This window comes from Monodelphis domestica, chromosome 1 (assembly GCF_027887165.1).
Source record: "Monodelphis domestica isolate mMonDom1 chromosome 1, mMonDom1.pri, whole genome shotgun sequence".
NCBI classification, from domain to species: domain Eukaryota; kingdom Metazoa; phylum Chordata; class Mammalia; order Didelphimorphia; family Didelphidae; genus Monodelphis; species Monodelphis domestica.
This window is the reverse complement of record NC_077227.1, coordinates 282,920,135-282,992,223: the sequence shown is the minus strand read 5'-3', so window position 1 is coordinate 282,992,223 and position 72,089 is coordinate 282,920,135. Positions and strand designations below refer to the sequence as shown.

The window sequence follows — 72,089 nt, the reverse complement described above, 5'->3', positions numbered from 1 at the left end:
TGTAGAGCACTTTTTCATGTGCTTATTAATAGTTTTGATTTCTTTGGCTGAGAATTGCCTGTTCATGTCCCTTGCCCATTTGTCAATTGGAGAATGGCTTGATTTTTTGTACAATTGATTTAGTTCTTTATAAATTTTAGTAATTAAACCCTTGTCAGAGGTTTTTATGAAGATTGTTTCCCAATTTGTTGCTACCCTTCTGATTTTGGTTACATTGGTTTTGTTTGTACAAAAACTTTTTAATTTGATGTAATCCAGATTATTTATTTTGCATTTTGTAATTCTTTCTAATTCTTGCTTGGTTTTGAAGTATTTCCCTTCCCAAAGGTCTGACATGTATACTATTCTGTGTTCGCCTAATTTTCTTATAGTTTCCTTCTTTATGTTCAAGTCATTCATCCATTTTGAATTTATCTTGGTGTAGGGTGTGAGGTGTTGATCTAAGCCTAATCTTTCCCACACTGTCCTCCAATTTTCCCAACAGTTTTTATGAAATAGTGGATTTTTGTCCCAAAAGCTGGGATCTTTGGGTTTGTCATATACTGTCTTGCTGAGGTTGCTTGCCCCCAGTCTATTCCACTGATCCTCCTTTCTGTCTCTTAGCCAGTACCAAATTGTTTTGATGACCGCTGCTTTATAATATAGTCTGAGATCTGGGACTGCAAGACCCCCTTCCTTTGTATTTTTTTTCATTAATTCCCTGGGTATCCTTGATCTTTTGTTCTTCCAAATGAACTTTGTTATGTTTTTTTCTAAATCAGTAAAAAAAATTTTTGGGAGTTCCATGGGTATGGCACTAAATAGATAGATGAGTTTGGGTAGGATGGTCATTTTTATTATATTGGCTCGTCCTACCCATGAGCAGTTAATGTTCTTCCAATTGTTCAAGTCTAGTTTTAGTTGTGTGGAAAGTGTTTTGTAGTTGTGTTCATATAGATCCTGTGTTTGTCTCGGGAGATAGATTCCTAAGTATTTTATTTTGTCTTGGGTAATTTTGAATGGGATTTCTCTTTCTAGTTCTTGCTGCTGAGCTGTGTTGGAATTATATAGAAATGCTGATGACTTATGTGGGTTTATTTTGTATCCTGCAACTTTGCTAAAGTTGTTGATTATTTCAATTAGCTTTTTGGTTGAGTCTCTAGGATTCTTTAAGTAGACCATCATGTCATCTGCAAAGAGTGATAATTTGGTCTCCTCCTTGCCTATTTTGATGCCTTCAATTTCTTTTTCTTCTCTAATTGCTACTGCTAGTGTTTCTAATACAATGTCAAATAATAGAGGTGATAATGGGCATCCTTGTTTCACTCCTGATCTTAATGGGAATGGATTTAGTTTATCCCCATTGCAGATGATATTAGCTGATGGTTTTAGATATATACTGTTTATTATTTTTAGGAATGACCCTTCTATTCCTATGCTTTCTAGTGTTTTTAGTAGGAATGGGTGTTGTATTTTATCAAAGGCTTTTTCTGCATCTATTGAGATAATCATGTGATTCTTGTTGGTTTGCTTGTTGATGTGGTCAATTATGTGGATAGTTTTCCTAATGTTGAACCAGCCCTGCATCCCTGGTATGAATCCTACTTGATCATGGTGGATGACCCTTCTAATCACTTGCTGGAGTCTTTTTGCTAGTATCCTATTTAAGATTTTTGCATCTATATTCATTAGGGAGATTGGCCTATAGTTTTCTTTCTCTGTTTTTGGCCTGCCTGGCTTTGGAATTAGTACCATGCTTGTGTCATAAAAGGAGTTTGGTAGGACTCCCTCTTTGCTTATTATGTCGAATAGTTTGTATAATATTGGGGTTAACTGTTCTCTGAATGTCTGATAGAATTCACTGGTGAATCCATCAGGCCCTGGGGATTTTTTCTTAGGCAGTTCTTTGATGGCTTGATGGATTTCAATTTCTGATATGGGATTATTTAAGAAAACTATTTCTTCTTCTGTTAGTCTAGGCAATTTATATTTTTGTAAATATTCATCCATATCACCTAGATTGGTAAATTTATTGCCATATAGTTGGGCAAAGTAGTTTTTAATGATTGCCTTAATTTCCTCTTCATTTGAGGTGAGATCCCCCTTTTCATCCTTGATGCTATTAATTTGCCTTTCTTCTTTCCTTTTTTTAATTAAATTAACCAGTACTTTGTCTATTTTGTCTGTTTTTTCAAAGTACCAGCTTCTAGTCTTGTTTATTAGCTCAATAGTTCTGTCACTTTCTATTTTATTAATTTCTCCCTTAATTTTTAGGATCTCTAGTATGGTTTTCTTCTGGGGGTTTTTAATTTGTTCATTCTCAAGTTTTTTGATTTGCATTTCCAATTCCTTGATCTCTGCTCTCCCTAGTTTGTTAATATATGCACTCAGGGATATGAATTTTCCTCTAAGTACTGCCTTGGCTGCATCCCATAAGGTTTGAAAGGATGTTTCGCCTTTGTCATTTTCTTCAACGAAATTGTTAATTGTTTCTATGATTTCTTCTCTAACTATCCGATTTTGGAGTATCATGTTATTTAATTTCCAATTAATTTTTGATTTGGGTCTCCATGTACCCTTGCCGATCAATATTTTAATTGCCTTGTGATCTGAAAAGGCTGCAGTTAATATTTCTGCTTTTCTGCATTTAAGTGCCATGTTTCTATGACCTAGTGTATGATCTATTTTTGTGAATGTGCCATGTGGTGCTGAAAAGAAGGTGTATTCTTTTTTGTCCCTATTTATTTTTCTCCATATGTCTATTAATTCTAATTTTTCTAAGATTTCATTCACCTCTTTTACCTCTTTCTTACTTATTTTTTGATTTGATTTATCTAAATTTGATAGTGGTTGGTTCAAGTCTCCCACTAATATGGTTTTACTGTCTAATTCCTCCTTCAATTCTCCTAGTTTCTCTATTAAAAATTTGGATGCTATACCATTTGGTGCATACATGTTGATTAGTGATATTTCCTCATTGTCTATACTTCCTTTTTGCAGAATATATTTACCTTCCCTGTCCCTTTTGATCAGGTCTATTTGTACTTTGGCTTTGTCAGATATCATGATTGCAACTCCTGCCTTCTTTCTGTCGGTTGAGGCCCAAAAGGTCTTACTCCATCCTTTAATTCTAACCTTGTGAGTGTCAACCCGTCTCATATGTGTTTCTTGAAGACAACATATGGTAGGGTTTTGTGTTCTAATCCAATCTGCTATTTGTCTGCGTTTTATGGGTGAGTTCATCCCATTCACGTTCAAAGTTATGATTGTTATTTGTGGATTCGCTGGCATTTTGATATCTTCCCCTAGTTCTGACCTTTCTTCTTTAGCTTTCTCCTTTTGAACCAGTGATTTACTTTAGGTCAGTCCCCCTAGTCCCCTCCCTTGAGATGCTTCCCTTTCTAGCCCCTCCCTTTTTATGCTCCCTTCCCCTCCCCCCTCTCCTTCCCTCCCTTTTTGTACTCCCTCCCCCCTCCCCCTCCTTAATTTTCCTTTCTTTCTTGCCCTAATGGATAAGATAGAATTCAGGATCCCACTGGATCTAGATGTTCTTCCCTCTCAGATTTGATTTCACTGAGAGTAAGGTTTAAGTACTTCCACTTCACGCTCTCTTCCTCTCCTTCTCATATGAGAGTTCTTCCCCTCCCCTTCCCATGTGTATCTTTATATGGGAAAGTTTATTCTATTGATTCCCCCCCTATTTCTTGAAGTTAATCTTAGTATTATCACGGTTCCCCCCTCCCTTTTCCTTTTTTTGCCCCAACTTTCCCCAAATCTTCTTGATTCCCCAATCTTTCCCTATGCATGTTTCTTCTAACTACTCTTATGATGATACAATTTATGAGAGTTACACAAAACATTTTCCCCACATATTAATATATATAATTAGATGTAAATGTAGTCCTTATAGAAGAGAGTTTGACTTAAAGAGAAAGATAAGATTTATCTCCTTTTCCCTTTCTTTCATATTTACCTTTTCATGTTTCTCTTGCTTTCTGTGCTTGGATATCGAACTTTCCACAGAGCTCTGGTCTTTTCTTAGCAAATGCTTGGAAATCTTCTATTTTGTTGAATGCCCATACTTTCCCCTGGAAGTATATAGTCAGTTTTGCTGGGTAGTTGATTCTTGGTTGGAGACCCAGCTCTCTTGCCTTTCTAAATATCGTGTTCCATGCTTTGCGGTCTCTTAGTGTGTTAGCCGCTAAGTCATGTGTGATCCTTATGGGAGCCCCCTTATATCTGAAGCTCTTCTTCTTGGCTTCTTGTAGGATTTTCTCCTTTACTTGGAAGCTCTTGAATTTGGCAATTACATTCCTAGGCGTTGTCTTTTGGGGATTTAGTATAGAAGGTGTTCTATGAATCTTTTCTATTTCTATTTTGCCCCCTTGCTCCAGAACGTGGGGGCAATTTTCTTTTATAATCTCCTCTAGAATAAAATCCAATTTGTTGTTTACCTCTGGTTTTTCTGGGAGACCGATGATACGGAGATTTTCTCGTCTTCCTCTGTTCTCCAGGTCCGTGACCTTCTCAGTGAGATATTTTATGTTTTCTTCCAATTCATTAATTGTTTGGGTTTGCTTTATTGATTCTTGCTGTTTTATCATCTCACTTTCTTCTAGGTGCTTGATTCTGGTCATTAGGGACTGGATTTGCTTTTCAGCCTTGTCTGCCCTTGTATTGGATGCTTCGAGTTCTTTTTCCAATTGAGCATTCTTATCTGTCAGACAGCTGATCTCTTTCTCCCATTTTTCTTTCCAGAAGGTTTCCATCTTTTGGATAAGTTCCAGTTTGAGATCTTCCAGAGCTTGTTGATAGTTTCCATTTTGGGAGGCGTGTTCTGAATTTTTTTGGATTTCCTCCTCATTCTCCTCTTTTCCTTGGGTACTTCTATGGGTACCATAAAAGTTTTCAATAGTCACTTTTTTCCCTTTCTTCCTGGAGGCTTGATTTTGGGCCATGTGAGCCATCCCTTTGGTGGTTTTATTTCCCTTTCCTTTTTGGTCTGGGGTCTGGGTTATAAGAGTGGTTTTTCTGTGAATTTAGGTTGCTTCAGACTAGTTCTTCCCAGCCTCCGAGCCCAGGTATTCAGCTGAGCCCAGGTATTCAGCTCCGCCCAGATAATCAGCGCGCCTTGTTCAGCGCAGCCCGCCCGAAGTCCGCTGGCTTCTCCAGTGAAAGCGCCCTGAGACGTTTTTTCCTGGCAGTCCCCAGATCCCAAGGACCCTGGAGTGCCCCCCCAGACAGAGACGCTCCCCACTCACTCGCTGTCCCGGTGAGCGCTCAGGTAGCTCACTCTGGTTTAGTGGGGGAGGTGGGGTGGGGGAAGGGCGGCTCAGTTCACTTTTCTGTGCAAGCTTTTCCTTCTTATTTTAGTGTTGAAATGTTCAAGCCCCACGTACCTTTGCCTCTGTGGGGTACTGGGGAGTCCTTCTGTTCCTCCAAAGGTGATTTTATGCTCCTTTGATGTAGTCTATTTCATTCGGTGCTGGGGAGAGAAAGCGTGCAGCGTCTAGATTGCAGCCATGATTACCCGGAAGTGCCGCACGTGGTTAGTTCTCTCTTGAGTACATAGTCAGTTTTCTTTTTCTGTTGTCCTGGAAGCTGATTCTGACCTAAAGTGATTGTGCTTCTTTATCTTTGTTTAGGATAGTGTGTCCCTCAAGTGGCTTAGAACTGACTCTCAAACTATTGGATGCGGAGCTTCATTTTATTTTATTTTATTTTATTTTATTTTTTATTTTTTGAATTTAAAAAGTTTAATTAATTTAGAATATTTTTCCATGGTTACATGATTCATGTTCTCCCTCCCCCCATAGCCAACATGCAATTCCACTGGGTTTTACATGTCATTGATCAAGACCTATTTCCATATTATTAATATTTGCACTGGGGTGATCATTTAGAGTCTGCATCCCCAGCCATATCCCCATCAACCCATGTGATCAAGCAGTTGTTTTTCTTCTGTGTTTCTACTCCCACAGTTTTTCCTCTGAATGTGGATAGTAGTTTTTTTCATAGAATCCTCCAAGTTGTTCAGGATCACTGCATTGCACTAATGGAGAAGTTCATTACATTTGATTGTAACACAGTGTATCAGTCTCTGTATAATATTCTCCTGGTTCTTTCACTCTTTCGCTCTGCATCAATTCCTGGAGGTCGTTCCATTTCCCATGGAATTCCTCCACTTTATTATTCCTTTGAGCACAATAGTATTCCATCACCAACATATACCACAATTTGTTCAGCCATTCCCCAATGGAAGGGCATCCCTTCATTTTCCAATTTTTGGCCACTACAAAGAGCGCAGCTATGAATATTCTTGTACAGGTCTTTTTCCTTGTGATCTCTTTGGGGTGAGGGCTTCACTTTAGGAGAATACCTCTCTGCTAGACATAATAGTGGATGAGGGAGAGGAGAGGAGAGAGGAAAAACTCCCCTCCTTTCTACCAAGAGCAATTCTCATTCAGCCCGCTATGTAGTCTTCCTTCACAACTGGCTGCCTAGCACGGACTGAAGACCTTGCAAATTAGTCATTTAATAATCATCTGAAGTGTGGCTTGGACTTTGTGCTTTGCAATGCCCAGTCTTCCTTTACAGCCAAAGCTTCATTTGTATGAATAAGGAATTTCATACGATGTTTATGTGTTAGGTAAAATATGGTCATTGGTTCTAGCCCAAAGGAAATATGCAATTCAAATTCTAATAATGTGACTTAGCTGTAACACCTGCAAAGAAAGAGCACTTTGTAAAAGGAACAAGAGGTACTAATGTCACATCATTATCTGCTATCCATTCTGTTTTCTATTGCTAATTTCACTATGGCCTGGTGGGACCCAAATCCTGCCTTTACACTGATATGACCTGGACTGAAGGCTTTTTGCCATCCTAGTTGTCCTCTGAACATTCTCTAGCTTATGAATTATCTGTTGTGGTTGTGTAATGTATTTGGATTACCGTGTAGCATATTTTTTTCTTTTTTAGATTCTTTACTAAGTATTAATTCCAAGTTAGAAGATCTGGAAGGTTTAGGTAATTGGGATTAAGTGACTTGCACCGGCCACAGAGCTAGGAAGTCCCTCAGGCAAGATTTGAACCTAGAACCTCTCCTCTCCAGGCCTGGCACACTGTCCACTGCCCATATCACAATATATTTTAAAGTTTAATTTTTATTATTAACATTTTCTTCACCATTTTCTTAAGTCCAGACAATCAACAAAACAATAAATCAATTCCTAATTTGTAATGTTTGCTGACTTCTGACTTGTAAATGTTTATGCTGAAAACTTAAAAATGAGTTCCCTAAAGTTGATTCCAGGTGGTTTGAGCACCCCCCTGGGAAGATAGATAGAGATTAAGTGAGCTAAAAGGATAGAGAGAAGGCTGCAAACATACACATAATATTATGTAGACATAGATAATTATATAGAGTTAGCATTAAATAGAAACAGACAGAGATTAGGGAAATGAAGCTTCTCTCTACTTCCAAAATAAAAACAAAACTCGTTTCTCCTTCTCATCTTTGCTAGTTTAGAAAGCTGTTTCAGACAACTTCACAGAACTGGTGGGTGATCTCCTGGGGGGGAAAATCCCTTGGTTCAGCCATCTCCTCTGCTTTGTAGCTTTGCTCTAGTTTAGCCTTTTCTAGGCACCCTAATTCTCCAAACTCCACCAACCAGATTGATATCAAATACAAAGCAGGATTATCATCCATTTAGATATTTTTACAATAACATTTGCATAATCAGTGGCAAAGGAATGGAGAGGAATTGCAGGGCAGGGAGAGGGAAAATGACGTGCACCCTGCCTGGGAGCAGTTAGCTGTTGCAGGAACCAGGACTTTCTTGCATTTACTCCTTCCACCCACAGAGAGGTGAAATATAAACTCTGGAGGACTTGCATTAAAGGCAGTTGTTTTCTCTCCACCTCACAGCTGTGGGGGCAAAAATTATCTTTGGGTCAACAGGGGTCATCTCACCCTCTCTAGTCTAATAATCTCTGCCCTAAATTCATGCCAGGCAAACAGCTGCATTATCAACACATTACTTTTAGTGACTTTGAAGGGGAGAATAGAGAAACACAAATCCAATATAAAATGCTTGGCTTTCTCCTAGCACTCGCTGCAAACAATCCTAGAAGCCTTCACACAGTTTATGACTACAGTGGCCAAAGGAATCCTGGGAAAGTGGCTGAATCTCTATGGTTACCTTGATGCAGGACCAGATGCTGACACAGGGTTGAATGAAAACTATTTCCGACGAACAAAAGATACTGAACTATAGAAAGAAAATACCGCTCTGGTATAGTTTCCATCACTGTGTATTGTATATTATAAACATTTTTAATTTAGTTAAAATTAAGTTTCACCCAAGAAATTCTCATTGTTGTTGGAAGACCATTAGTTCCATTGGAGAACTTGGAAGACCCAGTGAGCAACAAAGACAGTGATCAGGCCAGGACAGCCTGAATGCTAAGGCGTTCTCATGTTCCTGGTACTCTGGCCTGAGATGCTTTTGAGCAGCATCAGACCCAAGAAGAAATGGGGATCTCTGAAACAACCATGCCAACCTGAGGGTTTCCTATTGATTTAAAAAACCACATATTGAAAGTGCCCCTGTTTTTGTTGTTTTGTTCAGTCATTTTTCAGTTGTATCAACTCTCTATGACCCCATTTGGGGTTTTCTTGGCAAAAGTACTAGAGTGGTTTGCCATTTCCTTCTCCAGCTCACTTTACAGAGGAGGAAACTGAGGCAAACAAGATTAAGCGACATGATCTGGGTCACACAAAAAGCAAACATCTGAAGCTGATTTGAACTCAAGTCTTCCTGATTCCAGGCTCCATGCTTGCTTTATCCAGTGAGATACCCAATTGCTCTATCTATATTTTATTATATTTTCATTTATTTTGCTAATTACTTCCCAATTACATTTTGATCTGGTTGGGGCTGCATGCATATCTGAAGATCCAATAATCTGAGCTTCAAAGATCCAGGGAGCCCAATTCCAGGAAGTACAGGGCAGCAGAGAAATCCCAGACCAGAACAAGAAGAGCTCCACTCTCTATCCCAAGTCCCACTGCATTGTTGACATGTAGCCAAAAAGGTCAGAAGAGGTGGGCTAAAATTAGTAGAGACAGAAGGCTTCAGAGTGTGTGCTTAAATTGGGGGGCCCCTACCTGGCTTTGTTACCCTGGCTCTCTCCCCACTCAGATCCACCCTTCACTCAGCTCTTAGTAGTATTTCAAAAGAATAGGTTTGTCTACGTAAGGATTATATGTATAATTTCACATTCTTCACAATCTGATCTCTTTCTTTTCTCTTACACATCTCACTTTCCTTGACATGCTCTGTGGTTTAGTAATACTAGTTTCCTTCTGTTCCTCTCATGTGGTGTATACCATCCATCTCCCTTCTGTGTCCTACCCTGGGCATGTTCTCCCTCTGTGTTTCCAGAATCCCAGGCTTCCTTGAAGCTCATCTCAAATGTCTCCACTGTAGATGAGCTGCCCTGTCCTCACAGCATTCAGTGCTTCTTCCTCTAAGGCTACCTTGTTCCAGTTGGTGTGTATCTTATGTATAGCTAGCAATGTAGTTATGTGATTTCAATTTCTATTTATTTCTTTTTCTATTTATTTCACATGCCACCCACATGCCATTTGCATGCACCACTTGGCCAACATAACTGTACAGATCATAAACACACAATGACATGCGAACAACACAAGAATACCCTGTGGGCAACATGTGATGACATGTAGGCTACAACAAATGGCAAAAGAAATAAATTACACTAACAGCATACAACCCACATGTGAATGACATGCTATATTGTGCTACCATCATGTGAATGACATGAGATAGAAATGGGAACCCCATTCAGTTAGCATCCATGCCTGCCACACACACTATGCACAGATGCTCATTTGTTAGACATGAAAACCAACATATATTTGATATGTAATCAAATGTGAATGACATGTTAGGCACACAATATACACTGCTCAACACATTTTTGACACAAACCTTGACATGTGTGCAACATGTGACTAACACGACAAGACCAACATATAGGTGACATGTAGCTAGTGATGCCATGGCATCAGATGCACATAGAGCAACATAGGAGTAACACATATAAACACATGGATAACTTAGGGTAAACACAAGGATGACACACGCAATAGGCTGTTTCTTTGGCCTGACATGTGAGTGACATGTATTTAACATGTGGCTGACATGTTTGACAGGACAGAGCATTGAATTTAATAATTAATTTATCATTATCCCTAAAATGCAGCGCATAGCACTTTTCTTCAACTCTTGATACCAAAGGAAGTAGTCAGTGAATGCAAATTTTGCTTGTTCTAATCTGTTGGTTTAATTGAGATTTATTTAGGGCACATTGACCAAGATTCTGACCAGATCTGATTATTCACAGCTTGGAAATTAGAGATTCCCAAGATTAGAGCATTTGGGAGACACAGTCCGTATTGAGAGCCGAGTTGGGGAACAGTCAGAGGACTGAGTGACAAAGGGATGCTAGTGCTTCTTAATCTCCTGGGATTTATGCAAAGCCCATCTCCATATCCTAATGGGTTACAAATTGCCAAGGGAAGGTAGCAGCTTAGAACACCAGGGTTCTGGATGACCCAGGTTCTTCCCACCATCACTTTCAAACCTAACTTACAATCAAGAGAGGGTAGAACAAGGAACTGCCCAAATAAAGTAGTCCAACAGGAGGGTTTCAATTGGGTGTATGTTTGGTTGGTAAAACCAAGCTACCTGGTGGTTAGAACTGGGAATTACATTTGAGAGCTGGAATCATTTTATCTATTTGTCATACTTTCAGAAGTAAAATTTGCAAAAATGATAGGTTTTATTTTTTTATTTAGAGCAAATAATTAATTCATAATTTCTTTGGAAGAATTAAAAACATTTTATCTTTTGTTGTTATTTAGTCATTTTCCTGTTGCATCCAATTCTTCAGGACCCCATTTAGGATTTTCTTGCAAAGATGCCAGAATGGTTTGCCATTTTCTTCTCCAGCTTGTTTTACAGATGAAAAAACGGATGTAAACAGGGTGAAGTGACTTGCTCAGAGTCACACAACTAGCAAATCTGTGAAGCTGTATTTGACTCGGGAAGAGGAGTCATCCTGACTTCATTCCTAGAACTCTATCCACTGGTTTGCCTAGCTGCCTCTTACCTTTTAAAAAAATGTTCATATTAAAAAATATTTTCATAACTATTCACAGAATTTTTTAGCTGTGAATTTTAAAAATAGAAATAAATTCCTATTTTGCATTTTTTATTTTTCATTTTTGATATTTCATATCCACACATTAACTTGTGTTGTTTGATGTCTTAGGATAGTACTCTGTCATATTCAAGCTGCTGCATTCATAAAAAATGTACATTCAAAATCTGTTTAAATCCTGATGATTATTGCTTTAGTCGTACATTTTGAAAAAGTGTTTGTATGTGCATTTGCTTTTGAATTATTTGGTGTTGCTGCCTATTTATTTCCCATTTGTTAGATGGTGGATATTAGAGAGTTCTTTTTTTTTTTTTAAACCCTTACCTTCCATCTTGGACTCAATACTGTGTATTGGCTCCAAGGCAGAAGAGTGGTAAGGGCTAGGCAATGGGGGTCAAGTGACTTGCCCAGGGTCACACAGCTGGGAAGTGTCTGAGGCCAGATTTGAACCTAGGACCTCCCATCTCTAGGACTAAAGAGAGTTCTTTCCAGATCCTCTATTTAAAAAGGGGGCCTGGAGCAACCACCTCCTCTTTTCCTATCTGTCTGCTTATCTGGACTTCACTGTGGTCTCCAGAAACTCATTTTGAAACTCATACCTTCTCAGTATCCTTGGCCTCTTGGGTTCCTCCTTCCCTCTGTTAGGAGAGGGTAGAGAATGAACATTGAAGAGCTCCTTTCAGATCTTGTATTTAAGAAGGGGGTTTAGGGCAACCACCTCATCTTTTCCCATCTAGCTGTCGGACTTCATGCCTCCCTTCCGTTACTCTCCCACTCCCCACGCCCCTCACTTTTCAGTTTCTTTGATGTGTTCCCCTGCACACTCCACCCTTCTCCCAATTGGACTGGAAACTCCTCCAGGGTCAGGATTGTTTTTTGTCTTTCTTTGTATCATGTGCCTGGTACTGAAGTGCCCCATTCCAAGGATGAAACAATGACCAACAATGTAACACACAGGAGGGAGTTTATTAAACAAACTGCAGTTTGGGCTCCGCATTCTAAAAATGGCTGGAACCTTGTTTCTGGAGCTTGCAGGCTTTTTATACACTGGAGTGACCAGGAACTTTTGTGGTAGGGGGAGTGCACAGGAATGCTTGGGGTGGGGGGAGTGAGCAGGAACTTGACAGGAACTCCTGGGCTGGGGGTCATTGTTGGCTCCTGGAATATGTCAGGATGTGATGACTTGCCTGCTGGGTTTCTATGGGTAGAGGGTCAGGGAAGGGAGAAAATAGGTTCCAGAGCTGGTCCTTCATTCCCCACTCCTTCTGCTGTACATGAGGAATCTTCCTCATGCTACCTTATCATCATAAGGGGATTTGGTAGGAGTCAGAGTTTGACACTGCTGGTGAAGGACCATTAGCTGGTCCTTCAGTACACAGTAGGCACTTAATAAATGTTCATTGATTGATTGTTAATTTATGAATGAACTTGCTGTTACTATCTCTTTGCTACTAATTTGCATGATTTTTTTTTATCTGCCAAATATCACTTTTGGAATTGTTTTATGAGGTTAAAATATGGCATGTTTAGTTCTTAAATAATCATCATTGGTTTTGTTGAACATTATCATCAGTGATCAATTTATTGAACAGACAGATCAATCTTGGAAATTCATTGGGCCTTCTGGTTTTAGAAGTAAATCTGAACCGTAAGAACTGGGATATCATAAGATCACTGAAAAGAAATATGAATAAAACTGAATGCTATAATAACTGAAGTTGACCCTAAATAAAAGATATGAGAAGGCACTTCCCTCTCTTCTTTGCAAAGGTATGGGATTATGAGTTGTGGAACATGGAAGCTGTCAGACATTTTTTATGTGTTTGATCAATTACTGAACTGTTTCTTTTCCTGCCCCTTTCATTTTTAAATATTTTTTATAATAAAGGAGGGAGGAAAAGAAATCATATGATGATAGAGTTAACTTTCTAGTTCAATGTCTATTTTATAATCAAGGAGGGTAGTTGGGTAGCTCAGTGGATTGAGAGCCAGGCCTAGAGACGGGAGGTTCTAGGTTCAAATCTGGCATCAGACACTTCCCAGCTGTGTGACCCTGGGCAAGTCACTTGACCCCCATTGCCTAGCCCTTACCATTCTTCTGCCTTGGGACCAATATATAGTATTGATTCCAAGATGGAAGGTAAGGGTTTCAAAAACAAAACAAAACAAAACAACTGAGGAATCTGAGGATCAGAGAAGTTATGGAACTTGCCTGTGGTCACATAGCTAGTAGGTATCAAAGGCAGGATTTGAATCCAGGTCATCATAACTCCAAGTCCAACACTTATCCATTGTGCCACACAGCTCTTCTAAAGAATTTTCTAGGGCGCAGCTAGGGATAGTGGATAGAGAACCTGCCCTGGAGACAGGAGTCCTGGGTTCAAATGTGGCCTCAAACACTTCTTCACTGTGTGACCCAAGACACTTAACCCCAATGCCTAATCCTTATTGCATTTCTGCCTTGAAATTGCTACTTGTATCATTCTAAGAAACAGGATAAAGGTTTTATATCACAAATTTGTGGACAGCTAAGTGGCACAGTGAATAGTATAATGGCTTTGGAGTCAGGAAGTTCTAAGTTCTAATTTAGCCTCAGATACTTATTAGCTGCCTGACAAGTCACTTAACTTCTGTGTAACTCAGGCTCTTCATCTTTATATTGAGACTAATATTGATACCTACCTCTCAAGCTTATGGAAAATATGAAATAATGTTTGCAAAAGTGATTTGTAAATATTAAAGTGCTATATAAATGCTAGCTATCATTATTATTAACTAAATAAATCATAACTAAATATATCTTGCACAATAACAATGCATTGTCTAGTTAGTAATAATAATTATAAATTAATATGAATGATGATAACAACAATAATATCATGCTACTATTCTTCTGGTCAAAATGATAATGTGAGCCGTTACACAGGAGTCCAGCTGTTCCCCTTTTACTCCAACAATGACAAAGAGCACCATATTGAGCAATCATATTGGGAAACCCAACCAGAAACATCAGTATACTCTACGTTTAATGAAAGAATACACAAAAATGTGACCAGAAACTGAGGAAACTACTCCCAGAAGCACTGGTCCCGACTTAGTCTCTTGGACACTTCTTTGAGCTCCGTAAGGCTGTTGGCCTTAAGTTGGGATGTCATGAAGGCTTGGGAAAGTTTCACCAAAAGAGAACATGCCCCACCTGACCCCACTCCTGTCAATAAACTCTTCTCCATTTGGTTCTGCTCATTATTCCTAGGCTTGCTTCATTTAGCTTAAGATATGTATACTAGGATGATTTTTCCTGTAGATTTTTAGTTCATTGGAGCCCTTTGAAATCAGCTGGGTCTTTTGAAATACGGAAAGGTCTTATTGGCAGGGGCATTGTACCCCCAAAACTACAGAAGTGTTTCAGGCTCCCTTCTATCCTTGTGACTCCTAACCCCAAACATCTGTTACTCCTATAAGATCCTGAGAGAATGAGTGTCTTTGGATAGTCTTAAATGGACAGAGATGCATCTCCTTGATATCATCAAGTTGTATCTCAAACACCCATCTGTCCTCTAAACTAGGAAGGCCACCCCCTGTTTCTTCAGGCAAACCTCCCCCCTGCCCATGCCTAAGTGCACACCACTCTAGAGTCACGTCTTCACTGTTGTAAAGAGCAAAAAGACCCTGGAATTGGGGTCATCTGGGAACAGCTTTCCATCTATGCCTTTCCACCTAGGAGGCAGGCTTCCACCTATGCTGTCCTGGCCAGATTCAACATTACCTTCTAAATCAGTAAATTTCTCTTTTTTATTTTTAAGCTAAGTTTCCGAGTTTTGCATCCTTGTAAAAGGTACCCTTCCTGAACCCCGAGGGTTCACCTCAAGCCTCCCCACAACATTAACATTGAATATTAGTACAACCAACTGAATTTGTTATATCAAGATTGGAACTGAAATTAATTATTCCAATACAAAAAGTATCAAAATATTTTAGTCATTGTTGTTTAGTTGTTTTCAGTCCCTATTTGGGGTTTTCTTGTCAAAGATACTGGGGTGTGGCTTGCTCTGCCTTTCTCTATCTCATTTGACAGATGAGAAAACTAAGGCAAACAGGGTTAAGGGACTTGCCCAGAATTATATAGCTAGGAAGTGTCTGAAGCCAAATATCAACTTTGGAGGAGGAGCCTTCCTGACTACAGGTGCAGCCCTCTATCCACCTCCACCTGGCTGCCCCCCTTTTTATCTAGTTGTACTCACTGAGTTTTCCTATGATATTGAGGCAGCATGGGACAGAGGAAAGAACTGAATTTAGGATCAGAGGACCTAACCTCTCTAAGCCTTAGTTTTTTTTCTTTATCTACTCAATCAATAAACATTTTTTAAGTACCTAGCATGTCCCACTGCTGAATGAAGAGACTGAGTTAGATGACACTAAAGTCCCTTCCAGGGGCAGCTGGGTGGCTCAGTAGATTGAGAGCCAGGCCTAGAGATGGGAAGTCCTAGATTCAAATTTGGCCTCAGACACTTCCCAGCTGTGTGACCCTGGGCAAGTCACTTGACCCCCATTGCCTAGCCCTTACCACTCTTCTGCCTTGGAGCCAATACACAGTATTGATTCCAAGATGGAAAGTAAGAGTTTTAATAAAAAAAAAATAAAGTCCCTTCCAGCTTTAAACCTGTGCTCTTATGCTGTGTAGTTTGCATAGCACATTCTCTCTTAGCTCCTCTACACAGGCTGCCCCTTTTGGGTAATGCATTCCCTCCTTACCTTTGCCTCTTAGCATTCCCAGCCTCTCCAAGGGCTGTTAAAACAATCCTTGCCTCTTGCCGCCCATTCCCCGCCCCTATTGCTCGTGCCTTTTTCTGATTCTCTCCCTGATTCCTCTTTATAGATTTTGTCTTGATCGGTGGCCATTCCTGCTCCCACCCCCAGCCCTCAGTAGGAAGCTCCTGCGGGGCAGGGGCTGCGTCGCTTGGTCTCTGCAGCCCAGTTTCCCGTCCCTCATAGGTATTTGATTTGCGAATGACTAAATAAAAGAGCGTCATGGGCTCTTGAAAAGAAAAGGTTCTCCCTGCCTCATTGCCACTGGAACATGGATGAAGCAGTGACACCCGTGACCCTCTTTGCTGTGCTCTCTCATCCAACCGCAGTCACATTCAGGCTAGCACAGTGGGGAACGGCCTCTGGGCCTGATTTGAAGGCTCCCAGAACCTTCTGGTTAGCATTGCTACTGTCAGCATCACTGAGGCAGCTGGGACGGAAAAGGCGGCAGGCACGCGATCCTCCAGGGAAGAGGAGGCAGAGCTGAGGGGCCTGACAATGAGCCTGCGATGCCTGGCTGGCAAGCCTCCATCTGCTTCTCCTTGGGAGCTCAGAGGACACAGGCTGCTGCTTGGACGCATGCACCTGCTCGCTGACGCTGGCCTTTAGACCAAGACATTATCAAGCAGCTTCAACTGCCTCAGGTCTTGGCTGGGATGAGCTGCTTGATATTCCCAGAAAGCCTCAGATGGCTCAGATCTCCTCTGGCTAACCATTAGATAACACTAGTCTCTGCTGCCACGTCCAGAGTTAAACCACAGAAAACAACACATAGAAGAATAAATACTTGTCGGGCGCCAAGTTTCCCCTACAGAGTTCTACAGTGACGTTAATTTCTTTGGCCCCCCCCCCCCCAATCGGGTGTCCTGGGTTTGGGCAAGGCTGGGTAAGCGGTGGATGGGGACAGGAGCTTCCTGAGCTCTACCCTGATGCCTTTAGAGAAACAGGATGGAAGAAGAAGGATTGAGGTGAGATTTGAAATCCACACAACGGCAAGCACCATGTGGGAGGAGGAGGACAGCCAAGTGGCCTGTATTTGTGTTTGATCAGAGATATTGATTACTTCCTGCTTGTATGTCCAGCTCACACACAAGTCAAGGCATCACCCTGGTGATATACATTATATGCTCATTATGGCTTTAAAAAAAAAATTCTGCTTTTGGTAACCTCATGTGGGAGCCCAGGCTTGAGGAAGAGAAGGGGAAGGGGATCTATGAAGAGGATCAGTGATGCCAAGACAGAATGGTATTTGGAAACGTTTGTACCACACTGCTTCCCCAGCCTCCCAATCTGTTTAAAATATTGAATGGGGGCAGCTGGATGGCTCAGTGGATGGAGAGTCAGGCCCAGAGATGGGAGGTCCTAAGTTCAAATCTAGCCTCAGACACTTCCCAGCTGTGTGACCCTGGGCAAGTCACTTGACCCCCATTGCCTAGCCCTTACCACTCTTCTGCCTTGGAACCAATACACAGTACTGATTCGAAGGGGGAAGGGAAGGGTTTAAAGAGAGAAAAACTGGAGAGTTTTAGTGGCTCTCTGTTAAGCCTTTCACCAAAACTGTGCTGCTCTCCAGTGGCCACACAAAGCAAAGCAAAGCTGCTAACAGTTTCTGACTAATCATTGAAATCCAGAGAGCTTCGGTTCAGCTACTGATGGAAGAATGGAGTCTCCATCAGAGAGGACTCACCTACAATCATGCTTAACTTCTTTCTTTCCCCCCTTATTTGCCATATTTAGAGGGTTTTCTAGACGTGGAGCTAGAAAGGACCTCATAGCTTCTCTAGTCTGACTCCCTCGTTTTACAGATGAATCGGGTCCAGAGAAGTTACTCACACCACTAGAACTAATGAGAGAACTGCAAAGATCTAGTTTAATTCTGCCTTTTGGAGGTAGGAAAAAAATGGTTATAATCCCCCTACAAGAGCAGCCCTTTGGGATTATATACTATCTTTCTTAAGGGTTCCCTACGCATTACAGATTCATTACTTCATTCAGGTAGGCAAGTGCCAAGGACCATGTTTGGGGTGATGCAATCAGGGGCAGCCCTGGTAGAAAAAGGAAGAGAATTCGACCTCAGACATTTCCCACCGATCATTTATCCTGTCTATATCTTGTTTGAAGAGGCGTTTGCCATATTGTCTCCCCTTTTAGCTTGTGAACTCCTCGAGAACAGACTGTGTTTTGCTTTGCTTTATATCCCCAAGGCTTAGCACCATTCCTAGCACATAGTAGGGTTTTAATGAATGCTTTTTGACTCAGTAGAGCAGATTGAAATAGGGAGTTTAATTCTCAGTGGCTCAAAAAAAGCTTATCTCTGCAAAGTTGGAACCATTCTGAGCCAGTCAGCTACTGAAAGAACAAAGAGGATGATGGTCCCTCCTGCCGTGGGGATGGAAAGAGCCCAAAACTCGGTACGGAATTTTGTGTTTTCTATATTAAATGTCTTTTTCGGCCAGGTGGAGACGAGTGGTGCTCAGATGGCGTGCTGACAGACGGGTCAGCCCTTTCTTTCCCTCTGGCCTTCTCCCTGATAGGAAAAGGTCTCTGCTGTGTACCCTTCTTACACAGAGACATCGAGGACCTCAGGGACTGGGCGCAGATAATGAAATGAGTAGTGGGGAGGATCATATAAGACAGAGTCAAAAAAAAAAAAAGAATGTGCTAAGGGGCCAGCCCAGCACTGTGGTACAAAATATATACATGGTTTTTTGGGAGATATGGGAGAGGGCTAAGTTTGCATGTAGCCTACAGGGAAAAGCATTCTAACAGCAATCACCCCTGACTACCTTTTAGCACTACTTTTTGACCTGTGTTTTGGCCAAGAAATATTTTTGCTTTTAAAAATGAAAAACCAGTCTAGGGGCACCTAGGTGGCTCAGGAGATAGAGAGCCAAGCCTGAAGACAGGAAGTTCTGGGTTCAAATCTGACCTTAGACACTCCCTAGCTGTGTGATCCTGGGCAAGTCACCTAACCCCATTTACCTAGCCATTACTGCTCATCTGCCTTGGAACCAACTCGTGGGTATTGATTCTAAGACAGAAGATAAGGGTTAAAAACAAAACAAAACAGCAGACCATAAGGCTCTAACTGGACAATTTTTTCCTCCCAGGGGATTGGATTTTTCACTCTTTCCATAAATATTTTGTTAGGTTGATTGATTTAACAGAAGACATTTCTGTCTGGTTTGGTCAATGGAAAGTGTACTGCACATGAAGAAATTAGGATAGAAAAATAAGTAATAAGGCTGGTTCCTAAGCCCAGAAAAATTTTTTCATTTTCCTTTATGCTCTTATTACTTTCTTGCCTGGAAAAAAAATACATGTGGAAATCTCCAAAAAGTATTTCCTCAAGAGCAATGTATTAATTCTTTTAACTTTTTCAAATTTTAAATCCCTTTCTTTTTATTTAAAAAAAAATGTCCTTGACATTCCCATTTTCAAAGCCCACTGACCCTGCACAGGGGATGTGTTAGTTTCAGGTTTGTGCAGGTTTAAATCCCATGTAGATTTTTCTGATTGTCTTTGTTCAGTTTATTTCTGAGCCAACTCCTGCCAGGAATTTGAAGAGGTTGGCTAGGTCCCCATCACAAAGAGAGAACTGTTTGAGTTAGCCTAACCAAGGGAAACTGCACTAAGGAGAGGAGCCAGAGGCCCTGGGCTTTATCTGGACCAGTGGTGGGCATGTGCATGTGACTGGAAAATCATCCTCTGATCCAGGGAAGATTCTGAAGCTCTAGAGAATAAGAAAATAGATCAACATTGTCTGTTTTGGCTGTTATCGTGCCAAGGTCATTAGTCTGATTTCCTGGCATTCAGCACATCTTCTTCACTTGGTGATTCTCAATACCAGAGATTCTGCACCTCCATTATCATCTATCTTCCTGATTGCTTGAATCATTCTTTACTTGGGGGGTGGTCTTTGAAAAGAAGGAGCCATGGAAGCTACAAGTACAACCAGGTTTTAGATTCTTTTGGACAACAAATGACACATTCCAGACAAGGACTCATATCCCTGGCTTAGCCTCCTCATTTTCAAGGGATGATAGGGTAATTTTTGTGGGACCAGCCTTTATGAGCCAGAATCTATAAAGAGACACGTTCTTGTAGTTTGGGATACATTATAGCATACTAGAAAAGACCGCTGGCTCTAGAGTTTGAGGACCTAGGTTCAAATCCTACCCCCGACACTTAACTAACAGTGAGACCTTGGACAAATGACTTACCCTCTCTGATTCCAAGTGGGACTAAATGACCTCTGAGGTCAGATTTGGCTTTACATTTCTGTTCATGAGTCAAAAAAGTAATAGACATGAGAAGATAAATATCCTTGTGGACACATGGATTTGGCAGTTTAGACCTCTGATCCAACATGGCCCCGGAGGAGTTTCTTTAGAGACCAGACTTTTATATCTCAACTTTCCCATCATAAAATGATGTAAATGAGAAAAACTTAGAGGCAATGATGAGGATTTATAATGCAGAAGCCACCTCCTCCTACCTTCTGGACCTAACTTCCTCCAAATAATGGCACCTCTTATGACTCCTTTTCTGTTTCCATATCCAACAAGAACATTCCTGCCCATTCAATAAGCAAGGTTGATTCCCTTGGTCTCAGACAGTTTCAGAGAGTATTAGTCTAGGTTTGCTGGGCTCAGCTGGTGACCCAAGTAATGCAGAGGCCACCATGGAGGACTATCTACCGACCTGTAGTCCTTGAGTATTTGGTGAGAGGTGATTCTATGCCTGAGCACATGGGAGTGAGCCAAGAACCTCAGAGGCCCCTATTTGGCATTTATGGCTTAGAGTAAGGGACCCATGGCAAAGAACTGTCAGCCCCTGAGTAGACTGGGGAAAATCTAGCACCAGGAAGCATTCAAAGTGGCAGGAAAGTCCTCATTGAGTTACAGGAAAGGGACACAGTATGAATAGGAAGGCATGAAGACAGAGAGGTTGACAGAATAAAGGAGAGGAAGAGGAAAGAAGAGGCAGGAAGGGATGTAGGTATAGTGCAGAGAAAATATAGAGATAGCAAGCTCCTGCATGTCTGATTGGATATATTTCTGCAGCATGGAGGCAGAGAGGAAATTCATTGAGGATAGCAGGTAAGTAGCAGGTACTGGTATAACTCCTTCACTTATAGTCAGCAGGTAGCAAAAATGGGAACTATTCCCTCAACCCCCTTACCCCCTTACACACACACACACACACACACACACACACACACACCAAGGCTACCTTACCATGCGATTGGCTCCCTTCAGGAAAGAGTTAGTACACAGGCAGGGGCAAAGATCAGACCAACTAATCTAAGATCAGAAAAACTAACCAGGGGATAGGAAGACTTGGGGAAATGACGTACATATATACCATTGTCCTTCATGGGGAAGAGTGATATTACTAATGGAGGGAATTCCCCACAATGAGAGAAAGGTGCTCCTGACCAAAATGGAGACAGAGCAAGGAGGCTGACCTTCCTGTCCCTCCTGGGATGGAGGAATGGGATGTCAGACAGTAGATCACTTCCCTCCCCGGGGCAGGGCAGGAGTGGGGCCAGGCTGTGACACCATAATTTGGTAAATGGACTCCCGGAAGCGCTGGTCCCGACTCAGTCTCTTGGCCACTTCTTTGAGCTCCTCAATGCTGTTGGCCTCCAGCTGGGATGTCATGAATGATTGGGAAGGTTTCACTGAAAAAAATAAGAAGCCCCATCCAAGCCCATTTCTATCAATAAACTCTTCTCCATTGGTTCTGCTCATTATTCCTATAGTTGCTTCTTTCAGTTTAAGATAACAACACCAGTATCACAATTGCATCTGTATTGAAGGGTTCAATTAAAATCAACATGTTAACTCCCACCTCTGAACTCTTAAATGTGAAATTGTTTTCTTCTAAAGATTCTTTTGTGTGGCACCAAAAAAGTACTTATGCATGGGTGCATAGGTGTGTGTGTGTATGTGTGTGTGTGTGTGTGTGTGTGTGTGTGTGTGTGTGCGTGTGTGTGTGTAGTAGGAGGAGAGGTGCACTGGGAGATACAGCAACCCTCATAGCCTTAAATGTTAGGGAGTTGAGGGGAAGAAAGTCTTACAAGAGGGAAGGCAAGATAGCAAGGTGGTTGGAATGAGAAGGTAAGGTCTTTCCCCATACTATATCATTGAAGGCTAAAATATGATTATGCCTCCACTTCTCTTCCATCTCAACCCCAACTCCAATTCCACAGAGTAATTTAGGAAGCCCTTACTGTCGTTCCAGGATGTGCTAGATCTCCTGCGATGGAAACGACAGCTTTTGATCCGACGGGTAGCAGCCTTGTGAATGTACACTGAATTCTTCATGATGACCGGCATCTTGGCTTCCAGCTCAGCATTCCGTATGCACTCCTCAAAGAACCCTGTGGAGAAAGGGGCCATGGCAGAAATGATGAGACATCAGAGTACCCCAAGCCTCTCAAAGGATTCTAGGTCAGATTCGAAAATCAACGGCTTCCATTCCCCCGACCTCAAAAAAGTTTCTTCAAGACAAAAACCAAAATCCTCAAATACAGAGAATATGGGGAATTGGTGGTTGGTGATATAGATAATGGCACCGTACTTTGGAAAGGGAAAATGATTAAATCCTACCCTCTACCTTATCAGAAGAAGAAAGAAAGGGTGAAACTGACCCAAAGGGCAAATCTTGGATCAGGACACAGCAGGAGAAAGAGAGAAAAGAGGAAGGGAGAAAAAGAGGGGGAAAGGGAAGAGTGAGATGGGAGGCAGAAGAGGGAAAAGAAAGAAAGAAAGAAAGAAAGAAAGAAAGGAGGAAGAATTAGAGGAGGAGAAGAGGAGAGAAAGAGAAGCGTCAACATTCATTTATACAGGAACTTAAAGTTACTGAAGAATTTTACATACATTATCTCATTTGATCTTCTCCATTCTCCCCACAAGACACATGTTACAGGTATTATCCCCATTTTATAGATAAGGAAACCGAGGTTCACAGAGGATATCAGCCTGCAATATCTTAGAGGTGGAATTTGAAACCTTTTTCAACTTTACTCCAAGCCCAGGCAGTGCTTTTTTAACTACCCTATTGAGGTGTAAAAGGAACTAGCTAGTGTTTCCTCTGGTTAGGACCAGGGTTTGGGATCTGAGTTAGCCTCAGGGGAGAAGGAAAAGAGACCTACTTTTCAGGTGGCTGACATCAGCCCTCATCTTCTCTTCTTTCTCTTTGTTGCGAACCTTGGAGTTGAGCCCTTGTTCCAGGCTCCGCAGGGCTCCTTCTGCCTCCCGAAGCCTCTTCTCCAGGTCCATTCGGACCTTGACCTCAGCCTGAAATGTGGGAATTGGGGAGTAGGAGAGAAACTGGTGTGGAGGAAACACATCCCACCTCTTCCATGAAGCCTTTCCTGATCTTCTTGCTAGAAATGATCCCTCTTGACAGAGGGATTGAAACTGAATTCCTAGAGCAATTATTACCTATACTACACACACATATCTATATAGTGATAACACCATTTACTGCTCTGTGTTATTAGTAGGTAGGGCTCATCTCCTAACTAGACTTTAACCTCTGGGAGGACACTAAGCCTTGTACACAGAAGTCCCTCATGAATCTATTTGCTAACTGATTAGGAAAGTTCAGTAGTGCTGTGGCTACAGCGCCAGGCCTGGAGTCAGGAAGACTCATCTTTCTGAGTTCAAATCTGACCCCATATACTTATTAGCTATGTGACCCTGGGTAAGTCACTTTACTCTGTTTGCCTCATGTTCTTCATTTGTAAAATGAACTGGAGAAGGAAATGGTAAACCTCTCCAGTATCTTTACCAAAAAAAATCCCAAGTAGACTCATAAAGAGTTGGACATGACTAAAATGACTGAACGATGACAGCAGGATGCTCACTGGATTTGCTAATAGAGATGAAATCTCTTCCCCACTGACTTCAGCTACCAAAGGGACCATAGCACACATCCAATAGCCCTAGTTGGGAGGCAGGACATTTTCTGCCACCAAGTTAGAATGGGGGCCAGTACAAAAATCAAGTTCAGCCCTGTTACTCCTTGCTTAAGAACCTTCAGTGGAGGGGGCAGCTGGGTGGCTCAGTGGATTGAGAGCCAGGCCCAGAGACGGGAGGTCCTAGGTTCAAATCTGGCCTCAGACACTTCCCAGCTGTGTGTCCCTGGGCAAGTCACTTGACCCCCATTGCCTAGCCTTTACCACTCTTCTACAATACTGTGTATTGACTCCAAGACAGAAGGTAAGGGTTAAAAAAAAAAAAGAACCTTCAGTGGTTCCCTGCTGCCTCTAGGATAAAATATAAATTCCTCAGCTTGGCCCTTAGTCTGGCTCCATCATATCTTTCCAAATGTATTTCATATTATTCCTTGTCACATATTTTATGTTCCAGTCAACTTGGCCCATTTTTTATTCTCTAAATTCCATTTCCTACCACCATTTAGAATCCCTAGTTTCCTCCAAGGCTTAGCTAAGGTGCTACCTCCAGTAGAAAACCCTTCCTGATGCCCCTACTTATTAGCATTCTCTCCATCCTCTAATAATTAAATCTAGATTTATTTTTTTTTTTGTCTTGGCTCCTGCTCTAGTAAAATGTAAGCTTCTTGAGGGCAAGTGCTTTTCATTTGATCTTTGTAACCCCAATGCCATGTATAAGTATTTAAACATTTTTACAATGGATTGGGTTGAAACCCACATGGGGAGAAAGGAACACCAGGGACAGGTCCATACACACTTCTATCCCAAAGATAATTTGGGTAACCAAAAGGCACCTGTGGCCAGGGCTTAGTACCTTGAGGTCCCTCTCTGTTTGCTGCTTCTCCTCTGTTAGCTCCTGTAGAGAGTTCTGAAGAGCCTGTGACTGGCTGGAATAGAATTCCCTCTCCTCCTCCAAAGCCCGAGATCTCTCTTCATTCTCCTTCATCCTGTTCCAAGGAGGAGAGAAAACTTATCTCCTGATTCACTCCTCCCACATGGGAAGTTATATTCAAGTGGGGAGACTCTGTGTGTGTGTGCATAGGTGTCAAGGAATGCTCCCAATCCTTCACAATCTTCCCAGAGAAGCCTCTGTGACCCACAGATTACTTCAGCACAACAACCTTCCATTCCATATTAACTGTCACCCAGCAAGGAGTATTCTTGTCCCCATTTGGTTGATGGAGAAACTGATTCAAGGGAGAAGGAAATTAATCCACCAATTAGCAATAGAGCTGCATCCATAACTCAAGTGTACCAGTTCTCAGCTGAAGCTCTAAATTCCAGATCCCTCTAGTTAGTCAAGGGTTCTTTCACCTCTTCTCTGCAAGAAGTTTCTCCTCCAGAAGCTGTTGCATCTTCTCCTCAATCTGCCGCAGGTTGCAATGTAGACCCCCACTGGGGTGGGGCTGCTCACTCTGATTGGCCAGAACCTCTGGCTGGTTCTCATTCTCCTGTAGCATCTCCAAGGTCCTTTTCTTCTCTATGGAGAGTTCCTAAAGTGGGGTAGAGGAGAAGGAGCATAAATGAGAGCACAGCCCTGGGAAACAGTAGATAGAGAGCTGACCCTGAGTTCAAAAAGACCCAATTTCAGATTCAGCTAAGCATGACACTTACTCTTTTTCTGCCTCAGGTTCCTTATCTATAAAATGAGAGTAATAATAGAATCTACCTACCAAGGTTATTATGATAATAAAATGAGGTAATATTTATAAAGCAAAATAAAAATTCCATCAATTATTATTATTTCTTCTATCTCTAGGGAGTATTGTTTCCTTTTCTCATCTCTTTCTGAATTTCAATTTAGAGCCTCTTCTTTTTTTCACGGGAGAAACTATTTCATCCCAAATCCTTCTTTCTGGGATCATCCAAAATCTTATAGGATCACAGAGAGTCAAAAAGGACTTTAGATATCATCCAATCCAGTGATGGCGAACCTATGGCACAGGTGCCAAAGATGGCACACAGAGTACTCTCTGTGGGCACACAGCCACCCTCCCCCCCACCCCAGCCATCCCCCACCAGAGTTCATTACTAGAAAGATAGCAGAACTCAAGTGAAGATGCTCTCTTCCCCCTCTCCATCCAACCTATTGATGTTTTTTCACTTCACTCATCCCTCTACCCAGCAGCCTAGTGGAAGTGCTTTCTCCCTCCCCTGTGTGGGGTAAGGGTGGAGTGGGGTGTGTCTGGCACTCAGTGCAGGAGGGGGGGAATATGGTACTTGGCCTGGGGGGGTGGGGTCAGGGGCAGGGTCAGGCACTCCATCTCTAAAAGCTTCACCATCACTGATCTAGTCTAACCTTCTCATTTTATATATGAGAGAAATTAAGTTATTTTCCCAGTCACACAGGTAGTAAGCAACAGAGCTGGATTTGAATCTGTGACTCAGGATAATCACTCTTTCTACTGCTTCCATCAAGGGCCAATTTAAAGATGGGGATAGATGGCCTTTCCTCTTTCTTTAATAAGTTTTGTCCATGGTTCCATACAGTTTTAGGGAAGGAAAATATCCTTTTTGATCAGATGGTTCAGTATATCAAATATCCAAGTGGCAATTCTTAGTTAGATGGTACCAGGCCTTAATAGTATGTGGAGGTGAGGTGGCAGTAAATTTTAGTATTAGTTTTAGAATCAATATTTAGCGAATGAATTCATTAAACACTTATGTGCCAAGCACATAGGTTCTGAGGTAAAGAAAAGTAAGACAGTCCCCACTCTACAGGAGCTCATAATCGAATAGGGCAAATGGCATGCAAAAAAACTATGTACAAATAACATATATACATAATAAATTGGAAGTAATCAATAGTGGCAAGGATCTAAACTTAAGAGGAATCAAGAAAGGCTTTCATAGAGGGTAAGATTTTATCTAGGATTTAGAGGAAGCCAAGGAAATCAGGAGGTGGAGATGAGGAGGGGAAGTATCCCAGGAATAGGGGATAGCCAGAGGAAATAGTAAGAGTAGGGGGATGGAATGCCTTATATGAAGAACAGCAAGAAGACTTCCTTCTCCCATTCTATAATTCAGAATGAAGACTGGTTATGAGGGTTACCTCTTAAATTCCTTGATGCACAAGTTCTTTTGAGGTAATGGGCTTTAGGAGGAAGGTAGTCAGTTGCTAGTTTTATTACTTCTAACTCCACTTAATTTTTTTAGTGTTTGGATTTCTACTAGACACTATCATAAATAACCAAGGCCATCATCTATTTCTACAAACTCAGAATTTATAACAATTCCATGGGTTCCAGGAAATAAGTAAGCCAATATATAGGGACCTGTTGACTGGTGAGGGATCTTGCAGGCAGCATTCAAGAAGACTTTTTGGAGCAGAGGCCTTTTTTTCTCCTTGTCCCTCTCCCTTGGATAAATGTCCAAATCTTAGTTTGCAGGAAACACAACTGAAAAATAATAGCAGCACTTGCTTTCCCCAGACAACCAGCCCGTTACTTACTTCCAGTGTCTGTTGTAAGGATTCAGTGAGGTTCCTCAGTTCTTTCTTCTCTTGCTCCACTCCCTTGAGGCATCTTGCTGTCAACTCCAACTCCCTAATGAGACAGAGAATTTGATTCCAGTATCCCACCCCCCAACCCAGCAGGATTTTAAAAGAAAACCAGAAACTTAAAAAAAAATATTGATCAATACATGTAAACTCCTTGAGGGTAGATAACATATCTCTATACATTACTTCTTTTTCTTTCCTCCTGAGATGCCCAGTAACATGGATACAATCTTGATACAACCAATAAAGCCCATTCTATAGCATCCTTAGACACTTTGTGCATGATCTGGAGCTTCAGAGACACCTCCAGTGTGAGTTTACCTGTAAATACTCAGTTTGTCCCCAAACAGTTCTTAAATGTGGCAAATCAGGGACCAGTTAAGACAAATAGATACTCAAGAAAATTATCTATGTCCCTATCCAATGCTTTAAAAACAAACAAACCCTTAGCTCCCGTCTTGGAATCAAGACTGTATATTAGTTCTAAGGCAGAAAAGCCAGTAAGGGTTAGGCAATGGGGGTTAAGCGAATTGCTCAGGGTCACACAGCTAGGAAGTATCTGAGGCCACATTTGAACCCAGGACCTCCTATCTTCAGGCCTGGCTCTCAATTCATTTAAGCCCCCCCAACAGTATTATACTTCAGTATCTATCTGAGGACCTATGAGGTCAAGGTGGTAGGTTTTAACAAAGTGATCTTGTTAAATGTAACACGCTTAAAAAATACACTATACCTAATAGACATTCACAGTTTTGAAAAAATACAGTCATGTTTCTTTTTTTTTTTTTGTATATTGAAATGTTGGTACTTATTGATAGCTGTCAGGTTTACAATAATCAATATATTGATCACCGTAATATCAATTGAGAAATTCCTCTGAAGATGCAGATTGTAACCTATCCTGGGCAGCTCTTGTCTATTTCCTTCCAAAAGTTGGCCACTGGGGGTCAGGCTGACATGTTGGAAGCCTTCCTCACTTTCTCCTGACATCAAAAGATTACAAGTGGAGGACTTCAGCCAGACATCTGTCACTCCTTGTTTTCTCCAGGTGACTATCATCTTTTTCTGTCACACAGTTGCCTGATAACACCTTTTAGTTGGTTTTGTTCTTCTTCAGAGTTTCTCAATCATTCCATGTTGCATCCTCCCCACAACCACTACATCCCTTTCCATTGGCATCTGTGTAATATTCATTATTAATTCTTTATAAGCAGGGCAACAACGTGTTTCTTTGCCATACAGCAGTGCTGGTAAAATGTTTGTAATTGAAAAGATGGGCCCTTGCTGTTAAGGGAAATTAGGAGTCAGCAGAAATGGTTTCCCCACCCCCCCTAAATTTCCCAAAAGAAATCTTCTCCTTTTCAACTTTGGATCCTGCTCAATGTCCATCTGTATTATATATGTATATATATATGTACACACATATATAATTTATTTATGTATCTTGTTGGACAAGCTCTACTGGTTGTTGATTCATTTTCATGTTGAAATTTGGGTAATAGACATTCTTTATTCATTTGATCTTTCCTATATGACTGAACAAGCCAAACTCCTGTGAGTGATTCCTTTTGCAAGAAACTGCAATTTCTTAGGACTTGACACAATCAGCCATGATGCTGCCTAAAAAAAGGAACACGTGGAGGATTACCATCCATTGGGAATTCTTCTGCAACCTGAACTCAGTTCTGGATTTCCTCCATCACAGTGGCAATACTTTTGGCAGGTATACAATACAACTCCATATTTTATGCCTCATCAGAGGGTCATTGAAGAGAACGACTTCTGCTGTTATATCTTTCAGGAAATCCTAAATGATCCTGATATATGAATAGGAGATACCTTATTGCAAGAGTCTGTAAGCCAGTACTTTATTCAACTGAGTCCAAAGGTTTTTCATGATCTACAATGAGCACAATGGGACTTTATACTTCCTACATTTTAGTCAATTGTAAGATGAAAAACCTGTGGTCAATTGTTTAATAATATTGCTTGGGAAAGCCTGCTTATTCTTTGCTATTACCCTCCAATCATGCACAGAAGATGTTCAAGAACATCTTGTAGAAATGGGAGAGTAGGTATATATTTTTGTGGTTATTGATGTTCTTTTGGTTGTTTTAAAAAATATTTACCTTCCATCTTAGAATCAATACTTTGTATTGGTTCTAAGTCAGAAGAGCAGTAAGGGCTAGGCCGTGAGGGTTAAATGACTTTCCCAGAGTCACACAGCTAGGAAGTACCTGCCCGAGGCCAGATTTGAGCTGAGGACCTCTCTATCCAATGAGCCACCTAGCTGTCCCTCCTTTCTTATATAAAGGAAGGAAAGTAATTTTCTAAGAATACCTTTCTATACAAGGCACACCAAAATTCCTTTGGGAGTCCCTGTACTGTAGGCAATCCCCCTTAGAGGTCTACACAAATTTTCTACGGGTCCTTATTCCAAAGATCGCCTGAAATTCCCCACCAGAGAATCCCTGTCATTACAAGGGCAGTTCTCCTGAACTCCAAACTCACCCAATAAAAGGATATGTAGGTTGAGTTAGAGAATATAGCAATACAAGGTCCAACAAGTTCCAAAGATGGGTTCAGCTTCAGAGAAAAGCACAAAGAATTGATTACTTGGGGTTTTTAGGCACACGAGCAAACCTCATCCTGTGGACTTGCTGGGCATACAGCTCTCACAATAAATATGCATTCTAGGTTTGTTTAAATTAAACAAGAAAAAATGAACATGTTGGTAGGCACCAACATTTAATAATCCAAACTCTATACTTATACATTAGACCCAGTAGCAATAAGGATTCCGTAATATAGTAAGTAGCAGTACTTAATTATTGAACGAATCAACAAATGCTAAAGTTTGGAAAATCATCTCAAATGAGGTTGACTTGTAGCAGAACACATACCAGAAAAACCAACTGTAAAAAGACAGACTATTTTTTAAAAAAATTGACAATCTCCTTAGGATTTTGTAAACTAAGGTATCAAAAAATGAATGCACAGTGTTGAAGAATCCGATCCCAGATGAGGCACCACATTTAGTAAGTGTGTTCTGACATTCAGATCCAAGCAGATACATCTACCCCTCAGGGCTTTATGGTTGGTTGCCTTAGAGTTGGAAGTGTCCATCAGCTCCAGTATCAACACAGCAAGAACAAAGTGCAAACCTCATTCCCTATCTTAACTCCTGGGAGCCCTCTCTTCCCTCCACCACTTTGATCTCTAGGAAGAGTAAACTCAATACAATTCCTACAGAGACTAATGCTATTAAGTTAACTTTTAGATGCTTAGCCTTTCTACTGATCTAGGCACTCCATACACGTGCCAAATTGCTCTTACATTGGTATTAATAACATTTGAGATTTTCCCTATATCTATCTGATATGTTCCCCTCCTTCAGATACACTTTGTATCCATCTCTCAATTGCATTTCTTCTAGTACACATCTCCTCTATATATACTTTTTCCAGGCTTTGTTCCTTTAGTGCTATTTCTGCTTCCTTTATAAGGACTTCAGGGACTGTAAAGTTAAATTCCAAAGGTGGTGATTCCATCGTCCTCATTTGAGAAAGCAGTTGGTTGAAATGGCTTTTGCAAATCGTTTCCATTTTTCTTTTGTTTTATTCCACTTTCCAATTTCATCCTTGGTTACCCTTCAGATGACTTGGCTTTGTTAGCTATCTTGCCACTTTTTCTTTAAAATAGTTTTATCCTCCACTGTTACTTTCTGTTTTATGAGACATTATTATTCATCTCTGTCAATTATCTTTCTTTGTAAGATTTTTCATATTCTGATCCCATCCATGTTGTCTTGGTAGTCATCTCTGCATTTGACATATGGTCAGGTGTTTACTAAGATGCTTTCTGAGCTCTCTGGGCCTTCCTGTTTAATTTAAATTTAAATTTGTTCAACTTATGGCTGAAATTATTATCCTAGATATAGATATCAGTTCTGTTATCTGGTTCCCAATTTTTATTTTCAATAGTTTGCTTAAATAATTCAAGGACAAATATTAACACTGGATTTATCTTTTTCTCATGACTGATCTTTCTTTTTATTTATTCCAAATTCTGATCTTACTGTAGATAAATTGATATTTTAACTGGATAAAGGCAGTTGATTCAACTCCTTTGTTGCATATGAGGTCTTTAAAATATTAATTTAATTATTTTTATATTATTTGGTGCTTTCCATGTCCAGTGCCATATCATTTTTTAAAAACTCTTACCTTCCATCTTAGAATCAATTGGTTCTAAGGCAGAAGAGCAATAAAGGCGAGGCAACTGAGGTTAAGCAACTTGCCCAGAATCACATAGCTCGGAAGTGTCTGAGGCCAGATTTGAACCTAGGACTTCCCATTTCCAGGCCTAGCTCTCTATCCACTGAGTAAGCAATTTTTTAAAAAGAAAATATTTCTAATATAGATGTATGAGGCTTCGTATAGTCTGCAAGTCTTTGATATCTCTCTTTTATTTCTCTTGATCCATATTTTTCCACATATTTCTGTCCAGAGATGTGCTAGTAAATATTTAGCAACTAGGTTCTTAAAAAAAAGGGGGGGGGGCACAATCAACATGACAATAAATCAAATCTTGGCCTGTAGCATTTGCTGAATTCCTAAGTAGAGATGCACACACTGAAAATGTTAAAAATCTGCTCTGAAAGCCCATTTCAGCTGCTCCAGTGAACTTCTATTTCTACTTTTCCCCACATTTGCATTGATGTCATCAGTGTGTATAATTTTAATATGGAGGGTCTTATTAAGATCTCTGTAGAATTCATCTGTGACAACTGGTGGTGATCTAGAAGCTATAATAATTTTCATTGTGTGTCAAGGTATGTATTATTATGGTTCCTATTTTATAGTTGAGGAACCCGAGGCATGTGAATTTTAGATTTACTCCACCCTGCTTAGTCTAACAAAACAGGAACGTCTACACCCCTACTTAAGGATTAAGTGTTGAGAAGGATGGCCTATGACAGACATGTGCTAGCAAATGACAAGTCAGCAACAACTGACAGACCCCCTGGGCTGTCCTAAGTCAAGCTTAAACTACCATTGGTACATGTGAAATGCAGGAAAGTGATGTAAAAAAAGTCTATATATCGCGTCACTTCCTCTCTTTGGTCTCTTTTCTGTGGAGAGGTGGCTCTGGCTCTTGTGGCAGAGAGGTGGCTGGTGGCAGTGTGCTGGGTGTCTTGGCATCTTGGCGTGGCTGCAGCTATTGTCTGGGTTTAACAGTGAGTGTTCTTGATACTCTACTAGGAGAAGCTTAGTAGCCTAGTTCAGGTGAGGCATCTTCACTGAGTTCTCTTGGAGTTTAGGCTGATTTTTTTTCCCTTTTGTTTTCCTAAAAACACCAATCTCCTAGGAGGCCCCTCATCTCAGAAGAGGCCTCATGGCTAGAAGGTCTCTGAACTCCCCATGGCTCAGGCTAGGCTGGAGAAATCTTATACCCTTTCCCCCCTCACTTCTTAATTCCTTCCCTCTATATTAATTAAATCACCATAAAACTCCCAAACTGACTTGAGTATTTTTATTGGGTTTTGAATTAATCCCTGGTGACCAACTAAATTTATATTTCAGTCAAAACCCTCTAAATTTACCCCTTACAGGCAGAGGCTAAATATCTGATGCCAGATTTGAAATCAGGTCTTTCTGACCCTAGGCTCAGCATTCTTTCCTCTACACTACTACAGGCATCTAGGTGGCACAGTGGATATTCATCTTCCTAAGTTCAAATCCAGTCTTAGACATGTACTAGCTGGGTGACCCTGGACAAGTCACTTCATACTGTTTGCCTCAGTTTCCTCATCTGTAAAATGAGCTAGAAAAGAAAATGGCAAACCAAATGGCAAACAACTTCAGTATCTTTGCCAATAAAACCCCAAATGGAGTCATGGTCAGACATTAGTGAACAATACCACCACTTAGCTACCTATAAGTGATGATCAGATATACCCCATGAAATAATATTTCTTATTCCTTTTGGAAGTATGATAAAACTCAGTACATCAGCTCTAGGCTAGTAACTCTCTCCCATGTCTTTACTTGCCTCAGTGGATTTTTGGAGCCCCTGCCTGACCCTCCAATTCCCTTGGATTTTCCTCTTTCTCTCTCTGACATCATCCCTTTGCTCTAGGTAATTCCTGATTTTCCTGCTTTCTTATAAGGAGGAGAGAGGCTGAACTTCTAGCCTTAGTCTCAAGGTTCTTGAAACAAACATGTAAGCTCCAAGTTAATGGTTATAAATATATGAGATATACAAAACTATCAATGATCATATGAAAAAATGTTCTGAATCCCTCTTGATTAGAAATGAAAATTAAAACAACTCTGAGGTACCACCTTACACTTTTTAGATTGGCTAATGGGACAGTAAAGGAAAATGATAAATGTTGCTGGGGATGTGGCAAAATTGGGACACTAATGCATTGTTGGTGGAGTTGTGAACTGCCTGACCATTCTGGAGGATAATTTGGAATTATCTCAAAAGGGCTATAAAACAATGCATACTCTTTGACTTAGTAATACCACTACTGGATCTTTATTTCAAAGAGGTAAAAAAAATGGGAAAGGACCAAGTTGTACAAAAATATTTATAGCTGTTACTTTTTGTGGTGGTAAAAATTGGAAACTAAAAGGATGTTCATTGATTTGGGAATGGCTGAACAAATTATGGTATATGATGATGATGGAATACTATTGTTTTAAAAAATTTTTTCCCCATGGTTACACTATTCTTCTTGTCTCCCTCCCCTTTTCCTCCCCACACCAGAGTTGACAAGCAATTTTACTTGGTTATATATATTATCACTCAAATCCTATTTCCATAGTATTCATTTTTGTAATGGATTAATTTTTAAAAACAAAATCCTAAATCATATACCCATGTAAACAAGTGATAAATCACGTGTTTTCTTCTGGATTTCTACTCCTATAGTTATTTCTTTAGATGTGGATAGCATTCTTTCTTAAAGACCCTCAAAGTTGTCCTGTATCATTGCATTGGTATTAGTAGCAAAGTCAATCACATTTGATTGTCCCACACTGTTTCACTTTGCATCAGTTCATGTAGGTCTTCTCAGTTCTTATAGAAATCAAGCAGTTCATCAAATGAATACTATTGTGCTGTAAGGAATGATGAACAGGATGATTTTAGAAAGAGCTGGAAAGACCTATGTGAACTGACTCAGAGTGAAATAAGCAGAACCAGGAAAACATTGTACAAGTAACAGCAATTTTGTGGACTGATCAAATGAGTTAGACTTAGCTACTATCAGCAATACAACAATCTAGAACAATTCTGAGGGATGTATGACAAAGAATGCTATCCATCTCCAGAGAAAGAACTGTTGGAGTTGGAATGCAGATCAAAGCATATGATTTTTCAGTTGTTTATTTGGGTATATGTTTGGGGATTTTGGTTTTATAAAATTAGTCACTTATAAAATGGAAAAATATGAAAATATGTTTTGCATTATAATATATGTATAACTCAGATTGAATTGCTTGCCAACTCTGGAAGTATGAAGGGAACGAGGGAGACAATTTGGATCATATAACTTCAGAAAACTTATGTGGAAATGAATTATTACATGTAATTGGTAAAAAATGAAATTAAAATAAATATATGGGATATAGTTTTGGAAATGAAAAAGAACTAAGTAGACAGTTGGATGTAGGAAATCTGCACTAGTAAGATTCTGAAAATAGTTATGGGGCAATAAGCATATAACTAGTTGGCAGATAGAGTAGAATGAGTACTATTTAAAACACATTTTTATTTTTTAAATAAAATTCTTACCTTCTGTCCTAGAATCAATACTGTGTATTAATTCCAAGGCAGAAGAGCAGTAAGGGCTAGGAAATTTGGGTTAAGTGATTTGATTTGAACTAGATTTGAACCTGGGACCTCCCATCTCTAAGTCTGGCTCCTAATCCACTGAGCTACCTAGATGGCCCCCTCCACCCCTGCCTATTGTTTTTATTTTTATTTTATTTATTTTTAAATTCTTACTTTTTGTCTTGGGATCAATACTGAGTATTGGTTTCCAGGCAGAAGAGTGGTAAGGGCTAAGCAATGGGGGTTAAATGACTTGTCCAGGGTCACACAGCTAGGAAGTTTCTGAGGTCAAATTTGAACCTAGGACCTCCCATCTCTAGGCCTGACTCTCAATCCACTGAGCCACCTAGCTGCCCTGTTCTCTATTGCTTTTTTAAAGGGAATGCAAGTTGGAATTTCTACTTTGCTCTTCACTGCCTGTGTGAACTTGAGAAAGCATCTTAACTGCTGTGAGCCTTGGTTTCCTCTTGTCTAAATAGAGGGCTGAAGATAAGATCTATAAGGCCTCTTTCATCTTTAAGACCTATGAACTTAATAGCTCAGACTTGGGTATCCTCAAATAGTATAGTTAAGAGTCCTGCCTACAAATTAATGTATTTATTCTTGCTCCTATTTTTTCTTTCTCCTATTTTAAGAGAGATAATTAAGAAATAGGGAATATTCAGTTATTTCAAACATATCCTCCTAAATCTCCATCTACAAAATAAAAGGATACCATAGATGACCAATGAGAGACTTTGTGCCTTAGTCATCTATGAAGCCATGAGGAAGTAGGTCAGTTGCTCTGTCTAGAATCTGAATGCTTTAGGCCACCCGTGTGGGGACCCGCCTCCCTTGCTCCCTCTTCCCCCTCCTTTTGGGGCAGGTTCCCTCTCCAACACCTTGGGCATCAATACCTCTTGATTTGTTCCTGCTCCATCCTCAGCTCCTGGACCACTTCCTCAAACTGTTGCTTCTCAGCCTCTAGGATCTGGTTGAGTCGCTCAAGCTCCTGAAAACAGACAGAGAGGGGAAATTCTCAACAAGATCCAACCCAAATCTTGTGTCCTTTGATCCACCAGGAGCAAGAGATGGGCTCTCTGTGCGATATCACCAACTCAGGAGCTAGAGAACTTTCCATGAAGAGAAATGATACCGTCACAATTGACTTGCCATCAAGTTGGATCATTCCTTCTTGGTCTCTGACTTTCAGGCAGTCAGTTAACTGCCATTTATTAAAAATAAACAACAGGGGGCAGCTAGGTGACTCAATGGATAGAGAGCCAATCCTAGATTATGGGAGGTTCAAGCCTAGGTTCAGATCTGGCCACAGACAGTTCTGTACTCTAAAGGCTACATTAGGGACAATTTTTGCATCCTCTTTATCCTAAGGAATGTGGTCCTTTCATGGATTGGCTAATAGGAAAAATTCTATAATAACACTTTTTTTTTTCAGATATGCAAACCTTCCTGTCAGTTTGGGGAAGGGCTGCAGGTCTAATGGACCCCTCCTAATTAGCTATTACCAATTAAAGATGTCTTGAGATGTTCAAGGGAGGAGCTGATAATGAACTCCCTAAAATGTATATTAGGTACTTGGGCCAGGAGCTTTCATTTGTCTTATGATGAATGAGAGAATCATTTGACCACAATTAGGTTGCCTTGACTGGTCAATTAACAAAATTACTTTAAAATTAAGGAAAATCAGTCTCTTGAGATCATTTTAATTGCACCATAGTTAACTTGCCTAACAGGTTGCTCAGTGGACAGAGTGAGTTTTGGGTCTGGAGTGAGGAAGCCCTGTGTTCAAATATGACCTCAGACACTTGAGAGCTATGTGACAATGGATGTCACTTATCCTTTGCCTTAATTCACTGGAAAGGGAAATGGCAACCCAGTATCCTTGCCAAGAAAACCCCATTGACAATATGGTCCACAAGATCATGGAGAGTCAGATACAATTGAAGGACTGAACAACAAATTCCCCAGTAGTTCTTGTCACATACTTGCCACTTAATAAATGCTTATTGATTGAACTGATCATAAAATAATGACTAGCTTTTGTCCTAAGGTAAACTTAGTCTTAGCTAGTATAACTATTCAGTTCCCTACTTCCTCTAATTTCCTTGCTCTGAAGAGGCAACTCCCTCAAATAATGTTCCTTTTCAAACTCTAGTTTGTAAATCTTTCTCTCTTATCTAGTACATTGTTAAATTGTGTGTGTGTGTGATTGAGAAGGAGGAAAAATGAAGATTTTGCATCTTTCCTCAATTATCACCTCACCTGGAGCCTTTGTGACCCCCCTATGGTCACAAAGTGGCCAAATCTTTGAAAATCAAAATGTGAAACTAGCCTAGATCATAATGGAAATCTACCGACACAGCTATTCTGACTATGGAATGAGTTCCTTTAGGTGATAATGAAATCCCCGTTACTGGAAATTTTCAAGGTTGTCAAGAGGATAAAAGAGGGGACAGTTCAGGTAATCCTTCATTATTAATAAATATTGAATAATAAAATAATGACTCCCCTGAAGTGGCCACATGCATTCAAATTCACACTATTCAAAGTTGAAATTATATAAAACATCATGCCGGTTAGTTCCAGTCCAGAGGGAAATGTAATCCTAATTCTAATGCAACCACTTCAGGAGATTTATTACTCTCACTAATTGGGACTTACCTGTAACTTTCTTTCTTATAGTGTTTTAAATTATAATCATGGTTGGAGTCTTGGATCTGCTGTTTCCTGCCTTTGAGATCATGGGCAAATGCATCCCTTAACTTTTTTGAATTTCAGTTTCTTCATTAGTTAATTGAGACAGTTGACCTAGATAATCTCTAAGATCTAGCTTTAAATCCAGAGACTATGAATTCCATGAGATAAGAACAGCACAGTCTTATTCCCATTTTACAAAGTTCATTCTTGCATCATGAAGATTGGACTAGAAAACCTCGAAGGTTCTTGCCAGCTCCAAGATTTTAAGATTCTAAATGTGATGAGATCCCTCCTGCTTGGAGGCTTTCAATCCCTCTATTTATCTATGTGTATTTGGGGAGATTATTCAGTGTTTGCTCCTATCTTTTGATTCCTTCTCATTCTAGAGTCTTCCCTCTATTAATGATCTCCAATTTACCTTATATATTGTTTGTTCCTATATAGCTTTAAAAAAATAATTTACTTAATTAATTTAGAATATTTTCCCACGGTTACATGATTCATGTTCTTTCCCTCCCCTGCTCCCTCCCCTGCTCCCTATCCTCCTCCTTCTCCTCCTCCCTCCCATAGCCAACTGGTTTTATATGTGTCATTGATCAAGACCTATTTCCATATTATTAATATTTGCACTAGGGTGATCACTTAGAGTTTTCATCCCCAATCATATCCTCTTCAATCTATATGATCAAGCAGTTGATCAAACACAGTTCTGTGTTTCTACTCCCACAGTTCTTTCTCTGGGTGTGGACCTATATAGCTTTTTATTTGTTATTTCTTCATTTAGCATGTGAACACCTTGCTTCCCGCTTTTGTCTTTCTCTGTATCCTCAGCACTTAGCAAAGTGTCTGGAACATAGTAGGTACTGAATAAATGTATATTGACTGATTGACTTCAACAATGGCAAGCCTTCATGAAGAAACTGAAAAGCTAACACTGCCATTTTGGTGAAAGAGAAGGAATGCAGATTGTGAACGTTTCTTGACATACTAATGGTTCACAGAAGTGATGGCAGGGATTCCAGAAATCTTCTAAATTCAAGGATGGGCAGAGTATTAAAAAATCACATTCCTATGGCACTTTAGGATTTACAAAGCCCTTTTCTCCATGACAGTCTTATGGTGTAAGCAGTGCTGACTCATTTTACTGAGGTAGAAAAGGATGTCCAACAAATCCAAGTCTCTACTCCAAGTCCAGTGCTTTTCCCTCTCCTACTTCCTATGTCTTTATCTCATTCCATTCTTTTTTTTTTTAACTCTTACCTTCTTTTGTCTGAGAATCAATATCAAGTATTTACTCTAAGTCAGAAGAGCGGTAAGGGATAGGCAATTGGGGTTAAGTGACTTGCTTAGGGTCACACAGCTAGGAAATGTCTGAGGTTACATTTGAACTCAGGTCCTCCCAACTCTAGTCCTGGTGTTCTATCCACTGTGCTACATAGCTGTCTCTAGTCTTATAGTTCTAAGCACATCTGCCCTCAGCTCAATCTCCCATGCATGCTATTTGCCAGTTTCTTGTTATGTAAAGGAACATTATGCATGTAAGCACATATATAAATGGAGTATAAGAATAATGTTAAGGAAGGGAATCATCATTTGTTCAGTCATTCCCTCAACATGCATTTTCAAAATACCTTTTATATGCCAAGCTCTTTGCTAGGAATTTTTTTTTTTAATACAAAGGAGAAATAAAATTAATCTCTGACTCAAAGAGCTCTTTCTAAGATGCAAAGCACTTTACAACAAATTTGCCAATGTCCATAATTCTCGTAATTGAGGAGGGGAAATTTTTATTATACCTATTTTGTAGGTAGAAAAATTGGGTTACTTGTTCATGGGACTCAGTGATAGAAGAAGGAATTGAACCCTGCCTCAGTATTCTGGATATAAATCTAGAGACTGCTGTCTCCAAGGGGATATAAACAAGGAAAGTTCTATTCATCTTTCCTGCCCCAGGATAAGTGAACTTAGAACCTACTGTGACACCATCTGGACCTAGGGTTAATACACTTGATATTCTAGGACTACAGAATGAGTAGTTCATATCAGACAGTTCTCATTTGGTGCAATATGTCTTTAAATGGGGCCTTTCTGAAATGGGCCACTGCTGCCCTCATTCTATGGCATGAGTCCTAGATGTTTTGTCTAAATTTTCCTCTAGCCTGCTGCTGCCCCAGATTTTGTGGTTCTGATAGATAAGGCTGTCTCTCTTCCTGCCAAGATGTCTGTACCACACACACCTGCTTGTTGGGCTACCACTAATCTATTCGATGACTGGCTTCTTTACCACAAGAAGGGAGGGAGGGAAGGGAATAAGCATTTATAAATATATAAATATATATTATAAAGCTCATACCATGTGCCAGGCACTGTGCTAAGTGATTTTGGATCCTCACAAAAACCCCATGAGGTAGCTGCTATTATTATTATCTCCATTTTATAGTTGAGGAAACTGAGACAAACAGGAATTAAATAACTTGTCCAGAATTACATAGCTATTAAGTGTTTGAGGCTGGATTGAAATTCAGGTCTTCCTGACTCCAGGCCCAGAACTCTCTCTACTGTACCATCAGCTGCCTGTTTCAAAACTCAGCATGGGGGGCATTATCTGAAAATTGGGTGGTACCTCCCTCCCAAAGCCATCTTAACTCAGAAACAAACGAGATTGGGTAAGGAGTTAATATTAGTCAACTAAAGGCTGAACCTAAAGGGGGTTGGTCAAGACAGACATTCTCTTTTAGAGAGAGTGGGGAGGAAATAGAGGAGAAAGGAAAGAAAACAGCAATGGAGACCTCCAATCACTGATGCCTCCTACCAATGACTTGAAAGCCCCATCCCTCAGTGACACCACTTGCAAGATGGTGCTAATGAGCCTTCCCACCTGGTTTGAATAACCTCCAGAGGGAATTTGGCAGTTTCTAGGGGTGGTTGGCAATAGATTTTGTAGAGGTCTCCTTTTACTCCACAGATAAATGCCTGGTTGTTCTCCGAACTGCATCCTAGAAGGTAAGAGTCAGAAGTACCTTGGAAACCATTTGGAACCAATCTTCTTTCTAGTGCAAGAATTTTCCCTGTGACATACCATGCAGTTTATCATTCAGCTCAAATGTCATCTTCCCCATGAGTCCTTCCCAGAAATCCATAGTTGGAGGTAATCCTTCCCTCATCTGAATGATCACAGCCCTTTGTGTCTCTCTTAATGCACTTTTACATTCTTCCTTTTATTATAATTATTTATGGATGTATTTTATTTCTTCCTTCCTTCCTTCCTTCCTTCATTCCTTCCTTCCTTCCTTCCTTCCTTCCTTCCTTCCTTCCTTCCTTCCTTCCTTCCTTCCTTCCTTCCTTCCTTCATTCCTTCCTTCCTTCTTTCCTTCCTTCCTTCTTTCCTTCCTTCCTTTCCCTATAATGCCTTGAACATATTGGTCATTCAATAAAAATTTGTCAAATGGATGACTTTGTTTCTACTTTAATACCTCTAATGATAGAGATCTCACTACCTCTCAAACTAGCCCATTCCATGGTAGTCTACATCTGGTTGTTCTCCATCCCCACTCCATGTCCTATCTCCCAAGTAGTTAATAAAAATAAAATGAGAGTGCTGTGTCTCTAATATATTCTGCTAAGGAGGGCTAAAAGTTATTTTGACCACAGTTCTTTCATGTGACTACTTTCCCACCTGGAAGCTTTGAGCTTTGTACCAGAGGCCTTCACAAACTAAGAGGCTTAAGAGAGAGAGGGTAGGATTTCACATAACTACAGAAGTCACGTACCTCTCTCTGCTCTCTCTGAAGACACAGCTCTTCTGTTTCTTCCATCAGTTTGTCTGCCAAAGCAAGCACATGTACATATGACAAAAATACACACATACTTCCAAACAAAGGTAAGGTATTCATGGTGTCTAAGGATTGGCCCCAGAGGCAAATATAGGATTACAGGATCTAAAGGGGAAGGAGACCTTCATTTTGCCTCTTCAATGTCCTGGAGAAGGTGTCTATGAATCTTTATGGTCATCATAGCCAGATGACTAACCAATTTCCTTGAATAGCCCATTTGACCCTGGCATTGAGAATATTCTCTTATTTTTCTTTATTGTCTCTGTTTTATTCCAGGGAGGAAGAGTGGGAAATAGATCTAACCATCACTCTTTGAGACTGCTAACAGGGAATGTGGTGGAGTTAGGTGAACCATTGAGAAGGGCCCAAGTCTTTCTTCTTCCCTGGATAAATATTAACAATAACAATAGTTAGCATTTATATAGTGTTTAAGAAATGCTTTACATATGTTAACCCACTTGATTCTCATGACAACCATGGGGGGTGGGTAATATTATTATCCTCATTTTACAGATGAGGGAACTGAGGCACAGGAAGGTTAAATGACTTGTTTGGGGTCATACAAAGATAGATTCTTGTTGGAAGCCTTTACATGCGGATCTTAAACCATGTGACTAGATCCTAAAATAGGCCTTAAACACCTATACAAGGGTAGGGTCCTTTTTCCTACTTGTATTGCAAAAACAAGGGAAATTGTCTCTGTTTGGAGGTTAAAGATGACATCTCAAAATACTTCAATGTGCTCCAAGTTAAAGACTGGTCCTTGGGCTTGCCCATATTGGCCAAACTATAGTCTGCCATTACTTCCATACCAAATATACACCAAATGCAAAATGCCCTGATTACAACTTACTGCAGTTATGGGAAACAATCCAGCCTCAAAACATTATCATAAATCAATGCATCACCTAAATATTCTTGCTTCTCCTTGGCCAACTGCAGACCCTGGGTCTCTAGACTCTTGATCATGGCTTCTCCCAGCTGGGCGTTCTTCCAAGTTCTAAGGAGGAAGAGCAAATGAGAAAGGACAAAACAAAAAGGAACAAGCCCAAGGATGTTTAAAAAAAGGCATGCTTTGCATATGGCCACCCTATTTCCTTTGGAATACTATATTGCCAATGGCAAGAGCTGTTGTCTTCTATATATTTTATTCAGCACCTAGGGAACTGGGATGAATTTGGATCCATAATGGTAACAGATGATAAATCTGTGGCACTGTTGCTACAAACAAATGCAGAGCAAACTATACTAAAACTTTAAGACATTGTAGTTAAATTCTTTCTCAGGCTGACTCTGACCTGAGTGGTGATGATTTAGGACTGGAAATTTGAATGAAGATAGACTTGGAAGCTTGCAGGTTGTTTTGACTCTAAGAATGCCAGAGAGGAGAGGACTCTCTTGGGGTTAGGGAGCATTCTATGGCCTGGAGCATTTGATTTATAAAGCACTAACCCTAGTTGTCCCATAGATTCAACCCTAAAGCCAAATAAGGGTTGGGTAACTTTGTCTTAAGGTACAAAAGGTAAACATAAGGTATAGCAAAAATAATTAGCATACTAAGCTGCCAAAAGTATGATGTAGTTAGTAAACTACCTCTCACTCCTACTTCCCTAGAAAATGTTCCATGCTTGAATCTCATGATTACTGTCTGTTCCCACTCCCCTCCAAACAGCAGTGACGGTGAGTATACCAGGATCTAATCCCTTCCTTACCTCCCTAAACTAGAGCCATCTTTTATACCATTTGTTCCAAGAATCATTTTTGATCATGGCTAGAGGTAAATTTTAGACATACATACATACATATATATATTTTTATATATATATGTAAAGTTCTAATTATGTCTCTTTATCCATGGATTCAGAAGGCAGCTGTATCAGTTCAGAAGGGTTGAAAGCTATGTTCAGATAAAACATCGCTCAGCTCTGATATCTAGAGTCTTTGAGAGCTAAGGCTTCTGGAAGTCCATTGAATCGCAAGAGAAAAGAATCTTCTACTTCCTGCTATACCTCCAATTCTTCCTGTATCTTCTCCTCTCTGAGGAGTTTTTTTTTTTTAATCTCTTCCCCATGGCTTCCATTTCCATCTACAACACCCAACTTCTCCAGCTTCCTGTGGGACCCAGGACCACTTGGTGGAGTCATGAGTGGTAGGGAGACCAGGTCAAACAGTCAGCCCAAATAGTCAGATCCCAACTCCTCTTCCACAAGGTCTTCTGCCTTTCCTCCCCTGGAGCTGCCACCTCCCACCTCCCCTGCCTGGACACCCTCTTCCTCCACAGTCCCAGACACTTACACTTTGCCAGACTCTCGCAACATCTCTAGCCACTGGATCTGTTCAAATTCTGACTCTGCAGCCAGCACGATGTTGCCCTGAGGGAACAACAAAGCAAGGGCAGAGGAAGACATCGGGTTTGGCACATGTGTGCACTTGTCGTGCACATCAGAGAAGCTTAGTGTCATCGTCTCCTCTCCTAGCTCTCCCCTCTTCTGTACTGGTGTGGGGGACAGTAGTCAAACACTTACAGAGCAAGTACCCTCTTGACAGAAGAGACTGTTCCTGCGTGTAGCCTATGCCTTCCCACAAGACCTCAGGTCTATGTAAATACCACCCTCCAAAACCTAACAATCTTCATCTACTCTCACACAGCTAAGCCTTAAGAGTTCTCCCATGGGCAGAGACCAACACGTGACCCTTCTTGTCCGAGGCATATGTGTGCAATAAATTCCCTTTGACCGTCACCTACATTTTTCCACAACTATCAAAAAGTGGAATTTTGATAATGTTGTCCATCCCCAAGATGACTCGGGGACAAGGCTGGAAATGCATGGCATCCCAAGGAAGGAAGAGGATGAGAATATTATAGCCCTTTCTTTCATCTACTGATAGTCCTCAGTGAATCTCAGCTGAGGATGATCAAAGATGGAATTGATGAGTCACAAACTCCTTGGGAAGCTTTTGAGGGGAAGGAGGTGAATGGCATTGCCTGAGCTGCTCCTGATCTATACATCATGGGAGTAAAGGAGTGGGGCACAGTCGGTCTGCTTATATTCCCTAGCCTCAGAAGCCAGGGAGCTTTACTCACATGGAAATCTTGGTGAGAGATCTTCATGGCATAGGGCATATTGGGTTCTTCTTTGGCTTCCACAAGACAGCCCCCTAGAGGTATGACACCCTGAAGGGACAACCAGAATATATGATCCACCTCAGCCTGGAATTTGGACTGATTGGGATCATCTTGCTAAATACATTACCCTGCCCTGAGGAGCCCAGATTAGAAAACAGATAGAGGGGTGCTGGGGCAGAGGTTTGGAGTTGTTGATAACAGAGGGAAGGGGACCTGAGTGAGAAGTTTAATATATCCTTTTGTGGCTCCCTGCTCAAATCCCTTTTTTAAGTTTAAAATTTTAATTTCTTAAACCCTTACCTTCCGTTTTAGAATCAATACTATGTATTGGTTCCAAGGCAGAAGAGTGATAAGGGCTAGGCACTGGGAGTTAAGTGACTTGTCCAGAGTCACACAGCTAGGAAGTGTCTGAGGCCAAATTTGAATCCAGGACCTCCCATCTTGAGGCTTGGCTCTCAATCCACTGAGCCACCCAGATGCCACCCAGATGCACCCCCCACATCCAAATCCCCTTTCTCAGAAGGGTTTGGCTGAACCAGTCTGATCCTTAGATTAGACTCCAGAGATTCCATGACTTCTCTGATCTCATCCTACCTAAGACTCAAGTCTACTTTACCCATAGTAACCTTTTTAATTTTCCTATCCAAATACAACACAGCAGGACACAGTCTCTGGAAAAGGCTACTAGTTTTTCAAAGCTTCAGTAAGAGCACATTATCCTTATTTTTAATCAATGCTATTCTTGAAAGCCCAAGACACAGTATCTTCACTGTCCTTGCCAGATCCTTTTCTCCCTCACTCTATCCCCCCAGCTCCAGGCATTAAAGGCTAGTAATCTCACCTTAGGATGGATGTTGAAATATTTATTGGTTTCAAAGTTTTTCTTTTCACTTTCAGAATAGTAAAGCAGAAAACTCTCTTTGATGATGAAAAACCTGAAGTGGGGAGCAGGGGGAAGCAAACAAGAAGGAAAGCGAGTCAGAAAAGTACCCTGGGATTTCCAAGAAAGAACACTATCTACATTCAGAGGAAAAAACTGTGGGAGTAGAAACACAGAAGAAAAACAACTGCTTGATTACATGGGTCGAGGGGATATGGCTGGGTATGTAGACTCTAAATGAACATCCTAATGCAAACATCAACAACATGGAAATAGGTTCTGATCAAGGACACATGTAATACCCAGTGGAATTGCGTGTGGGGTGCAGGAAGGGGTGGGGGGAGGGGAGGGAGGGAAATAATGTGATTCTTGTAACCAAGGAATAATTTTCTAAATTGACTAAATCAAAAAAATAAAGAAAAGAAAGTGCCCTGGGCACAAGAGGGTTGACACTACAGTGAATGATGAAGACCTTTTCCTGGTTCTATATTCCCCCCTAACCCTCAATAGTAGTCACTTCATAAATTTGTGAAGGTCCACTAACTTTTCCATGGATAAAGAATAATAAGAATGCTTATTATTCAAATAGGAATTATACCAGCCAAACACAATTCTGTGGCCAAGGTAGCTGAGTTGTTGCTCAAAATAACACAAAGCCAACCCTGAGATTGACATCTCCCTGTCCTAGTTGTTTACTTTTGATGACCCAACTTCTTTGTTGGCTTCAGTTTCTAGGATGAATGCCATTCTATTTGAGATCCTTCAAATTCAATTCAGCTCAATAAACATTTATTAATTACCTTTTACATAAAAGTCACTGAGCTAGGTGCTGGCAATGTGACAATAAAAACAATAAACACGACACTTCATCATGTATCATCTTCCTTTTTGCATTGACTGTCCTGTCCCCTGACCCACCCCCACCTCCAGACCTGACATGTACTTTTTTTTTTTTTTAACTCAACTGGTTTTTTCTTAGTATCAGTTCAAAGATAGAAGAGTGGCAAGGGCTTGGAAATTGGGATTAGGTGACTTGCCTAGAGTCACACAGCCAGGAAATATCTGCGGCTAGATTTGAATGTAGGTCATTTATTGTATGACCTAGCTTCCCCTCCCTAGTTTCTTTCAAGATTCAACTAAATTCCCACTATCTACAGGAAGCCTTTTTGGAGTCTATCCTTCCACTCTTATCCTCCTCCATCTTGGTGCCTTTCTCTGAGATTATCCTCTAGCTTTTTCCTTGCCACTGGACTTGGGTGTCTCTGGAAGAGAGTGAGGCAGATGACTTTGTGCAACTCTACAGAACTGAAATCCAGTTCACATGCAAGTCATGACATGTCAATGGTTCTCTTAAAAAAAACAAACAAACATCCAACAACCAAGGATGCACAGCAACAACAACCTTCTAACTCCTCTGTCTGACTTGTATGCACATAACTGTTTGCATGTTGTGCTCCACTATCAGAAAGAACTACTTTAAGGCAGGGCCTGAATTTTTGCCTTTTCTGTGTATCCTCGAGGCTTAGTTCACTGCCTGGAATATAGTAAACAATCAATGCTTCTTGATTGATTGAATTGTTTCAACAAACTAAGGCACCCAAATTTGCACAGCTTCCCTATTGCCTGGTGGATAAAAGGTCATTCCACTGCCCTTTGGGAGCATACATTTGCAATGAGATGTGTAAAGTACCTTGCAAACCTTGCTATATAAATACTAGCTATAATTATTATTTCCATAAAGAGATGAAGAGAGTGGAACAGTGCAGTGTCAAGAGTCAATAGTAAGAGGAGCAGCTGGGTTGCTCAGTGGATAGAGAGCCAACTCTAGAGACAAGAGGTCCTGGGTTCAAATTTGATCTCAGACATTTCCTAGCTGTGTGACCCTGAGAAAATCACTTAACCCCAATTGCCTAGCCCTTACTGCTCTTATACCTTGGAACTAATACTTAGTATTGATTCTTAGACAGAAGGTAAGAGTTATTAAAAAAAGAGTCAATAGTAATCGATATTTGTTAAGGGCCTACTATGTGCCAGGCACTGTATCAAGTTCTGGGGATACATAGAAAGGCAAAGCACAATTGTCCCTGTTCTCAAGGAGCTCAGAGTCTAATGGGGGAGGATAACATGCAAATAACTATATACAAACAGGACAAATACAAAATAAATTGGATATAATCCATAGAAGAAAGGCACTAGAATTAAGGGGGATCAGGAAAGGCTTCCTGTAGAAGGTGGGATTTTAACCAGGGCTTGAAGGAAGCTAGGAGGTGGAGGTAAGAAGGTAGAGAATCTCAGGCATGGGAAATAGCCAGTGGAAATGGTCAGATTTGGGAGATGGAGTGTCTTGATTGAAAGACAGCAAGGAGGCCTTGATCAAAGAGCATGTGGTGGGGCATGAATTTTAAGAAAACTGGGAAGGTAGGAGGAGAGGTAGTTTATGATGGGTACCAATTAGAGGATTTTATAATTGATCATACATGTGATAGGGAGCCACTGAAATTTATTGAATAGAGGCTTAACAATCAGATCTGAATTTTAGGAAGATTAATTTGACCACTAATTGTAGGATTGTCTGGAAAGAGACTTATGGCAGGGAGACTAACCAGTAGGCTACTGCAATAGTCTAGGTACAGGGTGATGAAAGTCTGTGCCAAGAGGTGGCAGGGTCATTTGCAGATGTGCATTTATTGCATTTCATTTGGAGTTGTTATAATTACAGTCCTGTAGATGAAACTTAATAAAAGTACCTGAAATAACAAAAATCAAATTGATGGGTCTTGTTGAGTATCCTTTGTTAACAGTTAAATAGTTCATAAATATCTCATTTCATTCCAATCCTAACCAGAAGTACTAGACCAGCATGAAACCTGGAGTACACCAAAAATGCTTTACACAGGACTGTACTGGTAAGAGGTTTAACAATCAGCTCTCTGAAACAAAAAATGTATGCCAGACATACTTTCAAATTTAATCTGCATTATTAACATTTTCTCAATAGTATTCTTAATTCTAGTCAAACAATCCAAGCCTTAATTTGTATTACTCCATGATTTAAATACTTCTACTGAAAATTTAACAGTTGACTCTCCTGAGCAAATTCTAGTAGCTTCTACCATACTCCAGGCGTTACAGTTTATAAAACATTGTTTCACAAGTCCATGAAGTTATTATCACCTTTTGACAGGTCCAGGAACTGAGAAGAGTTGCCCAAGATCACACAGCTAATCCAAATACAAATCTTTCTTAAGTGACCTTTCTGCTATAAAACTGCCTCCTGTTACACACACAGTTGCTTGTCTCATTCCACAAAGGCCTTTTTGAGACTACATTTACTTTGCGAAATACATGCTATCCTTGTGGTTACTCCCTCTATCCCTTTTAATTCCAGAAAGCTTTCTTCTATATCCTTTCATAAATCATAAACATAGAACATCTAGCCAAGATGCTCCCTCATTTTTGTATAGTCAGGGGATACCAATAGATTGTCTTTCAATGTTACTGACATGAGAGGAAATCTAATATAATTAAGGTGCCAGTGTCTGAAAGCCTGCCTTTCCCCAAAAGAAACTATTCATTCATTCATTCATTCATTCATTCATTCATTCATTCATTCATTCATTCATTCATTCATTCATTTATTCATTCATTCATTTATTTGTTTGTTTGTTTATTTATTTGTTTATTTGTTTATTTATTTGTTTATTTGTTTGTTTATTTATAGATAAGCCTTTCCCTTCTGTCTTAGAATCAATACTGTGTATTGGCTCCAAGGCAGAAGAGTGGTAAGGGCTAGGCAATGGGGGTTAAGTGACTTGCCCAGGGTCACACAGCTGGGAAGTGCCTGAGGTCAGATTTGAACCCAAGACTCTCTGAGCCTGGCTCTCAATCCACTGAGCTACCCAGTTGCACCACCACCACTACCCCCTCAAAGCAATTTTTTAAAACCCATACCATCTGTCCTAGAATCAATACTGTGTATTGGTTCCAAGGTCGAAGAGTGCTAAGAACTAGGGAATGGGGATTAAATGACTTGTCCAGAGTCACATAGCTAGGAAGTATCTGAGGTCAAATTTGAATCCATCTCTAGGCGTGGCTTTCAATCCACTGAGCCACCCAGTTGTCTCTCCTCCCCCCAAAAAACATTTTTTATTTTAAAAGTAGACTCTGGGACCCCTAATACCAACTCCAAATGGAGAGAATTATAGGCACAGTAATAGACCAATGGAATAAATATTTTTAGAGTGGGATCAACTTTTAGCAGGGCCCTTCATGCCACTGTTGTTGTTGTTCATTTGTTTCAATTGTATCTGACTCTTTGTGATCTCATTTGGGTTTTGTTTTGTTTTGGAAAAGATACTGGGGTGATTTTGCCATTTCCTCCTCTAGCTCATTTTACAGATGAAGAAACTGAGGCAAACAGGGTTAAGTGACTTGCCCTGGGTTCTATAGCTAGTGTCTGAAGTCATATTGGATTCTGGGAGATGAGTCTTCCTGACTCCAGGCCTGGCACTCTATCCACTGTGCACCATCATGCCACAAAGTTAATAATGCTCTTTATATGCAAACCTTGCTTGGACTCTAACAATGTGAGAGCTAGTTAGGATGGGAGAATTACACAATGTGTGAATTTATTACAGGATTATAACTGTTTGAGTCTGATTCCAGGAAAAGGGACTGTTAACAAGCCACTGATCAGGGCTGATGAGCAGATGATCACAGGTGTATACAACCCATGTAGGAGTGGGAAATGTCAGTGCCAAGGTGGGGGACCTGTCTCAGGAAAGACTTGGAGAGATATGAGGCTGGCCTTCTCTGTTTCAGTCTCTAACACACGAGATTGAACTACATCCCTATTTGGCTTGCTATCCCTATGATGGAGTAGAAATCAGATTAGGGGACCACATTCCCCCTTTTTTTTTGTCAGACTTCTGTCCTTTTTTTTCCCCTTTGGCATGACAACTTTCCTTAGTCATGGCAGATGGTGGGGAACAGCAGTATTGTTGTACCTGACCTACATGCTCATAGGAATAAACTACTTCTGTTGAACCTTAAATATGTATCAGGGACTTATTATGATTTTAATTAATTAATTTTTATTTTTTTCTCTCCTCTTGTTTTTGGGAGAAGTGATCCATATATTATGTAACACCTTCTTAGATCAGTAACCTAATAGCTTAACCATATATCCTTTATCATATCTATTGTTGCTGTAAATGAATATTCACTGCATTGGAAACATTATTTTATCAGGTTATTTTAGGATTAGATCCTGGGCAATATCTTATCTTCCTGAGGAGGGGATTGTGAAGTTATCCTAAAAGTCCAGAGACTAAGATCCTTTTATTTTTTATTGTTATTTATTTATCTGTTTGTTTGTCTGTCTATTTATAATTATTCATTCATTTATTTTATTTTATTTATTCATTCAACCATCCATCCATCCATCCATTTATTTATCTATCCATTTATCTATCTATCTATCTATCTATCTATCTATCTATCTATCTATCTATCTAAAGACTCTTACCTTCCATCTTGGAATCAATACTATGTATTTGTTCCAAGGCAGAATAGCAGTAAGAGCTAGGTAATAGGGATTAAGTGACTTGCCCAGGGTCACACAGCTAGGAAGTGTCTGAGGTCAGACTTGAACCTAGGACCTCCTGTCTCTAGACCTGGTTCTCAATCCACTGAGCTACTCAGCTGCCCCCCCCCAATATCCTTTTAAAGGACTTTTAGGGAATGATACAGCCAATGGATCAGGAAAGCAGCTCTCCTAGAGAAGATGCTGTAGGGAGCATCATGATTCCAAACTGACTAGAAAAATGACAGCTATTGAGAATGTCCACAGAAATTAGACATCATAAGATGCTGAGTGAGTCTTTGGGGTATAATGAATTGAACTGTGAGGTATTGGGCCCTCCATCCACTTTTGTTATTTTATCCTGATTGTAAGACCCTTGTGCCAAAAAGGAGAATACCCCAATAGTTCCTCGTCAGTGCACCTATCAATCATTTTTTAATATGTTAAGAATCACCCAAATTGTATACCACGAAATGTATAATATCTTTGGGCCTATATGCACTTTGGTGAGTCAATCCTGAAATGTATAGATATCATATATGAGATGATTCATTGGGGAGACAGACTAGCATGTTAATCCACCAAAGAATCAGGGGGGGATTGTGTGAATTTAATTGTAGCCCCTTATTTCATTGGAAAACCCATTGTGATTATCATTATCAGCCCCACTCTTTGTCTGGGCACAAGAGTGCACTATGGGAGGATGCTAGAAGTCTTGTGACTCCCTGACTTCTGGAAGAATCTGGCTTCAAGTCCTGCATGATTCTTGGCATCCATGGACTGAGGTCAAGTCTGCCCAAAGAGTAATCTCACTGGCCTTATAAGAAAGGGAATGGAGATGGCACTTAGTCTTTTTTTAGGGCTTTTTTTCCCAGCTGATCGACCTTTTGTTGACAGGGGGAGTGTGGTAAACTGAGATTAATTAGGAGCAGATTACATGTGGTTCTCTCTTGTTCTCTCTCTCTCTCTCTCTCTCTCTCTCTCTCTCTCTCTCTCTCTCTCTCTCTCTCTCCCCTATCCCCTTTTCTCCCCCCTCCCTTTTACTAATAAATATTTATAAACTAATATACAGTTTCCAGAGAATTTTAATCATAACAATAGCAACTAGAGAGTTCAAGAATTGTGTCACATTCTTTCCAGGATCCTCTAAGGAGCTCAAAGGACCAGCAGCTCCTGGGATTTAACCCTACAAATAACTGGGAGGTATTAATTCTTTCCTTGCTTTAGTTCTCTTTGCTAATCCCTCTAGGAAACCTGGGGTAGCAGATTCTTTTACCCTGGAGGGTTCCAAGGGACTTTCCCTAGCAATATTAACTGTGTGACCAAAAACAGTGAAATAATCAGAATGTAATTCTCAAAGTGGAAGGTAGGGAAAGCAGATGTCACAGAGAATAGGCAAAGACCATTTTTAGTAAAGATAAATGCCGTATTACATTTTTAACTATTAATTTTTGTTGGTCAGTCTGTTGTATCTGGCTCTTTGCAACTCTGTGGACCATACTACCCATAGTTTTTTCTTGGCAAAGATACTGGAGTAATGTGCCATTTGCTTCTCCACTGGATAGAAACAAAGAGAAGTTAAGTGACTTGCCCAAGGTCACACAGGAGGTATTTGAGGTTGGATTCCAACTTGTGTCTTCCTGACTGCAGGACCAGCACTCTATCTCCTGGACCACCTAGCTGTCTGCTAATAGTAGTAATTATTATTATTAGCCATCATATTAACTCTGCTAATAGTGGTGGTGTATGGTGGAGAAATACTATGCATGTGCTCATGAGCCAAATCAAATTACCAATTGTTGGGGGGGGGGTGTGCAGATTGGAAGGGGAAAGAAAAAACAAGACTCTGTAGCTTGAGAATTAATTAAGGGTTATATGCCGGGGCAGCTAGGTGGCTCAGTGGATAGTCAGGCCTGGAGGTATGAGGTCTTGGGTTCAAATCTAGTTTCAGACACTTCCTATCTGTGTGACCCAGGACAAGTCATTTAACCCCCATTTTCTATCTTGAAACCAATGTTTAGTTTAGTGATTCTAAAGTAAGGGTTTAAAAAATAGATATTGTCCTGAAGATGGACTAAAAGCTTTACAAGAAGATCTGGGTCCTTAATTAGACCTTTGGAGAAGTTTGATATTGCAGCTTTGCAACTAGATAGAGTTAAATTAAATTTCAGAGTTGACATTAGAATTTCTAAGCCCAAAGACCTCCCTTCTTCTCTCTCTCTATTTCTCATTATAACAATATTTCCACTAGTAAAAAAACTCTTTCCCTAGAAAAGAGGAATTTTCACTCAACATTGCCCCACGAATACTTCAAATATACAAGGCTGATCCCCTTCTGTGTACACTCAGAGTTATCTCCCAGATTATAAGAGAGGGAAGAAGAGACTGCTACCCACCCCCATTGAAGTTTTGGGAGGAGAGTGCAGGGACCAGAGAGGAATGCAGAATCAGAGATGTCTGGGAACTGCTTACTCATGAAGGAAAAGGATGCTTTGCTGCTGGTCCAGCCCCAGCACAGTCTGCTGACTCATTTATTTAGGCTGGGACTGATCTTTGTATTTCCTCCACTGCTGATCTTTCTTATCATGCCATTCCCATTTGTACCCATCTCTCCTGTTGTTCACAACCCTAGAAGCTCACAGACTCTTAGATGCAGACCTGGAAGAAACCTTAGAAGTCACTGAGCCTAGTTCTCTTATTTTATAGATGAGGAAACTGAGGTCTAGAGGAGTTGTCATATAGATATCAAATAGCAAAGGAGGGAAAAATGGTGATTTGAATTCAAGTCTTTTGACCCCCCAAAATCCTTCAGCAAGGTTTTCTTTAAAACATGCTGCCCCTTCCTTCACACATGTTGAAAAGTTTTATAAATGATGCAAACATAAATTTATCATATTCTCACTTCCCAGCATCTCCTCCAACCTTTCTATAACTTCAGATTTAGTCCTTTCCCCCCCTATCAATTGGAAAATAAAAGAATCACAAAAAGAAAGTCTCCTTTGCCCTCCTCTTCTAATCCTCACAAATGTAGAACTGCTTGGGCTGTAGTTCTCTTTCTCTGTTTCTCCCTCTCTCCATTTCTTTGTCTCTCCATTTCTTTCTCTCTCTGAGTCTTTCTGTCTCTCTCAGTTTCTGTTTCTATCTTTGTCTCTTTTTTTTGCTGCTTTTAGGGAAAGTATTGTAATGAGCATCTGATTGTTTTTATCATGGGGGTGAGTCTTGGGAGAAAATGGGGAAGATAGACTTGAACAGTCACTTTTTTACTGAATCTGCCAAGGAGGAAGAAGGCCAAGCCAGAAGCAGTTTCAGAAGAGGATTGAGCACAGTTGCAGAAAGCAGCTTAGCTCACTGGATCCATCCAGTCCCATTAGTTATTTATGTTTTCCCCTAACACACCAAAGCACTAAACCTTTTATAGGCAAGTGCCCTGTCAAGAGGCCATCGATCGTCCTGATGATACTGCTTGTTGCAGTTGTCTGTGGTCACTAATTAGCTAACGTTCACCATGGGGAGAGGGAAAGGGGGCAGAGTGGCTCCACTTTACAAAGTGGGAGACTGAATCTCTTCTACATCCCTGGTCTAAGTCTGACATTGCTGGGAAGATTTTTATTTCTTTTCCCAAACCCAGATGATTATATTTGTAGATTGAAAACTTTCTCTCTATTTTCCAAAAACAGCTTGACGGGATACTGATGTCTATTAGGTGGGATGATCTCTTAGTGGGAGTCAAGTGCTGGGGCCAATCTGTACTAGGGTCCTTCCCTCCCTCTGCCCAATATAATGTCGGTGAAATCATGAGGCATCATGGTACAGTGGAGAGAACATGGAAGATTTGGAATTGGTGGGTTTGAATCCCAATTCTGCCACCTGTGTGATCTTGGTCAATTCATTTCACCAGACCTGTTTCCTCATCTGAAAAAAGGAGATTCCAGCTCTAGATGTATGGATTGGATATTATCAGAAGATCGCCGAGATTATTGGAACCCAAAGTGTAAATATAAGTAAGGGACATTAGTCAGAAGGTAGAGAAGCATTAACACCGGGACTAGATGAGGCATGATAGTATCATCTCTGGAGAGAGGGTAGATAGGATTCTTTCTGTAGATGTCCTGGGTCAATGTCCTGCTTTTGCATATTATGGGAACAGTTTGGCCTCAGAAGGTCAGAGGAAATTACTCCATACCTCCAATTTCTGTATTCAAAAGCCAAAAGAGACAGAGATTGGCAATAAGAAGGCATGGAAGCCTCTTGATTTCACAGAAAACCCTACTCCAAACCTCCAGCTTGTACAGCCCACTCTGCTAATCCAACTTGCATATGGTCAATAGAGCAGACAGCTCTCTGGCTGCCTCCATGGAACAACAGGAGAACTTTATTTTAGATCTCCATCGGACTTTTCCAAAGCCCTATGTCTACCTTTCCAAAGGTTCCTAACAGGATGTGTGTGTGTGTGTGTGTGTGTGTGTGTGTGTGTGTGTGTGTGTGTGTGTGTGGTGGGGGTGGCAAACTAGTCTCAGTTTTGCTCCATCCCAAACCTTTTAAAAACATTACTTTCCCAGGCAGACTCCTCCAAATACTGTAGTTTGTCAATCCTTTGCCTAAGAGATTGAACTGATTTGGGGGCACATGGAAGGAGAGAGAAGACTGAACTGTTCAGTTTGGAACTTAAACTTAGGGGGTTGCTTTGTGTCAGTCACCTAAATTGGGGGCACTTCTTTATACTAGGATGGAAGCCACCCTCAGGTCCCTTTCCTCTTTGTTCAGAGTCCTCTGTTGACCCCTGCCCCTGTGGGGTTTGGAGGTTGAAGTTAGGCCCCAGGAGAGGGTAAGATATTGGGGTACTGGACTGATGGAGTTCAGGGGAAAGGTCAGGCTACCACCTCTTCTGGCAAGACTGTATCTGCTTGACTCTCTTCTAAAGTCTGTCTTTACTGCCCCTCCATTAATTGAATTTGCCCTTGGTGCCAGGATTCCTGGTAATGGCTCTGGTTCAGACAGTTACCAACAAATATGGACATACCCTGACATATTGGTGCCTGGTGAGGTTTATGAAACCAATGAAATCTAGAGGTAGTTTAACAGCGAGGGTCCCTCTCCCACTAAAGAACAAGATTTCTTCCAACTCAACAAGGAGATGGTAAAGTCTCCTTCCATCCCCTCCAAGCAGACTGCTCTCAGCCCAACCCATCCTTATGGGGTGACCCCAATTCATAGCTGAACAAATGTCTGCATTTGGGCTGGCCCTTGGATTCCAATTTCTCTATATCCTCTTAATTAGAAGCACAATATTCTCTTTACTCTAGTATCTTAGAGTACTTGGAAACAGAGACTGCCGAATGTTGAAACTCATTTCCAGAAAGGGTAACTGAGGACTTGAAAATGATGACAAGCCAAGGTCATATAATAAGACAAGGGCAGAGCCGACTTGAAACTGAAGTCAAGTGTCTCTACTCCAGGTTTATTGTCTGACCAAGGGAAGCTCTCCCTCAAAACCTCTCGTCACCCTCTCCTCCCACCCCACCCCCATTTCTGGAGAAAGCCCTTGCTTTCTTCCCCTCACCATCACTCTCACTCCAGCGGAATCCCCAAGCATCTTCAGATCTCACCTTCTCGACCACTTGGCTGACTGCCTCCCAAAGGGTCTCTTCCAGAGTACACCATACAGCTGCACTTTGGTGCTGATGTCCAGGGCATCGGCATCTGCCTGTTCCATGGAAGGGGAGGGAGAAACCGAATTGGATTTGGAAGCGAACATTTTATCTCAGAGGAATTTCCCCCTCCCCTCCCCAAAACTTCCCTCAATCTAGTTGCTTCGGGGAGGTGGCAGAAGGCCACAACCCAGAATAACGACGTCTAAGACGGCGGGGAGCCAGAGGCAAGTGAGGAGAGCCTCGGGCTGTTCAAGGCATAGTCGATACGTGTTTCCCGGGTGCGGAGATGAGCGAGGTTTCCTCTCACAGGCTGGTGCATTAAAGCAAAAAGGTCGACAGCCAGCCTCGGGGAGATCAGAGCTTTTCAAAGAACGGAGGAAAAAGTAGAGCAGTCACCCTCCAGAGGAAATGGAGTAAACCAGGCTCTTTAATCTATTATAATGGGGAAGGTAGAGGGGGAGGGGGAGGAAACGATCCCAGTTGGGAGCTTGTAGAAAAAGATGCTCGAGCGTTTTGTCAGTCTAGTAGTATCAACGCACCCAAACATCTCTCCTCTGTCACTCCCAGACCCCCATCCCCGCCCCGCCCCACCATGCGCACACCCTAATTCTGGTGGCCTTTGATTGGCTAGGAGTAAAAGGTAAGTCATTCTAGATGCTCCAATCAAAGTCCCTGAGCCAGTCTCTGAACATCTCTCTGCTCCCGCTATCAGAAGGTCAGATCACGGATTTCTTTACTGCCAGCGTTATGAAAATAGCTGTCGAAATGTATAGAGTACTTCAAGGTCTATCCCCCCTTCCCCCATCTATTATTATGGCTGAGAGATGAGGAAACGGAGTCTCAATGAGGGATAGTTACAGAATTTGCTGAGCAAACTCAGGTCAATTACTTTAACAAAATCAGGAGGTGGTCGTGGGGGAAACTTTAATCTTATTGGATAGAGAGATTTAAGAAAGAACCTTTCCGATGTTTTACACTGTTACACATGTAAAATCTATACCAAATTGCTTGCTGCTTCAGGGAAGAGGGAAGGGAGGGATGCAGGTTGAGAATTTGGCTCAATTTTTTTTTTAAAATGAAGGTTAAATAATTTTTTTTATGTGATTGAGGAGGAAAATAAAATATTAATTAAAAAATTTTAATTAAAAAAGAAAAGAGCCTTGCCTTGAAGGATAGCTGCTGGAGTTGCCCTTCACTCTTCCTTCTTCATGTAAATCAACAAACGTTTATTAAGTGCCTACTGTGTCAGGCACAATGCTAGGGATGCAAAGAAAAATAAAAACATTTAAAGCTTCCAAGGAGCTCACCGTCCATCTCTAGATCCAGTTGGGGCTTTACAGTTTTAATCTAACTTCATCATTTATTTTAAATACATTCGGTTTATTTTAAAATACATTAAAATTATTGCTGCCTTTTGTTTTTATATCTCAGTCATTCTTAGAAATCCTCTCCCTCACATCACTTCGACCCTACTGGATTGAACAGTAAAAATTTTAAATTTAATTTATATATAATTTAATTTAATTTTAAAATTAATGATTGAGTTAATAAAAAAAAAACCCTCAATTTTCTCTTTGTCCTGTCTCCCCCTACCTCCCCTAGGGGGAGGAAAGAAAAACAAAACTTTGTAACAAATATTTATGGTCAGGCAAAAAAAAAAATTCGTGTACTAGCCATGTCCAAAAATTATGCTTCAGTCTACCCTCTAAGTCCATCACCTCTGTCATATTTCATCATGACATATGTGAGATTTAAAATGGTTGATGTCTTAAACTGTAGTGAGTTAAAATGCTGGAAGATATAAATTGTGATAGATATAAGAGAGGGTGAGTAAATTTGACCGCAGAAAATATGTTTCACTACAGTGTCTTGGTTTTTAAATCAAATATAAGGTGGTCGCCAGGGAAATATTCCCAATTATTCAAATACCCAAGTCAACTGGGTTTTATAGAGATTTTTAATTAATAAAATAATGAGGAATTAGAGAAAGAGAGAAAGAGTAGGAAAGGAATAATTATGAAAGACCTCAAGCCAATATGGCCTAGACCTGAGTCTTAAGAGAGAGAGAATCAGTCAGTCAGTCTTTTAACACTCACCACAAGGTCTGCCTAAACAAGGATTCTAGTGATACCAGGCCAGCTCCATCTCAGCTGACTTCACCAGAGAGAGCTCCAGCGAGACCTCCTTAGAGATTGTCCTCCAAGAGCTTCCCTTCTCCAGAGCCTCTCTCAAGAGATTCTTCCCAAGTGATCCTCATCAGAGATCCTCCAAAAGGATTTCTCCAAAAGGATATCTCCTCAAGAGATTCTGCTTTTTCTTATATAGGAGTTTTTCTCCCATGTTACCTCCCCTAAGTCCCTACATCTACCAATCACTGTAGACGATTTCCAAAGGACTGCCCATCTAATTCCTGCTAAGTCGACCAATCTCCTCAGTAAGTCTGAACTAGAGAAAACACAGCTGAGTCAACTAATCTCATTAAGAGAAAACTTGCCCGACCCTTTTAGGTACCTAGCATCCCATTGTATCAATTCTAAAAACAGGCCTGGCTCAAAGAACTCCTTGCCCCACCATAAGCATACTTTCTTTGTTTAGCAAGGAGTTTTCTGCCCTAAAGCATTCTTAAGTATGGGTGGAATAGAGGTCCTCCCATTTCTGATCCTGGCGAGTTCTCACATCAAAATGAGGAATGTTTCTCAGTAGGGTATTTGAGGATTCCTCAATGTGGAGTAAAATTTTTAACATTCATAAGTCTGTGAAATTTCAAGATTTACACATATGGAATCATAGTTGGTCATTGATTGATAAAGATTCTTAAGTCTCTCAGAGATTTTTGTCTTTACTAATTTGTTGTTATTGTATGAATTGTTCTCTTGGTTCTGCTCACTTCACTTTGCATCATTTTATACAAATATTAACAGGTTTCTGTGAAGCCAAAAGCCATCATTCTTCCAACACAATAATTTTATATTTAAATACCATAATTTGTTTAGCCGTTCCCCAATTGATGGGCACCTCCTTAGTTTTCAGTTCTTTTCTCTCTCTCTCTCTCTCTCTCTCTCTCTCTCTCTCTCTCTCTCTCTCTCTCTCTCTCTCTCTCTCTCTCTCTCTTTCACACACATACACAAACAAAATAAAAAATGTGGATTTATGGGTCCTGTTTAAAAAAAATAAAAAAGAGAAAGAAGGGAATGTACCCCCAAGAGGAGGTCTGGGCTTTTGGTATGGGAAGAGGGAAAGAGAGGAGAACCCCCTTCTCAAAGTGGGGTTCAGGGGAGACAGCAGATGTAACGGGTTGGCTCAGAGAGAGGAGAGGGGGTTTGAAGACTTTCCCCTTTCTGCCTTCCCTCCTTAGCCAAAGCTGCTCTCCCCAATTTGCTCTTGTCCCTCTTGTCTCCCCTCCACTACGAGACTGAAATGTTTCCCCTTGATCCTTTCACTTACACTCAGCTTGGGGAACAGATAACTTTAATGTTAACTCAATCAGGTAATACAAAACGAATAATAGGCAGGGAAGAATGGGAAGAGGAAAGTGGGAAAAGGGGGTCCCTGTCTCTATCTAAACCCTTTCCCCTCCCTCCTCAAGTTTGTGGGGGGAACTCAGGCGTTGGCAGCCTAAGCCCCCTGAGAGAAAGTCAGGTTGACTCACCCCTGGGCAACAGGAGCTGAGGTAAAGTCTGCTCAGGTTTCTCTTCAGAAAGTCCCTTCAATTGGGAAGTGTTGGGGGGAAAGATTTCCAGTCACCAGCAGGAAAAATGGGTAACCCTCAGGAGAAAGTCTTAATCCACCTTCTCTCTTCCATGTTTCAAGACCAAGAGACCCTCACTGCTCTCCTCACCAGAGTCTTCTCTCCTCCAGATATTCACTCCTCGGGACCCTCTCCCGTTGAGGTGATCAATTTCATATACTCTTTAGTCTGGCACTTTTCCTCTAGTGCCAGTCTCTATCACAGTCCTTTTCTTCTTTCTTTGATTCCTTGGATACTGGGTCAAAGGGAAATCACAATTTAGTGACTTTGGGGGACATAGTTCCAAATTGCTTTCCAAAATGACTAGATCAATTTATAGTTTCACCAACAAATTGTGCATTGATGCACTTGTTTTCCTATAGTCCCTTTGATATTTGTCATTTCTCTCTCTTTATTTTTGGTCATTTTTGTCAATCTGGTGAGTATGAGGTGGAATCAATTTATTGATTTTAATTTTCATTTCTCTAATAAATAGTTATTTGGATAATTTTTTCATATGGCTATTGATAGGTTGGATTTCTTCCTTAGAACATTGCCATTTTATATTCTTTGACCATTTATCAGTTGAGGAATTATAAGATTTAATTAATTCCTTATATATCTTGGAAATAAGATCTTTATCAGAGAAAATTTCTGTAAAGATTTCCCCTGTTATCTGTTTCCCTTTTTATTTTATCTGCATTAGTTTTGTTCATGCAAAATCTTTTACATTTTATGTAATCAAACTTCTCTATTTTATTTTCTTTGATATTTCTATTCCTTGTTTGATCATGTATCTTTTCCTTCAAGCTGAATGGTAATTTCTTCCTTGCTCCTCTAATTTGTTTGTTGCTTCCCTTCATGTATAAGACATGAATCCACTTAAAGATTATCTTTATGATGTGAGATATTGATCTCCATTGAGTTTATGCAAGATTGCTTCCCATGAACTCTCCTTTCATCCAAATCTTCTTATCTTGAGGCCAATGTAGAGGAGTATTCACTAATTAATTGAGTTTATTAGGAAATAGTCAAGTAGCATAATTTATTGATAGATACATAAGAGAGATCAATAAGTTGGGTTTCTTTAAATCTGAATGGAATCTCAGAGATGATTTATGGGAGAGAATTTTCTCAAGGAGCTTTGAGAAAGGCGATTGATAACAGCTCACTCTTTGGGGCTGACCTGAACAAGGAAGCTGATCCAAAGAGAGGCTCTGTGGGTTTGGAAAATCTTGGTGAATTTACATCCTGGGAACAAACTTTCTTATCAGGCCATAGGAGATTTTTGGGTGCAGTACCTTGCTTGCCCCAATAGATGGCAGCAAAGTCTGACCTATTAGAGTGGAGAAGCAGTGGAATTTCTGACCAGTTGGAAATCACATCTGAGCAGCAGAAAAGAGAAACCTGACTTATTATTCTTGTTTATAAGTTTATAATTTAGATTAGGATAGATAGATAAGGATTTGGGGGTTTTAGATACATAGAAAGAGAGGATAGCTTTGACTCTGTCAAAGGAGAAGAAAGTCCTCATGGACCAGTTTGGTTGGGTGGCTATAGTTAAGATTTATTAGTATGGGGACCTACATAATATAAGAAATACCTTTCTATCTGTTTTCCTTTTTCTATCCCTTCCTCTAAAATTTTTATACTTACAATAAATATATTTTTATATAATTGTCCAAAACAACAGCCTGTTCACTCAGAACACAGGTTTTGGTAATACCTATACCAATACCAATAATCTATAAGGGTCAATAACCCTTATTACACCAATTAGTCTAATAGCTTTACCATTCACCTCTTTAGGATTTCTACAACCAGAGGCAAATTGTGCATACTTCATAACTACATTTTTATTTGCTGGCTAAAAAAAGTCCCTTTAAGCAAAACTGATCTGAGCCAATAACCACCTGTGTGACCTTGAGAAAATCACTCACACTCTCTGAACTTTCATTTGTTCATCAGTAAAATAAAGATTGAACTGGATTCCAAGGCCCTTTCAGTTCTAAATACTATTACTTTATGTCTATAAGGGGCTTGAGTAGCTAAGGAATAATCATAATAATGATAGCTAGAATTTGTATAGTGTTCCCTAGAACTGTGTTGTGTTTTATAAATATTATCTGTTAATTCTCACAATGACCCTGGAAGGTAGTGCTATTATTATCCTCATTTTAGTTGTGAAACTGAAGCAAACAGCTTAAATGATCTGTCCAGTCACTAGTAAAAGTCTGAGGTCACATTTGAACTCAGGTCTTTCGGATGCCAGGCCTAGTGCTCTATATATTGTAACATTTAGCTGTCCAACAGAGTATGGAATGTCTGGGAAGTGGTGACATTGGGTAATGTAGGTGATATAATAATAAGAGTTAAAAATAACTTTTAAAAAAAGGTTCTCCATTCACTAAACAAAACAAAGGCTAATTCAGACAGGGTGGCTTCTTTCAGGACTTCAAAAGATTTAAAGCCAGAAGGAATTAGATTTCATCTAGTCCAACCTAATTTTCCATAGAATAAAACTGAGGCCCAGAAATCTTGATTTGGTGACTTGCTAAAGGTTACAGAGGTAACATAGTAAGAATTTGAACCCAGGTCCTATAACTCTAACTTCAATGCTCTTTCTACCACATGATCACATACCATCCTCACTCCAACTTTACCATCTCATTAAGTCTAACCTTTCCCAACATCCAGGATACAACAGTCATACCATCTTTCCCAAGGATGGTAGACCATTGCCTCACTGCTCAGGGGCAAAGAAAGCTGGTTTTGGGGGTCCTGATTTGTTCTGCAGGTTGAGATCTCCATTTAACATCTCTAACTTTCAATATAGGGCATGAAGTCAATAACATGGAATTCCTCTCATCCTGTGAGAGAAGGGGAATTAGCCTAAACTGTAAAGTGAATCTTTGTGCACAAATCACCTTCCCCTTTGACTGGGTTAGAAGGATGAACTGGCCAGCAGCAGTAGGATGGAGAAAAGACAGAGAGATGTCTCAAGAAGGAAGAACAAATTCCTTGGTTCCAAAGCATGCAAATGAAATCCTCTTTCTCTGCTTTCTCTGTCAAGTTCCAGCAAAAATCCAACAGAAATCCACTGGCACACATGTGGCATAGATCTTTTAAAAATTTATTTATTTTTAAATTAAATTAAATTAATTTATTAGCAATTACATATTATAACAAATTTCCACACAAGTTTTTCCTAAGCTATATGATCAAACTTATCTACCTCCCTCCCTTATCTTCCCCCTCCCAGTGCTGGCAGGCAATTCAATCTGGGTTATACATGTATTATCATGCAAAACATATTTCCATATTATTCATATTTGTAAATGAGTAATCTTATAAAACCAAAACCTCCAAATGAAAACCGAAATAAAGAAGTGAAAAATCATGTTTTGATCTTCATTCCAACTTTAACAGTTCCTTCTCTGGAGGTGGATAGCATTCTTTGTCATAAGTCACTCAGAATTGTCCTGGATTGTTGTATTACAGCATTGATCTTGATGACTAGACCTGTTGAAGTTGGAAAGAATTAGTTAAAAAAAATGTTAAATCAAACCACCTAGTAGCTTACATTTTTCCAGACCCTTGAAAAATCCACTCTTTGCTCCTCCTCCTCCTCCTCCTCCCTTCTTCTTCTTCTTCTTCTTCTTCTTCTTCTTCTTCTTCTTCTTCTTCTTCTTCTTCTTCTTCTTCTTCTTCTTCTTCTTCTTCTTCTTCTTCTTCTTCTTCTTCTTCTTCTTCTTCTTCTTCTTCTTCTTCTTCTTCTTCTTCTTCTTCTTCTTCTTCTTCTTCTTCTTCTTCTTCTTCTTCTTCTTCTTCTTCTTCTTCTTCTTCTTCTTCTTCTTCTTCTTCTTCTTCTTCTTCTTCTTCTTCTTTTCTCCTCCTCTTCCTCCTCCTCCTCCTCCTCCTCCTTTTCCTTTCACTTAATTCCTCTAAGGTATTATAATGCTGCCAGCTTAAGAATCTGAAAGCTAATCTGGACCCCAAGCCTTACTGAAGATCCAGAGCAGCCCATTCTTATCAGAAAGTTCCCATATTAGCTCAACATTGGTTTCTAAGGGTTTCTAGAGACCTCCTATAAAATTTAACAGGAAAGCAGCAACATTGTTTTGCTTGTTTGTATCTTCTTCTGAACTTCCAATCTGGATGTTAAGGCAGGAAATAAAACAAGATCCAAAGCATATAAAAAATTAGATGCTCAACAGTATTCTTTCTGCTCTTCTCCTTATTCCCAGACATTCTTATTTTTTAAATCAATCACTTAGCATGTTATTATTTTTGGAGCTGAGAGTTGGTCTAGCCATTAAAGAAAACTTTTTTGGTTAGGAACTTAAACAGACCCCCCAAGGCATTTCCATTCTCACAGCAGAGCACATAAATCAGGACACAAAGTAGATTCTTTGTGAATCCATTAATCTTCATTTCATGCTGCTTGCTTTAAAAATTAATATATTATTTCCAAAACTGTACTGGTTGTCTATGCTTCCTTGTTTTATTTAAAATTTAACCAGAAAGTACCCACACTGCCCTGATTGTCTGTGTATTTTTCTCAACTTTCTTCTCCTCTCTTCTGCTATTTTTATTGATACTCTCTTGTTTCTTCTTGACATTATCCCCTAAATGCTCCTTTATCCAAAGTTCAAAGGTCTTAGCAAAGACTGGGAGAAGCTAAGAACCCAGCATGTCTGGCTACTGTCTTGCCAACATGCAGTACAATACTTTGGGAGGTTAAAGTTAGAAGTTAAAATGGGGTTTTAAGCCACCTCTACTCCAAGATGATGCCCTCTGTCTGTCCCCTTTATTAAAGTCTGCTTTCTCATCTTTTATTATGATTTGAAATTTCTGTCATTAAATCTATCATAAGCAAACATATCTTTTTTCTCTATAAAGTTTCTGTAAAGATGTTCAGGAAAGCTAGGGGACATAGTGGATAGTGTGCAAGGTCTGAAGTCAGTAAGACTCATTTTCCCAAGTTCAAAGCTGGTCTCAGCCACTTACTAGCTCTGTGATCTTAAGCAAGTCACTGCACTCTGTTTGCCTCAGTTTCCTCATCTGTAAAAGGAGCTGGAGAAATAAATGGCAAACCACTCTAATATCTTTTCCAAGAAAACTCCAAATGGGGCCACAAAGAGTTGGAAATGACTGAAATAGCTGAACAACAAATTTAGATGTTTGGGTTATGTGCAGATTAGAGTATTTAAAGCAGAGAGAACTTGACTTATTGAGAATACAATTGAAATCAATTAAGTTTCAAGCTAGAGTAAGTACTGGTTTTTATAACAGAGGAAGCTACTGAACCTTGGAGTCACTTGGTTCCAGAGTCCAAGAAATGAGAATGTTTTGTAACTTGAAGGAAAAGTTTGGAGACCAATGAAATTTAGACGAGAATAAGATAAAAAGTTCTTAATGTAACCTAACTCCCAAAGTTTATTGGAAGCAAGGTAACTCAGCTCAATCCAGAAAGAATTCTAGATATTATCCAGGGGAAATCTCTACTGTAGGTAGCTGGAGATAGGGACATGATGGAGACTGTAGGCTCCTTTCATATCTTCCCAGTCTTTTTCTTCAGAATCCTGAAATGGGGTTGACCTTGTCCATCTTGCCTCTGGAAGCCCAAAGTACTCAAACAGTCTTGAATTATAACCTGAAGATTGGAGAGTTCTCATTTCTCTTGCTCTTGCTAAATCCACTCTGTCCTTCATCTCTACCAGTGAGGAAAAATTTCCATACCAATGGGTTTTAGGACTGGGATTACATTCTTATTTAGAGAGGTGCTACATTTTGTGAGGGCTGTTCCCCTATATGTAGCCTAAGAGTGTCATTGTGTGACTCAAAAAGGAGGAAGAATAGATATCTCTAAGTTTTTCAGGGGGCTAGATGGTGCAGTAGATAGAGCACTGGCCATGGAATCAAGAAAATTCATCTTCACGAGTTCAAATTTGGCTTTAGACTCAGTAGCTGTGTGATACTGGGCAAGTCACTTAATCTTGTTTTCCTCAGTTCCTCATCTATAAAATGAGCTGGAAATGGCAAACCACTTCAGGATCTTTGACAAAAAAGCACCCCCCCCCAAAAAAAAAGAACCCAAATGAGGTCCAAAGAATTGAACATGACTGGAAAACAACTCAACAAAGACTCTTCTCCTTTGATCCTTCTTCAAAGGATATTTTTATTTCTGCCAGAATCCACTCTGACCAAGGTAAGAGACCTTGAGACCAAGTTACTAAGGAAATGTTGGCCTTGGTATGTATCAAAAAGACTAATACCACCCCTTACCACCCTTAAGGAGAGCCAAAGCTTGTTATCTTAACTACATTGTTGAATATATTGGGAACCTTGAGCCTGGAAAAAAATGTTTTGGTGAAGTCAAATATGCCATTTCTTGTATGTGAATACAAGTCCATCAAGAATGACACCATATTGGAAATAGGTTTTGATCAATGGCACTTATAAAACACAGTGGAATTGCATGTCAGCTACAGGAGGGGGTTGGGGGGAAGGGTAGGGAAAGAACATAAATCTTGTAACCATGGAAAAATATTATAAATTAAATAAAAATTTCCAAATTAAAAAATAAAAACGAATGACATCATATTTGCTCATATTTGGACACGAACCAATTAACTTGTGTTTTGGTGCTTCCAGTGAAGGAGGTGATGAAACTACTCAAGCTCAGTACCATTCTTGTGACAGAGGCTGGCACCAGAGAAAAAGTGCCAAGCTGAAGAGTATGTGAAATTGATCACCTCGATGGGGGAGGGGTCCTAGGAGTGGAATTTGAGAGGAGGAGGAGGAGACTCTATCTTGGAGAACAGTGAGGGTCTCTTGGTCTTGAGGAGCCAAAGAGAGAAGTTGGGAAAAAGACTTTCTCCTGAGGGTTACCCATTTTTCCTGCTGGTGACTGGAAATCTTTCCCCCCAACACTTCCCAATTGAAGGGACTTTCTGAAGAGAAACCTGAGCAGACTTTACCTCAGCTCCTGTTGCCCAGGGGTGAGTCAACCTGACTTTCTCTCAGGGGGCTTAGGCTGCCAACGCCTGAGTTCCCCCCACAAACTTGAGGAGGGAGGGGAAAGGGTTTAGATAGAGACAGGGACCCCCTTTTCCCACTTTCCTCTTCCCATTCTTCCCTGCCTATTATTCCTTTTGTATTATCTGATTGAATTAACATTAAAAGTTATCTGTTCCCCAAGCTGAATGTGAGTGAACCAATCAAGGAGAGACATTTTGGTCTTGAGTAGTGGAGGGGGAACAAGAGGGACAAGAGAGAATTGGGGAGAGCAGCTTTAGCTAAGGAGGGAAGGGAGAAGGGGGAAAGTCTTCAAACCCCCTCTCCTCTCTCTGAGCCAACTCATTATATCTGCTGTCTCCCCTGAACCCTGCTTTGAGAAGGGGGTTCTCCTCTCTTTCCCCGTCTCTATACCAAAAGTCCAAGCTTCCCTCAGGGTACAAAACTCCCCTCTTTATTTTTTTTTCACTCTTAATTGAAGGACAAACTGAGAAATGCTTACTAATGACCCAAAGCTTCAGTTCAGAAGATCTATGACAGAAACAAAATACATAATGATACTGGAGTTAAACATCAAGACCTTCAAACCAGGAGACAGAATTCTGTTGATGAACCAAGGCCTTCAGGGGACTTGAAAGTTAATTTACTGATGAAAAGCTAACCCATACATATGTAAGGGGGTTAAAATAAAAGGTTAGACTAAATTATTTAAGAGTATGGTCGCCAGGAATTAATCAATTCCAAATGATTTTTTAGCAATTTATTTATAAAATAAAGGGAAAGTGTGAAAGTAGAGAAATGAGAAAGAGGGCAGAGTAAGAAATCTAGTTTAATGAGTTTAATGACTATTGCTCAAGCCCTGGCTTTACTTCGGCAGGGCTCCAGAAGCCCCAGCCAGAGGGCCTAAAGGTCAATTAATAAAAGGTTTTAGTTACCAGGCCTCCTCCCAGAGGACAGGTCCCTCCAGAGGCTAGTACCTCCAGGAAAGCCAGGGAAGGGAGTCAGCCTTTTTCACTCACCACCCTGTAGTTTTAAAGGAAATTAGAAGCAGTCCAAAGTCCTCAGCCAGGGTCAAGTTCAGGGAGAAGACTTCCTTACAGGAAATTCTTGGCATTTTTGAAGACCATTCCATTTTGTCACTTCCTGTGACTTCCTTCTATTTTACTTGAATCAATTATAGCTAAAACTTTGTTTAGGACTGCCCAGGGGAAGTCAGTGCATACTGATTTGTCACCCATTATCACACATATGGGTCACAGACCTCCCCCAGTTAAGGATAAGTGGGGTATATATGCTTATGGTGATTAAATCTAACAATGGGCAAGGAAGAGTTAATCCCATCTTCATACACAATAATTGAGAAACTAGGAGACTTTTTTATTTTCCTTTTTTAAAAAATTAATTAACTAATTTTTTCAGTTACATGTAGAAGCAATTTTTGACAATTTTTTACTGACATTTTAGGATTTGGATTCTCCCTTCCTCGTAGGTTATACCAATGTTTTCATGCAATACATATTTCCGTATTGCTCATGCCATAACAGAAGACACATACAATAGCAACTTGCCCATTTTCAAAATAGCTCCAGAGAATAGAGGGGGTCCTATCAGGACTATTCACCCCAATTACTTATTGCCAGAAGAGTCAGCTGGACTTTCTAATGTGCAGGTAGGGAGAACTCAGGCACACGCTCCTAGGAAAAGAGACTGTCTACCAGTTTCACAAAGACTTTCTGACCCAACAATGGGCACTGGACGTGATGCATCCAGTGAAAGGAACTGTTTATTATTGCGGGGAAGGAGAATGGAAACTTGAGGCCATTCCTTTCTTGCCCTAAACTGTTACCAAGACTCAGTCCTTAGAGCTTGACAATACCGATAGCTAACCTGGAATGGCTGTGAGCCCAAGTGTGGACAACAGAAGTCTATAATGATCCTGATGGTCCACCAATATTAGCTACCAGCTCTGGTATAAAACTAAGCCTTTTATCAGGTTAAGGAAGGATGCTACAAGATTGCCCATGTAAAATGTATTTTTATTTTGTATTTGTTTGTAATTACATTTGTAATTTTTTTTTGTTTGTAATTACAGTTGTAATTACATGCAATTACGCATGTAATTGCGTATTTCCTGCTGAATATGTGAATTATTGTTTGAGTATGCTTATTTTTATTCTGCTGTTATATTTAATGGATTATGTTTTATGTTTACGGAAATTATGTATTATGTTTATGTCTGTTTTATGGATTATTTTGTGTATGTGTTACTGCTTATAGATAAGTTGTACTTTATATATAGGCCTGTTGATGTTGTTGTAGCTTTGTTAATTAGCTATGCTTATTACTTTTATTCTTTAATCCATTTTTCTAGGCAAACAGGGTTAAGTGACTTGTCCAAGGGTCATTTAGCTAGTAAGCAGCTGAGGCTGGATTTGAATTCAGATCTTTTAACTCCAAAGTCCAGCACTCTACCCACTGTGTCACCTAGCTGCTCTGCTTATTGCTTTTCATTGAATCTGGTGTATTAAGAATATGTTTTCATTCAAAATGTGCATGTGTTATATATACTGTTATATATGTAGCTTGGTTTGTTGTTGCTATAATTTCCTCCCAGTGCCATGTTTACTGCATGCACTGTTAATGTGCATATATCTTATTTCAGTTTCCATGGTACTGAAAGGTTAGTAACATGGGATGCCAGGAAAATAATCTTTTTTGTTTTTAAGCACTGATGTTTATATTTTTAAAAGATTTTTTACTTAAGATCTTTACCTTCTGTTAGAACCACTACTGTGTATTGGTTCCAAGGCAGAAGAGTGGTAAGGGCTAGGCAATGGGGGTTAAGTGACTTGCCCAGGGTCACACAGCTAGGAAGTGTCTGAGGCCAGATTTGAATCTCTGAACCAAGGACCTCCTGTCTCTAGGCTTAATTCTCCACTGAGCCTCCTGACTGCACCTGATGTTTATATTTATACTGTATGGTTACAGGTTTTTGCACTTGACCTAACTGATCTTTGCAAGGAGTTTTGACCAGTGGGAGAAATGTAACCCTGGTCAAACTTAGTCTCAATGAGTTTTAGGACTGGATTGACTGTAGGCATTCCTAAGGCTAAGGGCAAAGACTCCTTGAATCAGGTATGAAAAGGAGGGGGAAGATTGTCTAGTCAACCCACAGCAAAGTATATATATATATATATATATATATATATATATATATATATATATATATATATATATATATATATATATATATATATATATACTTAAACCCCTGGATCCATCCTTACCGGACTAGTCACCCTGGTACCCAGGCCTAATGGGACCTCCCAATGAAGGTTGGCCATGTGCCTGTTGGACCAGTCATGTAGTGCTCCTTGAAGCTTTTCTACTTTCAAGCTTATTCTTCAATTCGATTCACCAAATATTTACTAAGCACCTACTATGTTTAAGACTCTGTTCAGTGACCTGTCATAGCTTCAAATCACTCGCTCACTCTTATCTTTCCCCCTTTGCCACACACTCAAGAATGCATGAATATATTGCCTTGGATTTACTGACAAAAGAAAAGGGCAATAGACTAAAATACCAAGGATGATGTAGCTGGTAATTGGGAGAAAGAAAACCCCAAGAGGAGTTATGAAGAGTCAGACACTACTGAAATGATTGAACAGCATAAAAGAAAACTGTTCAATACAGAATTGTTTGGTTTGGACAAAAGCTTAGCATCTTCTTCTCTCTACTCATCTAAATTCTAGCTCTCCCTCCAGGCTTAAGTTCCTTGAGCTTGGGCCATAGAATTTCATCTGCCTAGAACTTCATACTCCAGACAAGCTGCTCTTGTTTTAGCCTGAGAATGAAGCCTTTTAGACCAGGTTATTACCATGCATATTTAAAGTTTATACACTTGGATTCTCTGGCTCAAACTCATTGCTTCCTTTTAATTTGAGCTAAAGCAGCAAAGGCACATTAAGGGAGAAACAGAAGGTATTATGCACATGTGGGTCAAACAATTACCATCAACTACTACTCCCTCTAAGACCCTGATGGAGACAGTCTAGGGATTTTTTTTAACTTTTAACTTTTAACTTTCGTCTTAGAATAGACAATTGAGGTTAAGTGACTTGCCTAGGGTCCTAGAGCTAAGAACTGTCAGAGGCCAGATTTGAATCCAGATCCTCTCCCCTCCAGGCCTGGTGCTCTATCCACTTGCCACCTAGCT

At 40.3% G+C, this 72,089-nt stretch overlaps 1 protein-coding gene across 1 annotated transcript; it reads right to left on the bottom strand.

Moving 5' to 3' along the window:
- Window positions 1-18,301: 18,301 nt before the first annotated feature.
- On the bottom strand, window positions 18,302-57,728 carry PLEKHD1 (pleckstrin homology and coiled-coil domain containing D1). The gene is made up of 13 exons (XM_001378654.4): window positions 57,079-57,728; window positions 45,850-45,943; window positions 44,967-45,056; window positions 44,177-44,253; window positions 42,790-42,881; window positions 41,819-41,871; window positions 36,248-36,342; window positions 27,459-27,552; window positions 25,322-25,500; window positions 24,822-24,954; window positions 23,201-23,345; window positions 22,277-22,426; window positions 18,302-21,724 (listed from the first exon to the last, which is right to left on the bottom strand). Exons 1-13 carry the CDS (start codon window positions 57,225-57,227, stop codon window positions 21,555-21,557), a joined length of 1,521 nt encoding a protein of 506 aa, XP_001378691.2. The 5' UTR covers window positions 57,228-57,728; the 3' UTR covers window positions 18,302-21,554.
- Between the last annotated feature and the right edge of the window lie 14,361 nt (window positions 57,729-72,089).

Excerpts from the sequence above, each read along its gene's own strand:
- PLEKHD1 (XM_001378654.4), bottom strand. The coding sequence starts at position 57,227 with ATGTTCGCTTCCAAATCCAATTCGGTTTCTCCCTCCCCTTCCATGGAA. Across the intron at positions 45,057-45,849 it reads ATTTCAACATCCATCCTAAG|GGTGTCATACCTCTAGGGGG; the intron begins GTGAGATTACTA and ends TTGTCCCTTCAG. Across the intron at positions 36,343-41,818 it reads TTCAGAGAGAGCAGAGAGAG|GAGCTTGAGCGACTCAACCA; the intron begins GTACGTGACTTC and ends GTCTGTTTTCAG.